The 72,089-nt window shown below is 48.1% G+C and overlaps 2 protein-coding genes across 3 annotated transcripts; one reads left to right on the forward strand and one right to left on the reverse strand.

Moving 5' to 3' along the window:
* Window positions 1-4,434: 4,434 nt before the first annotated feature.
* MUL1 (mitochondrial E3 ubiquitin protein ligase 1) lies at window positions 4,435-14,262 on the reverse strand. 2 transcript variants are annotated; one of them, XM_088466272.1, is made up of 5 exons: window positions 14,169-14,262; window positions 9,537-9,656; window positions 8,858-8,945; window positions 8,622-8,742; window positions 4,435-5,482 (listed from the first exon to the last, which is right to left on the reverse strand). In XM_088466272.1, exons 2-5 carry the CDS (start codon window positions 9,654-9,656, stop codon window positions 4,765-4,767), a joined length of 1,047 nt encoding a protein of 348 aa, XP_088322398.1. In that variant the 5' UTR covers window positions 14,169-14,262; the 3' UTR covers window positions 4,435-4,764. The 2 variants fall into 2 exon arrangements, with proteins under 2 accessions (XP_088322398.1, XP_088322399.1); XM_088466273.1 differs by lacking the exon at window positions 14,169-14,262 and adding an exon at window positions 14,085-14,155.
* Window positions 14,263-42,229: 27,967 nt separating this feature from the next.
* Window positions 42,230-43,664, forward strand: FAM43B (family with sequence similarity 43 member B). Its single transcript, XM_088466287.1, has one exon. The coding sequence runs from the start codon at window positions 42,249-42,251 to the stop codon at window positions 43,212-43,214; it is 966 nt and encodes a 321-aa protein (XP_088322413.1). The 5' UTR covers window positions 42,230-42,248; the 3' UTR covers window positions 43,215-43,664.
* Window positions 43,665-72,089: the final 28,425 nt, after the last annotated feature.

A 72,089-nucleotide genomic window follows, 5' to 3' on the forward strand; every position in this document is an offset into this window, starting at 1 on the left:
ACTATACATACAGATGCGTCTTTGTACACTGACCAACTATACATACAGGTGCGTCTTTGTACACTGACCAACTATACATACAGGTGCGTCTTTGTACACTGACCAACTATACATACAGATGCGTCTTTGTACACTGACCAACTATACATACAGGTGCGTCTTTGTACACTGACCAACTATACATACAGGTGCGTCTTTGTACACTGACTAACTATACATACAGGTGCGTCTTTGTACACTGACTAACATTACATACAGATGCGTCTTTGTACACTGACCAACTATACATACAGGTGCGTCTTTGTACACTGACTAACTATACATACAGATGCGTCTTTGTACACTCACTAACTTTACATACAGGTGCGTCTTTGTACACTGACTAACTATACATACAGATGCGTCTTTGTACACTGACTAACTATACATACAGATGCGTCTTTGTACACTCACTAACTTTACATACAGGTGCGTCTTTGTACACTCACTAACTTTACATACAGGTGCGTCTTTGTACACTGACTAACTATACATACAGATGCGTCTTTGTACACTGACTAACTATACATACAGGTGCGTCTTTGTACACTGACTAACTATACATACAGATGCGTCTTTGTACACTGACTAACTATACATACAGGTGCGTCTTTGTACACTGACCAACTATACATACAGATGCGTCTTTGTACACTGACTAACTATACATACAGATGCATCTTTGTACACTGACTAACTATACATACAGATGCGTCTTTGTACGCTCAGCAACTTTACATACAGATGCGTCTTTGTACACTGACTAACTATACATACAGATGCGTCTTTGTACACTGACTAACATTACATACAGATGCGTCTTTGTACGCTCAGCAACTTTACATACAGATGCGTCTTTCTACACTGACTAACTATACATACAGATGCGTCTTTCTACACTGACTAACTATACATACAGATGCGTCTTTGTACACTGACTAACTTTACATACAGATGTATGTATATTGTGTCTTAGGGAGGTAGTCAATAAGTTTTGCACCCGCGATACTTTGACAATATTGCGTGTTTTTGGTGCGGAAACTTTTCACGCGCGTCCCCGCGATTCCCAGTATTCAATATCAAAGTACGCGAAAACGGCACCCGGCAATACTTAAACAGGCGGAAATTCCTCTCCAAAATGGGGTAATCAGCCTGGCAACCCCCAAAGATGCACTGACATGGGGGATCACTATGGATACCCCCGAATTGGCTGCTGAAGGTATTTAGTGTATTTGAATGGTCTCTATAGGCGGTGTTTTGCATATTTGCATAAGTGGTGAAGAATAACATTTTGGTTTTATTTTTTGGAGAAAATAACTAGTCCCAGCAAATTTGGGGTACGTGAAAATGGGGGTCAGCATATTTTAACGTTGTTAAAGTATAGTTTAAAAAAATCGTGAAAAATCCACCTGCCGCAAACCCCTACAATCAAAAAAACACCTGGGGCATACTTGGGGACCCCCCTGGAGTCTATTTCAATAGTTATTAACTTTGTCCCCCAACTTTGTTTTTTTTTTCACACCCAAAATGAAAGTAATTTTTTGGGGTGTTCTTAAGCCTTTTTAAAGAATTTTTTGACACAGATTACCTTTGGGGGACTGTCTGAAGGCTGCACGGGGGGGTTCCCGCAAAGTTGCACCCCAAAACCCCAATTCTGCACTTTTTCCCACCTGCTATTCATAGGCGATACTTTTCCGCCTATTACATTGCATTGACTTTCCGCCTAGGCGGAAACTCTCTGAAAATTGAATACGGCAAAAATGACGTCACCCGCGATACTTTTTCCCCAAAACTGACTTTTCGCCTCAAATTGAATACGGCCCTTAGTTGCATCGCAGCCACAGCGAAAAGACAATCACCGCCTACCAGAGACGCTGGGCTGCGACTTTAATTGGTATTACACCCATACAAAGTCGCAGATGACGTATGAAGAAGCGCGGCGTGAGGAAAAGCAGCAGCCGCTCGTATCGGAGCGCTTTATACACGGATTCAGTCTCTGTCGCACACAGATGTACAAGTGCGACAAGCCCCAGTGGTCAGCGTACGCCAGTAACGTAGTTCTGTCATGTGAATAAGATGCACATTTCACCCGTAAAAGATGGTCGGCGCGGCCAACTTGCAGAGGACCTGGCGCGCTCAGAGGGGCTACTTGTGCCACGTTGTATGAGCAAACATCTGTACACATTCAAACAAACAAAATGTAAAGGGTTTAATCTAGGATAAACTAGTATAATATACGGCTATACCGTTGCTGGGCGGTGTTGCGCCGTGCCCACCCAAATGTCAAAGCCAAAAAATGCCATAAAGTAAAAAATATGCAAAAAAATGTTTTTTAGATTTTTAGTAAAATTTATGCTAAAAATAACGCTTCATAGGAGAATCCAAATCTCAAACTATCATCAATAATAGGCTTTTGTATTATATCTAAATATATCAAAGCATTTCATTTTTTTTACACAATTTAAATTTTTTCAGTCGCCCCCTCCAGCACGAGGGGCTGCAGTTTTACATTAAGGCATAGACTCATGTTATAAACATTACTGGACAGACGAATGTGTCACTAATACCCCTTTTCAGACATACCTGCTATATGTGAACAGAAACGACCCAAGTCGAAGTCCCGGGGGTCCATGACCCTGCTCTGTACCTGGGGTTTTCCTAGGTGAAACCCGGGTAGGCTCTAGTGTGAATGCATCCAACTCAGGCTTCTAGACCCAGCTTTTAAGAAAACGTTCTCATTGGCTGTTCCGTGCACCTGCTGATGACATCACCTGAGGGCACCCGGACCACATGGCTGGGGAGCTAATTAATCTGAGTGTATTATTTTGTCTTTATCTTTTTTTTTGTATAAGTGAAAGTTTTGTTTTTGTAAAGACCAAAACTTTTTAAAGGCCACATTCATCATTTTCTTATATTGTAATGTAAAAATGTATTGTTACTCAATAAAAAAAATCAAAAACAAACTTTGTGGCCTTTACTCTAAAAATGCTATTACTGTACGTCATTACTGTGAGCAAAAATATAAAAAATGTCCCCGTTAAATCCACACCAAATTCCAGGGCAGACCTGGGTTTAGTGTGAACGTATCCCACCCTGGAATTCCCCAGGTTTTAGTGTAGTGTGAACGGGGGTCTCAGACTAAGGGCTGTATTCAATTAGGAGTGAAAAGTCCGAGGCCAGACCTTTTTCACCGTCATCTGAGGTTTTGCTGGCGAAGTTACCGTGCGCCTCCCCGTATTCAATTGCAAATGTGCGAAAAAGGGAATCGGCGAATCTGAAATCAGCGAAAAGTTCTGTCAATTTTGGGGAAATCAGCCTGACACCCCCCAAAAGATGCACTGATATGGGGGATCACTATGGGTACCCCCGAATAGCCCTGCTAAAAGGTATTTGGGGTTTTTAAATGGTCTCAAAAGGCGCTATTTAGCATCTTTCAGCAAGTGGTGAAGAATAACATTTTGCTAATTTGGGGGGGGGGGGGGGAAATAAGTATCCCCAACAAATTTGGGGTACATGAAAATGGGGCAAGCATATTTTAAATTGTGTACAGTCAAGCATTAAAAAGCACCAAAATCGCAGCTTCTGCGAGCACCTGCAATCAAAAATACACCTCCCCCCATACTTCCAGACCCCCCCCCCCCCAAAAGGCTATTTCGCTAGTCTTTGAATTTGTACCCCCACTTTGATTTTTTTTCGCCTATTTTTTCAAAGTGCTTTTTTGGGGTGACCTTTGTGGGTTGGTCTGCATTTTTTTACGCAGTTAGCGTTAGGAGGGGGAGGGGGGGGGGGGTGTCCAAAGGGTGCAGGGTGGTTCCCGAAACATTGCACCGCAAAACCCCAAATCTGCACTTTTTTCCGCCGGGTATTCATAGTTTTTCGCCTATTACATTGCGTTATCGTGCTGACGAAAAGACGCCAAAATTGAATACGGGGATAAGTGAAAGCGGCGAAAATGATGTCATCGGCAAAAAAGTTTCGCTCAAACGGCTTTTCGCTCCACATTGAATACGGCTCTAAGACCCAGGAATTTCCAGGATTGATAGACCCGTAAGTACCCGTGTATGTACCGGATCTTATGTCTGAAAGGGGCATCATTTATATATTTATTTTATTAAGATGGAGGAATTGAGGCGAAGAGACAACTCTCGCTACACAATAATATTATTCCCCCCCAAAAAAAATACATGTTATAGCCGTGCACGTGCGGAAGTGTTATTCACAAAAATTATTTGGAAAATAGGATTTTTATTTTTTTTTAGCCATTTTTGAGAATTGATTCCTTTGAAGAAATGAATATAAATTGTAAAATGAGCGAGAACTATGCGCAATGGACGGGGAATGGCGGTAAGGCCGAACTACTGTATCTGCAATGAGTATTGACTGTCTCACACCAAATTCTTACCAAAATATAGTTTATTACAGTTTGCTAATAGACAGACTGACTAATGTAATGTTGCGTGTTGTCCAATCAACGTTATCGACGCGTTTCACCTAGTGCTGCGATCATTCACATTCCAGCAAAGTAGAAACTTTCTCGTCTTTTATTTGACCCTGATTATGAAGTGAATTCTGCGCTGTACCTAGAACGCATAGGATTTACAGATAACCGTGTCCCGCTGCGTCCCACCGCCCCCTTAGTGAGTCTGTATAACGTGTTCTCTTTATATACCGTGTATCAAACATCAGCCTGAATACCGCAACTGATCTCGGATGGTACATCGGGTCCTAGCTGTTATACAACGGAACCATTCTGGAAATACTGTCCCTACATATGGGGCACTTCTTGGGTACGGGGAGAGCCTGGTAGCACTGGTAGCAGGAACACACGTGACCACATTCCAGGAAGACGCAGGCCTTCTGGCTGCTGAGGCAGATTACGCAGGCGTTACGCGCCTCATTGCCTTCCTCTCCACCGGAGGCGCTGGCCTCCTGGAATTCCCGCAGCAGCCTCTTCTGACGCTGCCTCTCCTTGTAGAGCCGGTACTGATGCCGCAGGATAAAGAACAGGGTGACACACGTCGCCATCCCGCAGACCAAGGACAGGATCTTCCACAGACGGACCTGGGACTCCTGTTTCTGCACCAGGGACTCAAAGTCCAGGCTGCTGAGGTAATACTGCATCCCCGCTTTTGGAGGCTGCAGCTTTACGATTTTGTTGTCCAGGACCAGCTCGCCGACGCCGGTCAGCGTCGCCCCGACTTTCAGCATTTCCTCTGTCTCCTGGAGGCCTTTTGGCCTCTCCCCGGTGATGAAATGTCCGAGCACGTTGCTGAGGGACTGCGCGGCAGGGTGGAACTTCTCATAGACGGTCTCCAGGTCCAACAATGTTGCGTCTAAAGGTTTCACAACCCGAACATATGAGCCGGGCACAGCCGTGTCGTCTCGCACCAGGTCAAAGGGCACAGAGTTTGTCCTCTGGTGGATAACTTTCTCGTGGTCATTCCTAAAAAAAAAAAAAAAGAAAAAAATAGGCCCAAATATAGGGGTACATCGCATTGTTCATATCTCTTATAGAACAGGTTAATGATTTACTAAAATAGCAGATTCTTTTTTAAAGTGGAATGTAATCTAATTTCTTTCTCTGTTCATTTTCACAGGGAGAGGTACATAGGACACTTAGGGCCGTATTCAATTAGCGGCGAAAATGGACGTTTTCGCCAAAAAAAGAGGCAACAGGCGAAAAAAAAAACTGGAGAAAAGTTTTCTCCATCCCAGACCAGGTGAAAAAAATGCAATATCCCTATTTTTGACTAAAAATGTGGGGATTTCTTTCAGAACTCCTTGGACACCCCCCCCCCTAATGATAAATTACTGGGGAAAAAAAAAATCGTAAGTTGCGTACTTTGCCGAAAAAAAAAAAAAAAAAGTGTAAGCTATTTTTTTTCCAGGAAATGACTGTTCCACGTAAATTGGGGGTACGTTAAAATAGGTGCAAGTATATTTTCATGTCGTAAAAACACAATTTTAAAGACCATTAAAAAAACACCTGTGCGATATTTAAAAGACTTGACGCATCCATAACGCCCATCGAAAAATCAGACTCAATACATTAAAACCATTTTACTTTTTTTTTTTTCACCCAAAATTTGCGCGGTCGTTTTTTGCCAAAGTACGCAACTTACAGTTTTCTTTACCGGTAATTTATCATTAGGAGGGTGTGCAAAGGGTTCTGAAAGAAATCCCCACATTTTTAGCCAAAAATAGGGATTTTGCTGGGTTTTTTTTCGCCTAGTCTGGAATGGAGAAACTTTTTCTCCAGTTTTTTTTCGCCTGTTGTCGTTTTCACCTATTTTTTGGCGAAAATTTTGCTTTTTTTGTTTGCCGAAAACAGACGTTTTCGACAATGGCAAAAAAACCTGCCGTTTTCGCAGTTAATTGAATACGGCCCTTAGTTTTATAGTACCCATCTGTGCACGCTGAGTTGAGAACCTATTAATGACATTTCACACGCCCCGCAATGAGGTTACACACAGACCTTCCCTCTATTCCCTGCTCCCCAAGTTCTTTTATCCTGAGGATTAGCAGATTCAAATAATAACAATAGGGGATTCACAAAAGTTATGGGGAAGGGAAAGGAAACAATGGTACCTCTACTGACAATTGAGCTTTGCAAACGGACGAAGTAGTGCCACCACGGAAACTATGTCAAACCGTAAATTAGGAATATAATTAAACATTTACCTGTTCAAATTTACATGACACATAACTCAAATTCAAAAATATAGGTTTAGAGCAACTTTAATACTATAATAAATAGCTATCACATGGTTAGTTCTTCGCACCCTACTATTCAGTCACCGCTGCTCTTCAACTAACCACACCGGAGGAGCTGCCATCTCCTGAAACTCTCGGATTAGACGCACAATATTCTCTCTGTGCGCTACATTCATTCAGCCGAGAAGTGCGTTTGGAATAAGCAGCTGAAGGTTTTATGCCGTCTCCCCATAGGAAACTTCCAGGCAAACCCGCCGAGCGTCCCTTCTCCCAGACGGCTCCCTAGTTCATTATTAACAGGCTGGCGTGAGGCAAAGCTGACCGCCAGACAGGCATCACCCAAGCACCCTGCACCTGTAGCTAGGGTAACGCAGCAGGAAGTGTGGAGGTGGTTTCCTAGCAAGTCAGCTATTTATCACAGAGAGAGATTTATCTGTTTGCTCATCTCCAGCTTATCCTGGACACCTGGCCGCAGCTTCCCTACACTGCAGGTACAGAGGACGTGAGGAACAGGACGGAGACCGACAAAGGCCACAGAGAGAGGAGCAGGGTGAAGGGTTGCGAGAAGGGAAGAACGTTTTTGGTAAAAAAGTGGTGGGAGAGGGATGTAGTCTTGAACCCGACGGTCTAAATGCCGACAGCCGGCTTCCAGACTGCTTTATCCCGACTAGGGTCGAATGACAGGCGTCTAAATCTAGACGCCTGTCATTTGCCCGATGTCGGGAGACCGGCGCCCGGCATCCCGATCGAGCGGATGCCGGGCACCGCAGCGGACAGCCGCGGGGGGTGGGAGGGTTAGGTTTAGGGCTCCCGGGGGGGACTTAGGGTTAGGCACCCCCCCCGGGAGGTTAGGGGGAGGGAGGGTTAGGCACCCCCCCGGGAGGTTAGGTTTAAGCTGTGGGGAAGGGGGGGGTTTAGGTTTAGGCACTTAGAGGGGGAGGTTAGGGTTAGGCACCCCCCCGGGGACTTAGGTTTAGGCTGCGGGGAAGGGGGGGGGTTAGGTTTAGGCACTTAGAGGGGGGTTAGGCACTTGGGGGGGAGGTTAGGGTTAGGCACCCCTAAGTGAGGGCTAGGGATAAGGGGTAGAATTAGGTTAGTTAGTATTTACCTTAGGACGATCGGGATTTCCTCCTGCGTCGGACAGCCACTGTCGGGATTTGAACCGCCGGCCATACTGATTCCGTGACAAACACTTACAGCCACGTGATAAACACTTTTGTTATTAGGCATCAACCGCCTCTAATAAAGTCTGACCCCCTCCCCCCCAGTCTGACAACCACTAAAACACCAGAGAAATAAAACTGCTGGCAGGAGAACGTTTACAACCAGCCAATCACAAGCGTTTAGCTAGCGTCAGCAACTTATCAACACCATCCAGTATTTGTCCCCGCCCCCCGACCACCCTCAGATAATACGCCTTTCCCTGGGGTAAATCCGTCTATTTCCAGGTCTGCGTGTATTCCCACCCCCCACTCTGCTCGGCCCCCTTCACGGCGATTCCCGTTCCGCGCTAGGGGTGCAGGCCGCTGGGTATGCGCATTAAGTGGCTGAATGTTGGAAATCTATGTGGGGCTTATAGGTGGGCTCCGTGGTATGGGTATGCGCAGAATGATTTCCTGCAAGTAACTATGCGCCAACTGGGTCAGCCTCGCAATATCCGCAAACTTTCGTTGGGTGAGGGCAATCACTGCCTCCAAATCCCTATATGACATCTTTACTCTCAGGAGGTGACATAATCTGTACAATGTACTCTGTATACACACAGAACCACATCTGGCATAAGAGCGATAATTATCCGGTAATACGCCATTCCTTACAGGACCACAGTGACTGGTGAGGCGAAGCAGGGCGGCGGCCATGACACTCACCAGAGGTGCGTTGTCCTGTTCCAGACCATCTTGTGCTCCTTCAGAGACAGCCGGTGGATGACACCTTTGCAGCTATCCATGAACTGGCTGCTGAGAGAATCCTTCACAGACCTCACCACGCCTGGAACGTAACACAAGTCCGTGAGACCAGAGAATCCACGCCATGGCGCCAAAAAATGCGACGAGTGGTTTATGCAAACACCCTGATCTGAAAAACGTGACTGCGTAACGCTCACCTTCAATAACCGCATAGGGGACGCACTTTCCGGGCAGCTCCATGAGGATATTCTGTAAGTCGTCATCTAAGGAGATTTTCTTAGCGCCCTTAAAAATCACAAAATGAGGGACATTTATATCAATGCTCAGCTACTAATTGAGGGCTTGCCGTATGCCGGTGTCCCGTGGCTGGGAATCCGGCATCTTACTGCCCGGCAGTACATGGAGCCGACGCTGCTGGTTGTTAATATGGAGGCCCAAATGTATTAGCCTGCGAGTGGCGAGCAGCAACGGGATCTTGGCGATGTAGCCACTAGATTTAAAGCAGCAATTTGCTTTAAGGCAAAACCAACCTGGTTTTGCCTTAAAGTAAATTGCTGCTTTAAATCTAGTAGCTACACCGCTGAGATCGCGTCGCTGACGCAACCTGCAGGCGATCACATTTGGGCCTCCATATTAACAACCAGCAGCGTCGGCGCCATGTACTGTTAGTCCAACAATTGTTATTTTGTTCCACGTGTCGTTATGGGTAAAAAAATAAACCCCAACAATGTAAACCTGTCAAGTTAAACAATCTCCCGTCACCCCCATTTACATTTCTACCCTCTCTGTGTATAGAACCAGCGATAAGCCACCCTCCGTATATATATCACCACCCTCGCTATGACGTCAGGGACCCCATGTGCGACATCACCTAACCTTCAGGGACTCAGCAGAGCGGTATTTGTGGCGGTAAACAGAGTAGAAGATGGCGGTGACTGCGGAGCTGGAAGCCAGGAGAATGATCTGCCCGAGGGACGGGCGCCCGTTACCCTCCATCTGCGCAGGGGAAAGAAAATAGGATCATACATCGTACATATCATATTATTACCGCAGGTTATGACATCACGTTGCCGCAACCACAGCATTTCCCGACCCATGGTCATAGACCTGACATTGCGCCAACGAGAACGGTGCGTCATCTAAACTACGAGCTGCGGGAATTCCGTATGAAGGAAAGGACTGAGGAGCGTGAGGACTGGAAGATTATATGGAATTACAGACACATGCAATTATATATATATATAATTATTATTATTTTAGGCTCTGGTAACACTGCAGGATAATAATACTGTCAGCACCGCAGTAACAGGTATAAGCTACACTCTCACCTGGTAACACTGCAGGATAATAATACTGTCAGTACCGCAGTAACAGGTATAAGCTACACTCTCACCTGGTAACACTGCAGGATAATAATACTGTCAGCACCGCAGTAACAGGTATAAGCTACACTCTCACCTGGTAACACTGCAGGATAATAATACTGCCAGCACCGCAGTAACAGGTATAAGCTACACTATCACCTGGTAACACTGCAGGATAATAATACTGTCAGCACCGCAGTAACAGGTATAAGCTACACTCTCACCTGGTAACACTGCAGGATAATAATACTGCCAGCACCGCAGTAACAGGTATAAGCTACACTATCACCTGGTAACACTGCAGGATAATAATACTGTCAGCACCGCAGTAACAGGTATAAGCTACACTATCACCTGGTAACACTGCAGGATAATAATACGGCCAGTACCGCAGTAACAGGTATAAGCTACACTGTCACCTGGTAAGAGATTTTACATAGGTGCCGCTCCGCAGATACCCGGGGCTGCCCCACGCCCTCGTGTTTCGCAGGAGTATTCCAGCCCCAGCTGGAAACCATGGGTTGTGTGACCACAGGAACCCGTACAGAGAGTCAGGCATGTGCCCATCCCTGTACCCACCTCCCCAACAATACCGTCTACAGATGGTGACCGGCGCTGACTTACTGGGATTGTATTTCTGGTCAGGGGAGGGGGGACCTTAGTAAGAGCTGTTACATAGGTAACAGGACAGCAGTAATGATGAGATTATACAGGGCTGTGGTATAATAATATAGCAGCTGCTGCAGGATATAGACACCGATGTGACTGCAGATAAGGAACTCTTGGCTCATACAAACTGCCTCTTTTTTATTTTTTTACCCTGTGGTGTTGTTTTATTACAGGTGCATGCTGAAGGTGCGTTTTTTAGGATTTTTAACCATGCTTGCACCCCTTTTCATGTACCCCAAATTTGCTGGGACTACTTATTTTTGCAAAAAAACTGCTAAATGCTATTCTTCACCAATTGTGCAAAGACGCTAAATAGCAGCTATTGAGAGCATTTAAGAACCCCAAATACCTCCAGCAGGGCTATCGGGGGTATCCATAGTGATTCTCCATGTCAGAGCATCTTTTGGGGGGTGTCAGGCTGATCTCCCATATCTGACAGGACTTTTCGGAGATTTGAGTTTAGCCGAGACACATTCTAGCTTCCTTTGCAATTGAATAGGACGAAAAGGGGGGATGAGCGCGATACTTTTCCGGAGCCAAAACTGGCGATGACAGCGACAAACTCCGCCATGTGAAAAGTCCGGGACTTTTCGCCGGCAATTGAATACAGACCTTATTCTCCGGCAATGGTAACCTCTCCTGAGTGAAGTAACCTGTGTCACATACATCTGCCTCTCCCACTTATTCTCCAGCCATGGTAACCTCTCCTGAGTGAAGTAACCTGTGTCACATACATCTGCTTCTCCCACTTATTCTCCAGCAATGGTAACCTCTCCTGAGTGAAGTAACCTGTGTCACATACATCTGCCTCTCCCACTTATTCTCCAGCCATGGTAACCTCTCCTGAGTGAAGTAACCTGTGTCACATACATCTGCCTCTCCCACTTATTCTCCAGCCATGGTAACCTCTCCTGAGTGATGTAACCTGTGTCACATACATCTGCCTCTCCCACTTATTCTCCAGCCATGGTAACCTCTCCTGAGTGATGTAACCTGTGTCACATACATCTGCTTCTCCCACTTATTCTCCAGCAATGGTAACCTCTCCTGTGTGATGTAACCTGTGTCACAGACATCTGCCTCTCCCACTTATTCTCCAGCTATGGTAACCTCTCCTGTGTGATGTAACCTGTGTCACATACATCTGCCTATCCCACTTATTCTCCAGCAATGGTAACCTCTCCCGAGTGATGTAACCTGTGTCACATACATCTGCCTCTCCCACTTATTCTCCAGCCATGGTAACCTCTCCCGAGTGATGTAACCTGTGTCACATACATCTGCCTCTCCCACTTATTCTCCGGCAATGGTAACCTCTCCCGAGTGATGTAACCTGTGTCACATACATCTGCCTATCCCACTTATTCTCCAGCCATGGTAACCTCTCCCGAGTGATGTAACCTGTGTCACATACATCTGCCTCTCCCACTTATTCTCCGGCAATGGTAACCTCTCCCGAGTGATGTAACCTGTGTCACATACATCTGCCTATCCCACTTATTCTCCAGCCATGGTAACCTCTCCCGAGTGATGTAACCTGTGTCACATACATCTGCTTCTCCCACTTATTCTCCAGCAATGGTAACCTCTCCTGAGTGAAGTAACCTGTGTCACATACATCTGCTTCTCCCACTTATTCTCCAGCAATGGTAACCTCTCCTGAGTGATGTAACCTGTGTCACATACATCTGCTTCTCCCACTTATTCTCCAGCAATGGTAACCTCTCCTGAGTGATGTAACCTGTGTCACATACATCTGCCTCTCCCACTTATTCTCCAGCCATGGTAACCTCTCCTGAGTGATGTAACCTGTGTCACATACATCTGCTTCTCCCACTTATTCTCCAGCAATGGTAACCTCTCCTGTGTGATGTAACCTGTGTCACAGACATCTGCTTCTCCCACTTATTCTCCAGCTATGGTAACCTCTCCTGTGTGATGTAACCTGTGTCACATACATCTGCCTATCCCACTTATTCTCCAGCAATGGTAACCTCTCCCGAGTGATGTAACCTGTGTCACATACATCTGCCTCTCCCACTTATTCTCCAGCCATGGTAACCTCTCCCGAGTGATGTAACCTGTGTCACATACATCTGCCTCTCCCACTTATTCTCCGGCAATGGTAACCTCTCCCGAGTGATGTAACCTGTGTCACATAAATCTGCCTATCCCACTTATTCTCCAGCCATGGTAACCTCTCCCGAGTGATGTAACCTGTGTCACATACATCTGCCTCTCCCACTTATTCTCCGGCAATGGTAACCTCTCCCGAGTGATGTAACCTGTGTCACATACATCTGCCTCTCCCACTTATTCTCCAGCTATGGTAACCTCTCCTGAGTGATGTAACCTGTGTCACATACATCTGCTTCTCCCACTTATTCTCCAGCAATGGTAACCTCTCCTGAGTGAAGTAACCTGTGTCACATACATCTGCTTCTCCCACTTATTCTCCAGCAATGGTAACCTCTCCTGAGTGATGTAACCTGTGTCACATACATCTGCTTCTCCCACTTATTCTCCAGCAATGGTAACCTCTCCTGAGTGATGTAACCTGTGTCACATACATCTGCCTCTCCCACTTATTCTCCAGCCATGGTAACCTCTCCTGAGTGATGTAACCTGTGTCACATACATCTGCTTCTCCCACTTATTCTCCAGCAATGGTAACCTCTCCTGTGTGATGTAACCTGTGTCACAGACATCTGCTTCTCCCACTTATTCTCCAGCTATGGTAACCTCTCCTGTGTGATGTAACCTGTGTCACATACATCTGCCTATCCCACTTATTCTCCAGCAATGGTAACCTCTCCCGAGTGATGTAACCTGTGTCACATACATCTGCCTCTCCCACTTATTCTCCAGCCATGGTAACCTCTCCCGAGTGATGTAACCTGTGTCACATACATCTGCCTCTCCCACTTATTCTCCGGCAATGGTAACCTCTCCCGAGTGATGTAACCTGTGTCACATACATCTGCCTATCCCACTTATTCTCCAGCCATGGTAACCTCTCCCGAGTGATGTAACCTGTGTCACATACATCTGCTTCTCCCACTTATTCTCCAGCAATGGTAACCTCTCCTGAGTGATGTAACCTGTGTCACATACATCTGCTTCTCCCACTTATTCTCCAGCAATGGTAACCTCTCCTGTGTGATGTAACCTGTGTCACATACATCTGCCTCTCCCACTTATTCTCCGTTACTTCTCTCCCGAGTGAAGTAACGTGAGTCACAGACACTCCTGACACTGAGGGACTCTCCTCCCAGCTCAGACAACACCCATAGATCACAGAGTCAGGGCAATGGGCGTCCGGTGCCGGGAAAGGCTCAGGGTTGGGGCCCTAATGCCGTGCAGAGAGGGGCCCCAGGACACATGCTGGTACCTGGGAGCCCACCTTGTCCCAGTGGCCAGTAAAGCGCCCGCCCGGGGCAGTTACAGGGTGACCCGACCCCCCCACAGCACTCACTTCCTGCTCATGCGTCCAGCGATGACGTCAGCTGAGGGCACGGAAGCCGCCGCTCTGCCCACTTCTGACGCCATGGGGAGGGCGGAACTTCTGGCTGGTCCCGCCTACTACTAACGGACAGTAGCTGCAGCTCCTGTTATTCGCTCTGCCCACATCTGACGCCATGGGGAGGGCGGAACTTCTGGCTGGACCCGCCCACCCCTCACTGACAGCACCAGCTCCTGTTATTAAAGGGGAGGAGGGGGAATGCTGGGACTTGTAGTCCCCCTACAGCTATAAGCGTACTTAAGCCTGTAAGACTTATTATGTATTCATGTGTGTAACCATTTATAGACTCTATGTGCACGTTGCACCTATCAAAATATGTTTTTACCCGGTGGGTGATTCTCTTCTCCCCTGAGTGTGAGGCAGATGGTCAACAGTCAATAGGTCAACGCCAGATGGTCGACATGTAATAGATCAATGGACAAAAGGTCGACACTAAAATGGTCGACACGTTTTTTCAAAATGTGTAAGGTTAGTGTAAGGATGAGGGCTCGGCACTAGAGGGAGGGTTAGGATTATTGGAAAAATAAAAAAGTGTTGACAATTTTTGTGTCGACCATTTGTCCCTGTCGACCTATCGCATGTCGACCATCTGGTGTGGACCTATTTACTGTCTGCCTATTCATTGTTGCATCTTTTATACCACACACTAATTAGATCATTTAGAGCCTTTGGCGAAAGAGTCCCTGATACCCCCTCCCCCACCCCATGGGGGTCATTCAGACCCACTCGCAAGCGGCAGTACGCTCGCAAGTGGGTCGATGTTCCCCACTGCGCATGCGCACGACGGAGGGAACTCCGTCGTGCGCATGCGCGAGACCCGGACTGCGACAGCCAAGCTGTCGCTCCGGGTCTCGCACCAAAGGGGGCGTGCTGTCGATGGTGACTGACAGCACGCCCCCTTTGGTGGGCGTGCCTGCCAGACGGAGGCGTTCCCATGGGAACGCCTACCGTCTGAAGCCGGCCCCACTGACATCACTAGTGATGTCAGTGGGAGTGATTTTGGCTCTGATAGAGCCAAAATCACTCCAGGGCTTGTGGAAGGGAGACCCTACCGCAGGGTCTCCGTCGCAAGTCCGACGGTCGCGATGGTCAAGACCATCGCAACCATCTTTTTGGACGCTCATATATGCTGTGGGTGGTCACCCACAGCTATACGAGCGTCCAGGAGGACGCTCCAATTTAATGGAAGAGGGCCCTGATTCAGAGCGAGTGTTCTGGTCAGAGCGTCCGGCTCTGAATCAGGCCCCATGTCTTCTGGCTTGGGGCAAAAATATTGTATCAATACTACACCAGCAGAGCTTACACTCTATGGACCTCATTCAGAGGCGGTCGTTAGTTGCAAGCGGTCGCACTGAATCAGGGCCGCCTGAAGACCGCCTCCTTGTTGATCGCTAAGCTGTGGGTTAACACCCACAGCTCTAGCGACCGACATGGGTGATGGTCGCGGGGCTTACGACCAGACCCTAAGGTTGGGTCTGGGCACTCGTAAGCCCTGCTTGTAAACGAGCAGGAAGCTCCCCACTGACATCCCCAAAGGCAAGCGTTCCGGCGGGAATGCCTCCGTTTGGGCAGGCACGCCCCCTGCCCGCCTCCCAAACAGGGGCGAGCTGTCACTCACCATCGACAGCTCGCCCCGTCTGCTGCGAGACCCCTAGCGACAGAGCGTCCATCGCTAGCCGGGTCTCGCGCATGCGCACGACGGTGCCGGCTCCGTCGTGCGCACGCCCAGTGGGGCAACATCGAGTCGGTTGCAAGCGCTCAGCGCTTGCGACCGACTCTGAATGACCCCCTATATTCTCAATTACATGTAGGGGCGCCGAGGGGGGGGGACAGGTACCAATTACCTGGACCCAGGCTTGTTGGAGGTCCGGTCTGACGCTGCTCCCCCACGTGCTGTGTGCTGGGCTGCAGTGGGAGACCAGGGAGACGGCTGGCGGCAGCAGTAGTCCCCTTCTCTGCCTGTGGGAGGGAACGATCACACTGATTGGATTTGCGCCTGGCTGAGGAGCTCACAGCACTTCCCTCCGCAGTGCGTAGCTGGGCGGCTGGCAGCCCAGGCGCTGGACGCTCCTTTGCGGTTTCTCTTTGTGCACTCTTTTGGGGATGTGACATCATGATGTCTCCGTTCTTCTGTAAACTGCTGTCTATTGCCATCGGTAGAAAGGAAGTCGAGGAGATTAGGGCGCACAGCGTGAATATTCTCTATAGTGCCTGGCGCACAGCGTGAATATTATCTATAGTGGCTGGCGCACAGCGTGAATATTATCTATGGTGGCTGGCGCACAGTGTGAATATTATCTATAGTGGCTGGCGCACAGCGTGAATATTATCTATAGTGGCTGGCGCACAGCGTGAATATTATCTATAGTGGCTGGCGCACAGCGTGAATATTATCTATAGTGGCTGGTGCACAGCATGAATATTATCTATAGTGGCGGGCGCACAGCGTGAATATTATAGTGGCTGGCGCACAGCGTGAATATTATCTATAGTGGCTGGCGCACAGCGTGAATATTATCTATAGTGGCGGGCGCACAGCGTGAATATTATAGTGGCTGGCGCACAGCGTGAATATTATCTATAGTGGCTGGCGCACAGCGTGAATATTATCTATAGTGGATGGCGCACAGCGTGACAATTATAGTGGCTGGCGCACACACAGAACTACAGTACATCAGCAGGTGGTGACCAGGCATTGCTATAGCCCTAATGTATGGTGAGGGTGATCTGTACATCTCCATATTTCCCCACTCCCCTGAGTGTAAGGCCCCCACTCCCCTGAGTGTAAGGTCCCCACTCCCCTGAGTGTAAAGTGAGTGTGATCCCTACATCTCCTTATTTCCCCACTCCCCTGAGTGTAGGGCCCCCACTCCCCTGAGTGTAAAGTGAGTGTGATCCCTACATCTCCTTATTTCCCCACTCCCCTGAGTGTAGGGCCCCCACTCCCCTGAGTGTAAAGTGAGTGTGATCCCTACATCTCCTTATTTCCCTACTCCCGTGAGTGTAAGGTGAGTGTGATCCCTACATCTCCATATTTCCCCACTCCCCTGAGAGTATGGTGAGTGTGATCCCTACATCTCCTTATTTCCCTACTCCCCTGAGTGTAAGGTGAGTGTGATCCCTACATCTCCTTATTTCCCCACTCCCCTGAGTGTATGGTGAGTGTGATCCCTACATCTCCTTATTTCCCCACTCCCCTGAGAGTATGGTGAGTGTGATCCCTACATCTCCTTATTTCCCCAGTTCCCTGAGTGTAAGGTGAGTGTGATCCCTACATCCCCATATTTCCCCACTCCCCTGAGTGTATGGTGAGTGTGATCCCTACATCTCCATATTTCCCTACTCCCCTGAGTGTATGGTGAGTGTGATCCCTACATCTCCATATTTCCCTACTCCCCTGAGTGTATAGTGAGTGTGATCCCTACATCTCCATATTTCCCTACTCCCCTGAGTGTATAGTGAGTGTGATCCCTACATCTCCATATTTCCCTACTCCCCTGAGTGTATGGTGAGTGTGATCCCTACATCTCCATATTTCCCCACTCCCCTGAGTGGTGAGTGTGATCCCTACATCTCCATATTTCCCTACTCCCCAGAGTGTATAGTGAGTGTGATCCCTACTCCCCTGAGTGTATAGTGAGTGTGATCCCTACTCCCCATAGTGTATAGTGAGTGTGATCCCTACATCTCCATATTTCCCTCCTCCCCTGAGTGTATGGTGAGTGTGATCCCTACATCTCCATATTTCCCTACTCCCCTGAGTGGTGAGTGTGATCCCTACATCTCCATATTTCCCTGCTCTCCTGAGTGTATGTTGAGTGTGATCCCTACATCTCCTTATTTCCCTACTCCACTGAGTGTATGGCGAGTGTGATCCCTACATCTCCATATTTCCCTACTCCCCTGAGTGTATAGTGAGTGTGATCCCTACATCTCCATATTTCCCTACTCCACTGAGTGTATGGTGAGTGTGATCCCTACATCTCCTTATTTCCCTACTCCCCTGAGTGTATAGTGAGTGTGATCCCTACATCTCCATATTTCCCTACTCCCCTGAGTGTATAGTGAGTGTGATCTCTACATCTCCATATTTCCCTACTCCCCTGAGTGTATAGTGAGTGTGATCCCTACATCTCCATATTTCTATGCTCCCCTGAGTGTATAGTGAGTGTGATCCCTACATCTCCATATTTCCCTACTCCCCTGAGTGTATGTTGAGTGTGATCCCTACATCTCCTTATTTCCCTACTCTCCTGAGTGTATAGTGAGTGTGATCTCTACATCTCCATATTTCCCTACTCCCCTGAGTGTATAGTGAGTGTGATCCCTACATCTCCATATTTCCCTACTCCCCTGAGTGTATAGTGAGTGTGATCCCTACATCTCCATATTTCCCTACTCCCCTGAGTGTATAGTGAGTGTGATCCCTACATCTCCATATTTCCCTACTCCCCTGAGTGTATGGCGAGTTGCCCGCCTGTCCCTCATGGGTCTACGTCTGGCTACACAACAGGTCCCGATAAGAGCTTTCCTTTGCGATGCCCTCAGATAGAGGGGCTTATGGGTTTAACTCCCAGAAGTCTCACGGAACGCGGGGGGAGATTGGAGGGATTCGATTGGATCCCTCTCAGGGGAGGAATCCCAATAAGAAGCCCATAGGCTTCTATTGGGTAACGCCACCTGAAGATGGCATTACCCACTGGGACGAAGCACCGATGGAAAATGGCGTAAAACTCCAAAAAAACAGCATTTTCTGGGGGTTTAACGCATTTTTCACTTTAGTAAATCCCGCCCCAGGACAGTTCCCGAAGCAGTGTGGTAGTGGGGCATTAATGCAGCCTGGACCAGCCCTGCTGTCGGGATATAGTCTGGAAGCCGACGGTCTAAATGCCGACCGCTGGCTTCCAGACTCTCTAATTCCGGCGCGGTACTAATGACAGGCGTCGAAATCTCGACACCTGTCATTAACCATACGCCGGAAGACAGATGCCCGGCATACCGAACAAAGGTAAGCCGGGCGCGGATAGCCGCTGGGGGGGAGGGTTAGATTTAGGGCTCCCGGTGGGACTTAGGGTTAGGCACCTCCCGGGAGGGTTAGGTTTAGGCAACAGGGAAGGGGGGGTAGGTTTAGGCACTTAGAGGGGGGACTAGGGTTAGGCACTGGGGGGGAGGTTAGGCACCCCTAAGGGAGGGTTAGGGGGTAGAATTAGGTTAGCTATGCTTACCTTAGGAACAATCTGGATCTTCACCTTTGCCGTTCTGCCGCTGTCAGGATTTGAACCGCCAGCCGTGCCTACTACCTACTACACCCCCGCTTCCTCCTCTCTCCCCTACATATGTAATGCCATGATGATATGAGGAGGGAGCCAGGACTTGGAAACTGAGGGCCTGATTCAGAGCCGGACGCTATTTGCGCTCGCTCGTTCAGAAAAAGGGGCTGGCTATTTAAATTGACCATTCGCTCTTAGCGGTCTGTTGACGCCTCTATGTCTGAACGAGCGAACAAAACATGCGGTCGTTATTTTGAAAAAATGCCCCCTGGCCGCTCGCATCCTACGTCATCTCCGCTATTTATTAGATTAATCGAGTACATCGAACGGCGTATGAACTGCTCGCTATTCTTGTGGTCGGTTTTTGCTACCACAATTTTGCGAGCAGTTCTGGCTATAAAATAACCCAGTGACGTGGTCAATAACGCTGCTGTATTAATTATGCACACCCCTAAAACGCCCGTTTTGACCTTTAGGCACGCCTGCGTTCTGATTTCCACTCCCCGTTTTCAAGCACCTTCCCCTGTTACCACCCACATACGCCTCCTCCTGTCACTCATATTAGCAGGCATTCACTATTTTGCGAGCACACGATTTTCGACCGCACTGACTGGTTCGCGCATGCGCACTAAAACCCGTACGCATGCGCAGTTGTGTGAACATCGCTCGGAGCGAACGAGCAGCCGCTTACGAGCGGCTCTGAATCAGGCCCTGAGTGTCCTACAGCTCCCAGGTGGCTCCCTAGGCTGCAGCGTGCCACTTAGAAACCCTGCAAGCCTAATACAGGTGACAGTGTCGTCCCCTCTGCCCAGCTTGCATACTCCTAGTTACGGCCCTGTCCCGGAGAGGAGATGCAGGTGTACTGTACTGCGAGGGTGAGGAAGGTCTTTTCCCTCAGCGGTAATATCCGGAACGTCCACTCTCCAGAGCGCAACACCACAGAGAAGTTACTAATAAGTGTAATTGCGGATTGAATATCATCAGGGGAACAGTATGCTGGGAAATGTCCGGAATAATAATACACCAGATACTGCGCCACAGGCAAAGATAAGATTCCAATCAGAAGCAGTTTGCGGCAGTGATCATCGGCGCCACCGCAAGCGTCTCTTTGTCATCTGGGCTTCTTACCTGTGTCGTCCCAATAGGACGCCTCCTCCGGTAATTACACCACCGCCGTTACACCAGCATGGCTACTTTTATACTTACGTGGAGAAATATGATTTTATTGGGCAGTACGTCATTCTCTTTATATGGTCTGACAGGGACGCATTTAGGGCGCTATATCCCGGCTAAGCACGCAGCTTTCTGCGTGAATTCTTTGGCTGCTCAGAGACATGTCTCTGTACTTTTCAGACAAAGCGCAATTGCAGGCACAGGGCCTGATTCAGAGATGGACGCAATGGTGGTATTTACGTCGGTCGCGCAATTGTTTGCCATTGTCTCGCAGTTCTGCCCACATAGAGGATCCATTTGCAAAGTAAGTTACAGGAAGTCAACTGTTTGGGGGAGGTAACAGGAGGGGGGGGGGAGGGGTTGTCTAGGCAAACGCAGGTGTATCTGACTGTTTACACGGCGTTTCATGGGCGTTCATGAAATAGTCATTGCGGTATCCTTCACGACATGAGAGCCCCCTGCGTGTCAGGAGAGGCGCAGTGTTTGCGGCTGGTCAGGCTTGCTGCATGGTTGCTCGATGTACGTAAATGTTACAGATGGTCACTCTGTTGCACGTCGTCGGATGGATATGAGAAGGCAGCAGTGGGTCTCTATGCGCGGCTAAGCTTTGGAAGCCATTAGCATACTTTAGCGACTGCGATCCATGAGAGAATGCAGCTGTGATTGCATTACCACTCGTGTAAATCATTCCCAGAGTCTTGTAATAAAACCCTCCAGACGCACAAAAGGGACATGTAATATAAACCGTCCCAATATCACCTCACTCTCATGAATAAGGTCAGACTTATGGTGCATACACACGTAACGATTTTGTCACCAACGATTTTCTGTCAGATTTTCTGTCCGATTTTCCCTTGAAAAAGCGAACGATTTTTTGAAGTGTATTGAACGATTTTTTGAACGATGAACGAATACTGTGCCTGATTTAAACCCGCACGCGAGCGCATAGCACTCGCAAGCGGGTCGATGGCCAGGCAGTGCGCATGCGCAGCGTGCGCTCACCCCGTAGTGAGTGAATTTTCACTCGCTGCGGGACTCACTACAAGACGGGGCGGCTGTTGATTGTGATTGACAGCTCGCCCCGTTTTGTAGGCGTGCAGGGGGGGTGGCTGGACAAGCGGAGGCGTTCCTGAAGGAACGCCTGCCGTTTGTGGGGGGCCCTACTGACATCACCAGTGATGTCAGTAGTGAACTTCCTGCTCAATTAGAGCACGAAGTTCACTGGGGCTTGCGGTGGACGAGACCCTACCACAAGGGTCTCGTCGCAAGCCCGATGGTTACGATAATCGCGACCATCGCCAGGCCGCCCGCTAAAGCTGTGGGTGGTCACCCACAGCTTAGCGAGCGGCCTGGAGGCCAGTGAGAAAAAAACCCGGCCAGCCCTGATTCAGAGCGAGCGCTCGCAAATAGCGAGCGCCTCTGAATCAGGGCCAATGTTCCTTCCCTTAATGAAAATCGTCATGTTGGACAGTCTGAAATGGACGATAAACGATAACTACAAATGGGAGTGTGCATTTGTGATTATCGTTCATCGTTATAACTCATAAACTGAACGATTGTTTTTGAACGATTTAACGGTAATGACGTCGTTATCGACAAATCGCTCAAAAAATCGTTACGTGTGTATGCACCTTAGGGGCTAAATCACATTAATTTATTTATTTTTTCTTCATTTCATAAGCCACACCTGTTGTACATCTAACACAGCGCCAGCTGCGCCAGCCGCGTTATCTATTTGCTTTAGATTAGAACCTTGGAAGTTGTAAATCCTTTGACTGAACTGTAAGGGAAGCGGAGCGAGGAATCTGTGTTACTGTGCGTCATACATCCCCATCTGTGCAGCTGAATGTATAGAGCAGGGACACAATGCAGGTCAGTGTGTCATGAAGGGGCGTGCGCACAGGAGTCACACGTGTGGATTATCTCATAATCATTATAGTATTATATAAACTCCAGTAAATAATATGTGTAAAACAGGTCAGCTCTGATGTCACCACTACTTTGTGAATTCTGATGTCATCACTTATAATCAGTAAGCTGCCATGTCATCATTCCAGTGTTTATTAGGAAAATGTGTGTATTATAAGCACAGTGGAAGCAGTGCATTATGGGTATGGTACAAAATGCTGACATACGGAATATCGACATGGACAAAAGGTCAGCGTGTCAAATAACAACATTCACAATGGCGACATAATGACTGCATACCGTGCACTGCCACGCACTGTCTTGCCGACAATGCCCCCAGCCCCCCTCCATGTGACGTCATGATGTCACGGAAGTGAGAGGCTGGGCCGACCGGGTGCACAGAAGTGAGTAGCTGGGTGCACAGAGCTTTACATTGGTGCATCCTAAAGACACGCTGAGAACCTCTTCAGCCAAAAGGGGGGACTTTCCAGGCACCCCAGAAGGCTGAGACAGAGGCCCTGATTCAGAGCCGGACGCTCTGACAGAACGCTCGCTCTGAATCAGGGCCGGTCTTTTTTTTTTTTTAGAATGGCCTCCTGGCCGCTCGCATAGCTGTGGGTGACCACCCACAGCTATAGCAAGCGGCCAGGAAGATGGTCGCGATGGTCAGGGCTTGCGGTAGGGTCTCGTTGCCGCAAGCCCCAGAGAGATTTCGGCTCTAACAGAGCCGAAATCTCTCCCACTGACATCACTCGTAATGTCAGTGGGGCCGCCCCCAAACGGAGGCGTTCACGTGGGAACGCCTCCGTTTGGGCAGCCACTCCCCCGCCCCGCCCACCAAAGGGGGCTAGCTGTCACTCAACATCTACAGCATGCCCCCTTTGGTATGAGACCCGGAGCGCCAGATTGCCCGTCGCTATGCGAGTCTCGTGCATGCGCAAGACGGAGCTGGCTCCGTTGTGCGCATGCGCACTAGGCCACCATCGACCCGGTTGCGAGCGCTCAGCGCTTGCGACCGGGTCTGAATCAGGCCCAGAAGCCATTGGGGCAGCAGCGGTACCTCCTCCTTGGCATTGCGCCCTGGAGCTGAGGCACTAGCCGCACATCCTTATTTGAGGCCTTAATTACAAGAATAAATAAACACCCTATTTGTACATCATTCTGATATTAGAAGACAGCCCAGGCATCCGTGACCCACATATGTGCCCTCATCTCACCACAGATGTCCTCGGTGACATCTGATATCATTATAATGTGCCGTGGTGGTGCCGGGGGTTACATTATCCTATATATAATAATGTGCTGTGTCCCTGGGTATCTGAACTAAAGGGTAAACCCACATTTCTGAAGTGAAGATAGACGAAAGAATCAAGAATATTTATTTATATATATATTATTTCTTTTTCTTTCCCGACAGTTTCTATGGCAACTTTATAAAGTTCAATACTTGACATCATTTTCAAGAAAGTTTAGTTACCGTAGAAACGGAACACAGCTGTTAAATATAGAAAGTTTCCTGACATTGTGGCGTCATTAAATTCATTCTGTTTGGGAGAAAAAGAAAAGAGGAGTTTGGATTATTATGTGTGACACCGTTTTCTCTCATGTCAGCGAGCTGATCCTGCCGGCGTGGCCGCAGTGTAATACCGTGGTCAGCGCTACTGACGTGTAACAGGTGAAAATAGAAAGATTATACAATAGCCAGGCCGGATATTATTCATTTGTTGATTCATGTTATTTTATTTACTAACCGTCTTTGTGATTTGCTTCTGTCCTTGCAATGGGGGACTGCGCTCTGAAGCAATCACTGAGTTCAGTACTCCGGACCCTCGCCTTAATAGCCAGCGGCATTGTAGCCTATAGGCCAAATTACCACATTTTTTGCGAGATGGATACGAAGATAAGGGCGAGATGCATTCAAACTGCACCTCTCATATGCACCAAGCCGGATGCGGTGGGTAACGCCATCTACAGATAGTGTTATCCTATAGAAACCTATGGGCTTCTATTCGGAGAGTGATGGGAGAGGGATCCAATCGCATCCCTCCCAGGGTTAGGCACTAGCGGCAGGCTTGCCTACCCTCCCGATTTGGCCGGGAGCCTCCCGATTTTCGGGTGCCGCTCCCGGCCCCCCGGAAAGGCAGGCAAGCCTCCCGGAAGCCTCCGACTCTCCCATCCTCCCCCCTGAAAAGATTAGAAACCCCCGCAGCGGGGGAGCCGGTGATGCGATTTGCGCTGAATCGTGTCATCGCGGCCCCGCCCCCTGCTTCACACTGCCGAAAATAACGGCATTGTGAAGAGGGGCGGAGCCACAATGACGCAATAGTGCGGATCCGCCCCCGGCTCCACCCACCAATGTACCACCTACTGGCTGGCCCGCCCCCGTCTCCGCCCCAATGACCGCCCCCGCCCCCCCTGCTGTTAGGCGACAATCAGCTCCCTCCCGGAAGGCTGGAGCTGATTGTCGGCAAGTATGACTAGGGGGGAGGTTAGGCACTAGGGGGGGAGGTTAGGCACTAGGGGGGGAGGTTAGGTTTAGGCACTGGGCGGGGGAGGTTAGGGTTAGGCACTAGGGGGGGAGGTTAGGCACTAGGGGGAGGTTAGGTTTAGGCACTGGGCGGGGGAAGTTAGGGTTAGGCACTAGGGGGGAGGTTAGGGTTAGGCACTACGGGGGGAGGTTAGGCACTAGGGGGGGAGGTTAGGGTTAGGCACTAGGGGGAGGTTAGTGTTAGGCACTAGGGGGTGAGGCTAGGTTTAGGCACTAGGTGGGGAGGTTAGGGTTAGGCACTAGGGGGGAGGTTAGGGTTAGGCACTAGGGGGGGAGGTTAGGGTTAGGCACTAGGGGGGGAGGATAGGGTTAGGCACTAAGGGGGAGGTTAGGGTTAGGCTCTAGGGGGGGAGGTTAGGGTTAGGCACTAGGGGGGGAGGATAGGGTTAGGCACTGGGGGGGAGGTTAGGGTTAGGCACTAGGGGGGAGGTTAGGGTTAGGCACTAGGAGGGAGGTTAGGGTTAGGCACTAGGGGGGAGGTTAGGGTTAGGCACTAGGGGAGGAGGTTAGGGTTAGGCACTAGAGGGGGAGGTTAGGGTTAGGCACTAGGGGAGGAGGTTAGGGTTAGGCACTAGGGGGTGAGGTTAGGGTTAGGCACTAGGGGAGGAGGTTAGGGATAGGCACTGGGGGGGAGGTTAGGCACTAGGGGAGGAGGTTAGGGTTAGGCACTACGGGGGGAGGTTAGGCACTAGGGGGGGAGGTTAGGGTTAGGCACTAGGGGGAGGTTAGTGTTAGGCACTAGGGGGTGAGGCTAGGTTTAGGCACTAGGTGGGGAGGTTAGGGTTAGGCACTAGGGGGGAGGTTAGGGTTAGGCACTAGGGGGGGAGGTTAGGGTTAGGCACTAGGGGGGGAGGATAGGGTTAGGCACTAGGGGGGAGGTTAGGGTTAGGCTCTAGGGGGGGAGGTTAGGGTTAGGCAATAGGGGGGGAGGATAGGGTTAGGCACTGGGGGGGAGGTTAGGGTTAGGCACTAGGAGGGAGGTTAGGGTTAGGCACTAGGGGGGAGGTTAGGGTTAGGCACTAGGGGAGGAGGTTAGGGTTAGGCACTAGGGGAGGAGGTTAGGGTTAGGCACTAGAGGGGGAGGTTAGGGTTAGGCACTAGGGGAGGAGGATAGGGTTAGGCACTAGGGGGTGAGGTTAGGGTTAGGCACTAGGGGAGGAGGTTAGGGATAGGCACTGGGGGGGAGGTTAGGCACTAGGGGAGGAGGTTAGGGTTAGGCACTAGGGGAGTATGAATGGAGTATGATAGGGAGTGTGACAGGGAGTATGAATGGAGTATGATAGGGGAGGGAGTATGACAGGGAGTATGATAGGGGAGGGAACATGACAGGGAGTATGATAGGGAGTATGAGAGGGGAGGGAGTATGACAGGGGAGGGAACATGACAGGGAGTATGACAGGGGAGGGAGTATGACAGGGAGTATGATAGGGGAGGGAGTATGACAGGGAGTATGATAAGGAGTATGATAGGGGAGGGAGTATGACAGGGAGTATGATAGGGGAGGGAGTATGACAGGGAGTATGATAGGGGAGGGAATATGACAGGGAGTATGACAGGGGAGGGAACATGACAGGGAGTATGATAGGGGAGGGAGTATGACAGGGATTATGATAGGGGAGGGAGTATGACAGAGAGTATGATAGGGAGTATGATAGGGAGTATGATAGGGAGCATGACAGGAAGCATGATAGGGAGCATGACAGGGAGTATGATAGGGGAGGGAGTATGACAGGGGGTATGATAGGGGAGGGAGTATGACAGGGTGTATGATAGAGGAGGGAGTATGACAGGGAGTATGATAGGGTAGGGAGTATGACAGGGAGAATGATAGGGAGTATGACAGGGAGTATGATAGGGGAGAGAGTATTATAGGGAGCATGACAGGGAGTATGATAGGGAGTATGACAGGGAGTATGATAGGGAGTATCATAGGGAGTATGATAGGGAGCATGATAGGGAGCATGACAGGGAGTATGATAGGGAGTATGACCAGGAGTATGACAGAGTGTATGATAGCGGAAGGAGTATGACCGGGAGAATGACAGGGGAGTATGATAGGGGAGGGAGTATGACAGGGAGTATGATAGGGGAGGGAGTATGACAGGGAGTATGACAGAGAGTATGACAGGGAGTATGATAGGGAGCATGACAGGAAGCATGATAGGGAGCATGACAGGGAGTATGATAGGGGAGGGAGTATGACAGGGAGCATGATAGAGAGCATGACAGGGAGTATGATAGAGAGCATGACAGGGAGTATGATAGAGAGCATGACAGGGAGTATGATAGGGAGTATGCCAGGGAATATGATAGGGGAGGGAGCATGACAGGGAGCATGATAGGGAAGGGAGCATGACAGGGAGTATGACAGGGTTGCCTACCTTTAATATTCTCTTCCCGTGAGAAGCCCGGGTAAGAGAAGCAGCAGGGGGCCGACGGGGGCGGGGCTTGACGATTTGCATCATTAAGCCCCGCCCCCTCGTGGTAAAATTGCCGTGATTGGGCACAATTTACATAGGGGGCGGGGCAAAATGCTGTGATTCATGCAGAATCACAGCTTAAGCCCCGCCCCCTTTACGGAGACCCGCGATTGCCGCGGGTATTCTCCTAATTCTGCCCACTTCACTAGGAAGTGGGCAGAATGCGGGAGAAATGCCTACCCTTCCGGGGGTGCGGGGGGTTACCCGAAAAATCGGGAGCCTCCCGCGAAAACCGGGAGGGTAGGCATGTATGGAGTATGATAGGGGAGGGAGTATGACGGGGAGTATGATAGGGGAGGGAGTATGACAGGGAGTATGATAGGGGAGGGAGTATGACAGGGAGTATGATAGGGAGCATGACAGGGAGTATGATAGGGAGCATGACAGGGAGTATGATAGGGGAGGGAGTATGACAGGGAGTATGATAGGGAGTATGATAGGGGAGGGAGTATGACAGGGAGTATGATAGGGGAGGGATTATAACAGGGAGCATGGCAGGGAGTATGATAGGGGAGGGAGTATGATAGGGGAGGGAGTATGACAGGGAGTATGATAGGGGAGGGAACATGACAGGGAGTGTGATAGGGGAGGGAGTATGACAGGGAGTATGATAGGGGAGGGAGTATGACAGGGAGTATGATAGGGGAGGGAGTATGACGGGGAGTATGATAGGGGAGGGAACATGACAGGGAGTATGATAGGGGAGGGAGTATGACAGGGAGTATGACAGGGGAGGGAGTATGATAGGGGAAGGAGTATGACAGGGAGTATGATAGGGGAGGGAGTATGATAGGGGAGGGAGCATGACAGGGAGTATGATAGGGGAGGGAGTATGACAGGGAGTATGATAGGGGAGGGAGTATGACAGGGAATATGATAGGGGAGGGAGTATGACAGGGAGTATGATAGGGGAGGGAGTATGACAGGGAGTATGATAGGGGAGGGAGTATGATAGGGGGTATGATAGGGGAGGGAGTATGATAGGGGAGGGAGTATGATAGGGAGCATGATAGGGGGTATGACAGGGAATATGATAGGGGAGGGAGTATAACAGGGGGTATGATAGGGGAGGGAGTATGACAGGGAGTATGATAGAGGAGGGAGTATGATAGGGGAGGGAGTATGACAGGGAGTATGATAGGGGAGGGAGTATGATAGGGAGTATGATAGGGGAGGGAGTATGATAGGGAGCATGATAGGGGGTATGACGGAATATGATAGGGGAGGGAGCATGACAGGGAGTATGATAGGGGAGGGAGTATGACAGGGAGTATGATAGGGGAGGGAGCATGACAGGGAATATGATAGAGGAGGGAGTATGATAGGGGAGGGAGTATGACAGTGAGTATGATAGGGGAGGGAGTATGATAGGGAATATGATAGGGGAGGGAGTATGATAGGGGAGGGAGTATGACAGGGGGTATGATATGGGAGGGAGTATGACAGGGGAGGGAACATGACAGGGAGTATGATAGGGGAGGGAGTATGACAGGGAGTATGATTGGGGAGGGAGTATGACATGGAGTATGATAGGGGAGGGAACATGATAGGGAGTATGATAGGGGAGGGAACATGACAGGGAGTATGATAGGGGAGGGAGTATGACAGGGAGTATGATTGGGGAGGGAGTATGACATGGAGTATGATAGGGGAGGGAGTATGACAGGGAGTATGATAGGGGAGGGAACATGATAGGGAGTATGATAGGGGAGGGAACATGACAGGGAGTATGATAGGGGAGGGAACATGACAGGGAGTATGATAGAAGAGGGAGTGTGACAGGGAGTATGAATGGAGTATGATAGGGGAGGGAGTATGATAGGGAGTATGATAGGGGAGGGAACATGACAGGGAGTATGGCAGGGAGTATGATAGGGGAGGGAGTATGATAGGGGAGGGAGTATGACAGGGAGTATGATAGGGGAGGGAGTATGACAGAGAGTATGACAGGGAGTATCATAGGGAGTATGATAGGGAGCATAACAGGAAGCATGATAGGGAGCATGACAGGGAGTATGATAGGGAGCATGACAGGGAATATGATAGGGGAGGGAGTATGACAGGGAGTATGAAAGAGAGCATGACAGGGTGTATGATATAGGAGGGTGTATGACAGGGAGTATGATAGGGGAGGGAGTATGATAGGGGAGGGAGTATGATAGGGAGCATGATAGGGGGTATGACAGGGAGTATGATAGGGGAGGGAGTATGACAGGGGGTATGATAGGGGAGGGAGTATGACAGGGAGTATAATAGGGGAGGGAGTATGACAGGGAGTATGATAGGGGAGGGAACATGACAGGGAGTATGATAGGGAGTTTGATAGGGGAGGGAGTATGATAGGGAGTGTGACAGGGAGTATGATAGGGAGTATGATAGGGAGTATGATAAGGAGTATGACAGGGAGTATGATAGGGGAGAGATGAAGGGAGTATGACAGGGAGTATCATAGGGAGTATCATAGGGAGTATGACAGGGAGCATGATAGGGAACATGATAGGGAACATGACCGGGAATATGATAGGGAGTATGATAGGGGAGAGAGTATGACCAGGAGTATGACAGGGAGTATGATAGGGAGTATGACAGGGAGTATGATAGGGGAAGGAGTATGACCGGGAGTATGACACGGAGTATGATAGGGGATTATGACAGGGAGTATCATAGAGAGTATGATAGGGAGTATAACAGGGGAGGGAGCATGACAGGGAGTATGATAGGGAAGTGAGTATGATAGGGGAGGGAGCATGACAGGGAGTATGATAGGGGAGGGAGTATGAGTGGAGTATGATAGGGGAGGGAGTATGACAGGGAGTATGATAGGGGAGGGAGTATGAGTGGAGTATGATAGGGGATAGAGTATGACAGGGAGTATGATAGGGGAGGGAGTATGAGTGGAGTATGATAGGGGAGGGAGTATGAGTGGAGTATGATAGGGGAGGGAGTATGACAGGGAGTATGATAGGGAAGGGAGTATGAGTGGAGTATGATAGAGGAGGGAGTATGACAGGGAGTATGATAGGGAAGGGAGTATGACAGCTAGTATGATATCGGAGGGAGTATGATAGGGGAGGGAGTATGATAGGGGAGTGAGTATGACAGGGAGTATGATTGGGAAGGGAGTATGACAGGGAGTATGATATCGGAGGGAGTTTGATAGGGGAGGGAGTATGACAGGGAGTATGATAGGGGAGGGAGTATGACAGGGAGCATGATAGGGAACATGATAGGGAACATGACCGGGAATATGATAGGGAGTATGATAGGGGAGAGAGTATGACCAGGAGTATGACAGGGAGTATGATAGGGGAAGGAGTATGACCGGGAGTATGATAAGGAGCATGACAGGGAATATGATAGGGGAGGGAGCAGGACAGGGAGTATGATAGGGGAGGGAGCATGACAGGGAGTATGATAGGGGAGGGAGTATGACAGGGAGTATGATATCGTAGGGAGTATGATAGGGAGCATGACAGGGAATATGATAGGGGAGGGAGCATGACTGTGAGTATGATAGGGGAGGGAGTATGACAGGGAGTATGATATCGGAGGGAGTATGATAGGGAGTATGATAGGGGAGAGAGCATAACAGGGAGTATGATAGGGGACGGAGCATGACGGAGTATGATAGGGGAGGGAGTATGATATCGGATGGAGCATGACAGGGAGTATGATAGGGGAGGGAGTATGATATCTGAGGGACTATGATAGGGGAGGGAGTATGACAGGGAGTATGATAGGGGAGGGAGTATGACAGGGAGTATGATAGGGGAGGGAGTTTGATAGGGGAGGGAGTATGACAGGGAGTATGATTGGGAAGGGAGTATGACAGGGAGTATGATATCGGCGGGAGTTTGATAGGGGAGGGAGTATGACAGGGAGTATGATATCAGAGGGAGTATGATAGGGGAGGGAGTGTTACAGGGTGTATGATATCGGAGGGAGTATGATAGGGGAGGGAGTATGATAGGGGAGGGAGCATGACAGGGAGTATGATAGGGGAGGGAGTATGACAGGGAGTTTGATAAGGAGTATGACAGGGAGTATGATAGGGAGTATGACAGGGAGTATCATAGGGAGTATGATAGGGAGTATGACAGGGAGCATGATAGGGAACATGATAGGGAACATGACCGGGAATATGATAGGGAGTATAATAGGGGAGAGAGTATGACCAGGAGTATGACAGGGAGTATGACAGGGAGTATGATAGGGGAAGGAGTATGACCGGGAGTATGATAGGGAGCATGACAGTGAGTATGATAGGGGAGGGAGCATGACATGGAGTATGATAGGGGAGGGAGCATGACAGGGAGTATGATATCGTAGGTAGTATGATAGGGGAGGGAGTATGATAGGGGAGGGAGTATGACAGGGAGTATGATATCGTAGGGAGTATGATAGGGAGCATGACAGGGAATATGATAGGGGAGGGAGTATGACTGGGAGTATGATAGGGGAGGGAGCATAACAGGGAGTATGATAGGGGAGGGAGTATGACAGGGAGTATGATAGGGGAGGGAGTATGACAGGGAGTATGATAGGGGAGGGAGTATGACAGGGAGTATGATAGGGGAGGGAGTATGACAGGGAGTATGATAGGGGAGGGAGTATGATAGGGGAGTGAGTGTGATAGGGGAGGGAGTATGAGTGGAGTATGATAGGGGAGTGAGTGTGATAGGGGAGGGAGTATGAGTGGAGTATGATAGGGGAGTGAGTGTGATAGGGGAGGGAGTGTGAGTGGAGTATGATAGGGGAGTGAGTGTGATAGCGGAGGGAGTACGAGTGGAATATGATAGGGGAGGGAGTATGATTGCACGTCCCTGGTACTAGATGAATGAAGCAGTGAAAAGGGTGGAGAAGTGTGTCAGTGGAGAAGTTACCCATGGCAACCAATCAGCTCCTACCTATCATTTTCTAGAATGTATTTGATAAATGCAACCTCAAAGCTGATTGGTTGCCATAGGCTTCATACATGACATAGGTCACAGGTGATCATAGGTCACAGACACAGGTCATCATAGGTCGCAGACACAGGTCATCATAGGTTATAGACAGAGGTTATCAGGTCACAGACACAGGTCATCATAGGTCAGAGGACATCATAGGTCACAAACACAAGTCATCAAAGGTAGTACACACTGGTCATCATATTTCATAGACTGGTTATCAGGTCACAGACACAGGTCATCATACGTCACAGACACAGGTCATCATAGGTCCCAGGTCATCATAGGTCGTACACACAGGTCATCATAGGTCATAGACTGGTTATCAGGTCACAGACACAGGTCATCATAGGTCAGAGGACATCATAGGTCACAGACACAGATCATCATAGGTTCCAGGACATCATAGGTCACAGATACAGGTCATTATAGGTCATAGACAGAGGTAATCATAGGTCCCAGGACATCATAGACTGGTTATCAGGTCACAGACACAGGTCATCATAGGTCCCAGGACATCATAGGTCACAGATACAGATCATCGTAGGTCCCAGGACATCATAGGTCACAGATACAGATCATCATAGATCCCAGGACATCATAGGTCACAGACACAGGTCATCATAAGTCATAAACACAGATCATCATAGGTCCCAGAACATCATAGGTCACAGATACAGATCATCATAGGTCCCAGGACATCATAGGTCACAGACACAGGTCATCATAGGTCCCAGGACATCATAGGTCACAGACACAGGTCATCATAGGTCCCAGGACATCATAGGTCACAGACACAGGTCATCATAAGTCATAGACAGAGGTCATCATAGTTTACAGACAAAGGTCATCATAGGTCACAGACACAGGACATCATAGGTCACAGACAGAGGTCATCATAGGTTACAGACACAGGTCATCATAGGTCACAGACACAGGTCATCATAGGTCACAGAGGTCATCATAAGTCACAGACACAGGTCATCATAGGATACAGACACAGGTTATAGGTCACAGGCATAGGTCAGCATATGACACAGACATGGATCATCACTGGTTCCTCCAAGCTTTCATTTCGACATGTGTAGAATGACCCAGTAAAGCAATAACTAAACCTTACCAATCCGGCCCAGCATAAAATATAAATACATTTCATAATAAATCATTCTTGTTATCACAGTGATTAAAAATTTAGTTTTTCTCTGTGGATCAGATGTTTAGTACATAGGAGGCATTGTATGACAGAGCAGCATCAGTGAGAAGGAGTATTAGTACATAGGAGGCATTGTATGACAGAGCAGCATCGGTGAGAAGAAGTATTAGTACATAGGAGGCATTGTATGACAGAGCAGCATCAATGAGGAGTATTAGTACATAGGAGGCATTGTATGACAGAGCAGCATCAGTGAGAAGGAGTACTAGTACATAGGAGGCATTGTATGACAGAGCAGCATCAGTGAGGAGTATTAGTACATAGGAGGCATTGTATGACAGAGCAGCATCAGTGAGAAGGAGTATTAGTACATAGGAGGCATTGTATGACAGAGCAGCATCAGTGAGGAGTATTAGTACATAGGAGGCATTGTATGACAGATCAGCATCTAGTGAGAAGGAGTATTAGTACATAGGAGGCATTGTATGAAAGAGCAGCATCTAGTGAGAAGGAGTATTAGTACATAGGAGGCATTGTATGACAGAGCAGCATCAGTGAGAAGGAGTATTAGTACATAGGAGGCATTGTATGACAGAGCAGCATCAGTGAGAAGGAGTATTAGTACATAGGAGGCATTGTATGACAGAGCAGCATCAGTGAGAAGGAGTATTAGTACATAGGAGGCATTGTATGACAGAGCAGCATCTAGTGAGAAGGAGTACTAGTACATAGGAGGCATTGTATGACAGAGCAGCATCAGTAAGGAGTACTAGTACATAGGAGGCATTGTATGACAGAGCAGCATCAGTGAGGAGTACTAGTACATAGGAGGCATTGTATGACAGAGCAGCATCAGTGAGGAGTAGTAGTACATAGGAGGCATTGTATGACAGAGCAGCATCAGTGAGAAGGAGTATTAGTACATAGGAGGCATTGTATGACAGAGCAGCATCAGTGAGAAGGAGTATTAGTACATAGGAGGCATTGTATGACAGAGCAGCATCTAGTGAGAAGGAGTACTAGTACATAGGAGGCATTGTATGACAGAGCAGCATCAGTGAGAAGGAGTATTAGTACATAGGAGGCATTGTATGACAGAGCAGCATCAGTGAGGAGTATTAGTACATAGGAGGCATTGTATGACAGCAGCATCAGTGAGAAGGAGTATTAGTACATAGGAGGCATTGTATGACAGAGCAGCATCAGTGAGAAGGAGTATTAGTACATAGGAGGCATTGTATGACAGAGCAGCATCAGTGAGAAGGAGTATTAGTACATAGGAGGCATTGTATGACAGAGCAGCATCTAGTGAGAAGGAGTATTAGAACATAGGAGGCATTGTATGACAGAGCAGCATCAGTGAGAAGGAGTATTAGTACATAGGAGGCATTGTATGACAGAGCAGCATCAGTTAGAAGGAGTATTAGTACATAGGAGGCATTGTATGACAGAGCAGCATCTAGTGAGAAGGAGTATTAGTACATAGGAGGCATTGTATGACAGAGCAGCATCAGTGAGAAGGAGTATTAGTACATAGGAGGCATTGTATGACAGAGCAGCATCAGTGAGGAGTATTAGTACATAGGAGGCATTGTATGACAGCAGCATCAGTGAGAAGGAGTATTAGTACATAGGAGGCATTGTATGACAGAGCAGCATCAGTGAGAAGGAGTATTAGTACATAGGAGGCATTGTATGACAGAGCAGCATCAGTGAGAAGGAGTATTAGTACATAGGAGGCATTGTATGACAGAGCAGCATCTAGTGAGAAGGAGTATTAGTACATATGAGGCATTGTATGACAGAGCAGCATCTAGTGAGAAGGAGTATTAGTACATAGGAGGCATTGTATGACAGCAGCATCAGTGAGGAGTATTAGTACATAGGAGGCATTGTATGACAGCAGCATCTAGTGAGAAGGAGTATTAGTACATAGGAGGCATTGTATGACAGAGCAGCATCAGTGAGAAGAAGTATTAGTACATAGGAGGCATTGTATGACAGAGCAGCATCAATGAGGAGTATTAGTACATAGGAGGCATTGTATGACAGCAGCATCAGTGAGAAGGAGTATTAGTACATAGGAGGCATTGTATGACAGAGCAGCAACAGTGAGGAGTATTAGTACATAGGAGGCATTGTATGACAGCAGCATCAGTGAGGAATATTAGTACATAGGAGGCATTGTATGACAGCAGCATCAGTGAGGAGTATTAGTATATAGGAGGCATTGTATGACAGAGCAGCAACAGTGAGGAGTATTAGTACATAGGAGGCATTGTATGACAGCAGCATCTAGTGAGAAGTAGTATTAGTACATAGGAGGCATTGTATGACAGAGCAGAATCAGTGAGAAGGAGTATTAGTACATAGGAGGCATTGTATGACAGAGCAGCAACAGTGAGGAGTATTAGTACATAGGAGGCATTGTATGACAGCAGCATCAGTGAGGAATATTAGTACATAGGAGGCATTGTATGACAGCAGCATCAGTGAGAAGGAGTATTAGTATATAGGAGGCATTGTATGACAGAGCAGCAACAGTGAGGAGTATTAGTACATAGGAGGCATTGTATGACAGCAGCATCTAGTGAGAAGGAGTATTAGTACATAGGAGGCATTGTATGACAGAGCAGAATCAGTGAGAAGGAGTATTAGTACATAGGAGGCATTGTATGACAGAGCAGCATCAGTGAGAAGTATTAGTACATAGGAGGCATTGTATGACAGCAGCATCTAGTGAGAGGGAGTATTAGTACATAGGAGGCATTGTATGACAGAGCAGCATCGGTGAGAAGAAGTATTAGTACATAGGAGGCATTGTATGACAGAGCAGCATCAATGAGGAGTATTAGTACATAGGAGGCATTGTATGACAGAGCAGCATCAGTGAGAAGGAGTATTAGTACATAGGAGGCATTGTATGACAGAGCAGCATCAGTGAGGAGTATTAGTACATAGGAGGCATTGTATGACAGCAGCATCAGTGAGAAGGAGTATTAGTACATAGGAGGCATTGTATGACAGAGCAGCAACAGTGAGGAGTATTAGTACATAGGAGGCATTGTATGACAGAGCAGCATCAGTGAGGAGTATTAGTACATAGGAGGCATTGTATGACAGCAGCATATAGTGAGAAGAAGTATTAGTACATAGGAGGCATTGTATGACAGAGCAGCATCAATGAGGAGTATTAGTACATAGGAGGCATTGTATGACAGAGCAGCATCAATGAGGAGTATTAGTACATAGGAGGCATTGTATGACAGAGCAGCATCAGTGAGAAGGAGTATTAGTACATAGGAGGCATTGTATGACAGAGCAGCATCAATGAGGAGTATTAGTACATAGGAGGCATTGTATGACAGAGCAGCATCAATGAGGAGTATTAGTACATAGGAGGCATTGTATGACAGAGCAGCATCAGTGAGAAGGAGTATTAGTACATAGGAGGCATTGTATGACAGAGCAGCATCAGTGAGGAGTATTAGTACATAGGAGGCATTGTATGACAGCAGCATCTAGTGAGAAGGAGTATTAGTACATAGGAGGCATTGTATGACAGAGCAGCATCGGTGAGAAGTATTAGTACATAGGAGGCATTGTATGACAGAGCAGCATCAATGAGGAGTATTAGTACATAGGAGGCATTGTATGACAGAGCAGCATCAATGAGGAGTATTAGTACATAGGAGGCATTGTATGACAGAGCAGCATCAGTGAGAAGGAGTATTAGTACATAGGAGGCATTGTATGACAGCAGCATCAGTGAGAAGGAGTATTAGTATATAGGAGGCATTGTATGACAGAGCAGCAACAGTGAGGAGTATTAGTACATGGGAGGCATTGTATGACAGAGCAGCATCAGTGAGAAGGAGTTTTAGTACATAGGAGGCATTGTATGACAGCAGCATCAGTGAGAAGGAGTATTAGTACATAGGAGGCATTGTATGACAGCAGCATCAGTGAGAAGGAGTATTAGTACATAGGAGGCATTGTATGACAGAGCAGCAACAGTGAGGAGTATTAGTACTTAGGAGGCATTGTATGACAGCAGCATCAGTGAGGAATATTAGTACATAGGAGGCATTGTATGACAGCAGCATCAGTGAGAAGAAGTATTAGTATATAGGAGGCATTGTATGACAGAGCAGCATCAGTGAGAAGGAGTATTAGTATATAGGAGGCATTGTATGACAGAGCAGCAACAGTGAGGAGTATTAGTACATAGGAGGCATTGTATGACAGCAGCATCTAGTGAGAAGGAGTATTAGTACATAGGAGGCATTGTATGACAGAGCAGAATCAGTGAGAAGGAGTATTAGTACATAGGAGGCATTGTATGACAGAGCAGCATCAGTGAGAAGTATTAGTACATAGGAGGCATTGTATGACAGCAGCATCTAGTGAGAAGGAGTATTAGTACATAGGAGGCATTGTATGACAGAGCAGCATCGGTGAGAAGAAGTATTAGTACATAGGAGGCATTGTATGACAGAGCAGCATCAATGAGGAGTATTAGTACATAGGAGGCATTGTATGACAGAGCAGCATCAGTGAGAAGAAGTATTAGTATATAGGAGGCATTGTATGACAGAGCAGCAACAGTGAGGAGTATTAGTACATAGGAGGCATTGTATGACAGCAGCATCAGTGAGGAATATTAGTACATAGGAGGCATTGTATGACAGCAGCATCAGTGAGAAGGAGTATTAGTATATAGGAGGCATTGTATGACAGAGCTGCAACAGTGAGGAGTATTAGTACATAGGAGGCATTGTATGACAGAGCAGCATCAGTGAGAAGGAGTTTTAGTACATAGGAGGCATTGTTTGACAGCAGCATCAGTGAGAAGGAGTATTAGTACATAGGAGGCATTGTATGACAGAGCAGCATCAGTGAGGAGTATTAGTACATAGGAGGCATTGTATGACAGAGCAGCATCTAGTGAGAAGGAGTATTAGTACATAGGAGGCATTGTATGACAGAGCAGCATCAAGAAGGAGTATTAGTACATAGGAGGCATTGTATGACAGCAGCATCAGTGAGAAGGAGTATTAGTATATAGGAGGCATTGTATGACAGCAGCATCAGTGAGGAGTATTAGTACATAGGAGGCATTGTATGACAGCAGCATCGGTGAGAAGGAGTATTAGTACATAGGAGGCATTGTATGACAGAGCAGCATCGGTGAGAAGGAGTATTAGTACATAGGAGGCATTGTATGACAGCAGCATCGGTGAGAAGGAGTATTAGTACATAGGAGGCATTGTATGACAGCAGCATCAGTGAGGAGTATTAGTACATAGGAGGCATTGTATGACAGAGCAGCATCAGTGAGGAGTATTAGTACATAGGAGGCATTGTATGACAGAGCAGCATCGGTGAGAAGGAGTATTAGTACATAGGAGGCATTGTATGACAGCAGCATCAGTGAGGAGGAGTATTAGTACATAGGAGGCATTGTATGACAGCAGCATCTAGTGAGAAGGAGTATTAGTACATAGGAGGCATTGTATGACAGCAGCATCAGTGAGAAGGAGTATTACATAATAGTGCCGGTCACCACAGGCACGTGGCGCTATATAACATTTTATCTGGCGAAGAGCTCGGCATGAGAATTACGCCACCACGGACCGTTCTGTAATAGCTGCACCCTACAACTATATTTTAGAATAAATATTATTTTGCTGGAACGCTTTTTTGTCTTTGTTTTGCTGTAAATAACATTCTGCATATCGCCCTCATTTCCTGTTTATATGTGTCCGTAACCGCATTGGTGGCGCAGACTGACGTAGGTTGGACGAGGCTCCAAGTTTTATTCATTACCCAAAGACCTTGAGGCTTATTATGATCTCCGAAGCCTGAAGTGCTGCTGGAAATGAGAGGTGGCTGAGCCCCCGTTCCCTATATAAGGGCAGCTATTCTATACATTATGGGGTCTATTTACTAAGCAGTGTTAGGAGACAGAGTGAAAAGTGATAAGAAAGTGATAAGTTGCCAGCCAATCAGCTCCCAACTGTCATCTCACAGGCTGTGTTTGAAAAATGACAGTTGGGAGCTGATTGGCTGGCACCTTATCACTTTCTTATCACTTTTCACTCTGTCTCCTAACACTGCTTAGTAACTAGACCCCTAAGATCCAGATATACATCTATATCCTCAGTGTTGCCTGGCCACCCTGGAAATAGCCACTTATTGTACGGCTGCAGCCACAGGCTGATAACTGTACATATAGCGCACTCATACACTAGTGCGCAGTACTTAGGAGTATGTCACCTGAAAAGCTGTAGTAGCATTATTATTATCATCATCCTATATTTACAGTATATAGCACCAACATATAACGTTGCGCTGTACATTAAGGCGATTGCTATGGCAACAACATCTCATCAGTAAAGCTGCCCATACACGATGCGATATGCACTTTGCAACGCGACCTGCGATCCGACGGATGACATATCGGGGCAGTCCCCACACACGAAGTGATCGGGTGGCTGACCTTCCGACATGCCGGAACCCCCTCCCCGCCCACACAGTGCTGCATGGGATCGCACATCCAACGCTTTGGATGCAGGTGATCACAGGTCTCATCAGACCTAAGTGTTAGACTTCTGTCTCCCATTGTGGCACTCTAAGACACAGACAAGATGGCCCCACAGTATTTAGGTCATCGGCCATCTTGGATCAGGGAATGCAGCCTCCCTGGAAGAGCCTGGAATACTATGCACAGTGGCGCACTCCACGTTCAATAGCTGCCCTGCCTGTATCACAGCGGCCCAATGGTGATGCAATAGTGAATGGCTCTCGGGGGCCGCGTTGCGCAAGTGCGAGCTCTCACAAAACCGTGAGATCTCATTTTGAGAGAATTGCACATGGATGAGATGTCTGGAGGGAACATCGGGACTGGTAAGTAACACATATGTTTGGTGACAAGTGACGAAAAGCTCAGTAAGTGCCCATAAAACTGCACCGCTATAGCCAGCTGGCGGGGAAGCTTTATGGGCTCTTACTAAGTTATTTACAGAGATTCCTCCTTCATCCGCCTTTTCATAAGTTATTTACAGAGATTCCTCCTTCATCTGCCTTTTCATACATTTGGAGAAGCTGTAATAATAACTTCTTTTTTTAATCAAACACTTAAAAAAAAGGGGCTATCACTGGCTCATCCCCCATGTGCGTAATGAGCGTCCTCCCATATATAACTCCTCTAATTTGTATAGAGAGTTACGTCTTCTGAATGCTTCAGGCAGCGTCTGTTGCGTGTATGGAGTGACAGCTTTCTCCTCAGGAACTGAGGGGTCTATTTACTAAGCAGTGTTAGGAGACAGAGGGCCTCATTTAGACCCGCTCGCAAGCGCTGAGCGCTCGCAAGTGGGTCGATGTTGAGGCCCTGAGCACGCGTGGCGGCCGCACTGCGCATGCGCAAGCCCCGGAGCGAGAGATAAATTCTCTCGCTCCGGGGCTCACTACAAAAGGGGCGGCTGTCGATGGTGATCGACAGCTCGCCCCATTTTGTAGGTGGGGTGGGGGGGTGGCTGGAAAAACGGAGGCGTTCCCGAAGGAACGCCTGCCGTTTGGGGGCGGCCCCACTGACATCACTCGTGATGTCAGTGGTGAGCTTCCCGGCTCTATTAGAGCCGAAAGCTCACTGGGGCTTGCGGCAGACGAGACCCTACCACAAGGGTCTCGTCGCAAGCCCCGATGGTCGTGATGGCCTTGACCATTGCGACCATCAACCTGGCCGCTCGCTAAAGCTGTGGGTGGTCACCCACAGCTTAGCGAGCGGCCAGGAGGCCGGCTCTTTACAGAGAAGCGGCTGCCCTCATTCAGAGCGAGCGCTCGCATATTGCGCTCTGAATGAGGTCCAGAGTGAAAAGTGATAAGAAAGTGATAAGGTGCCAGCCAATCAGCTCCCAACTGTCATTTTTCAAACACAGCCTGTGAGATGACAGTTAGGAGCTGATTGGCTGGCACCTTATCACTTTCTTATCACTTTTCACTCTGTCTCCTAACACTGCTTAGTAAATAGAGCCCTCAGTGTATTTTTCTTTGAAATGCAGATCACACACCGCAGACTTCACTGAAACGGGGGGAAGCATCTTGTGCAGAATTCGCTTCCCTGGCACTGCAAGTCCCAACATGCCCCGCTGACATGACCTGTCTGCTCCCTGCTGACAGGTCATGCTGAGATCTGTAGTTCCACAGCAGCCGGTGAGATCCAGGTTCCCAGTGAGGGGTAACTGTGACATTTATTAGGCCGCACGGCGCTATCAGACTGAGACTAGTGGTTACATCGCCTTATAGAGGGTGCACTGTGCATAGAGGCTGTATGCTGACGCTCCTGTAGCTGCATGTAACATGTGGCTGGTGACTGTACGGAGCCAGTGATGAAGTTGGAGAAGCAGAGGTGTGGCAGAGGAAGGGGGAGGCAGTTCCACGCTTCCCCTCCTCATTTTCCCACAATCAGGCGAAAACACACAACATCAGAGCCCTGTCTCCTCCTGTGTCCCCGGCATAGATGAGACACTGCGCAGGGCTGGGAGAGACTATGCTACTCTGGAGGAGAAGCAAGTTTGTGCTGGTGAAGGATGAGAAGAAGGGGAAGGGGATCAGCTACTCTACTCTCCTCTCCTCCTTCATGCACTCCTGCCCTGACCTGCTGCCCCACTTTCCCCTGGAGTGCCTGGGCAACATCTTCAGCTCCAGGAGGCAGAAGGTGGTACTGAACAGAGAGGACCCATCCTACACTGTGTGGTACCTGGGCAACGCCGTCACGCTGCAAGCCAAGGGCGAGGGCTGCACGCTGGAGGCTGTCAGCAAGATCTGGCAGAAGAGCGAGTTCGGGGGACGCAGCACTAAGATGAGACTGTCACTGGGGACCTATGGCATCAGGATGACCCCCTGCAGGAGAGGCTCCAGGAAAGTGGTCCACGGCTACGTAGTGCACCGCATCACCTACTGCGTGGCCGGCACAGGGCACCCTAAGGTCTTCTCCTGGGTGTACAGGCACCAGATTAAGAACAAGGCAGTGGTTCTGAGGTGCCATGCTGTGCTGGTCTCCAAGGCTGAGAAGGCAAAAGCCATGGCACGTACCCTCTGCCAAACCTCCCTGGCCGCCTTCAATGAGTTCAAGAGGTTAAAGAGGCAAAGTGACTTCAGGAGGGGGCAGCAGGAGCTTCTGGGAGAACTCGCCGTCCCCATGATACCGCTCAGGAGGCTCCTGAATGGGACCTGCTCCTACAACCCTCTGGCAGAGAGAGTTCGGAGTGTCCCCAGGCTCAGCTCCATCTTAGAGGAAGAGGAAGGTGATGAAGAAGAGTGGAAAGTCTCCCAGGAGATTCCCTCCCACATCCGGGACCAGATGGGCGCCCAGCGCCATGATAGAGACGCAGTCCTGGAACTGGCGCAAGAACTCAGGAGATTGAGCATCCAGAGAGCTTTGTCCAAAAACCAAATTTCCGCGCTTCCCCTACAGCTGTGCGACTGGAAGTATCGTATCAGGACTATCTGCTGACCGTCCAGCTGGGGTCACCCCAGAGCCAGCAAAGTAACTAGGGCTACTCCTACATTTGACTTACAAATGACATGCATAGACATGGATCGTGGCAGCACAAATATTGGGGGTGCTCAAGAACCTACACAGAGCTCGCTCTAACGGCTCAGGACACTTGCCTTCAACCCCTCTGTTCCCAGCAGATCACTGAGAGATCGGGATTGTTTGGATAACCAGCAGCCAATGTCTCTCTGGATCAGGGACACTGCTGACAGTCACTAACAAATGGTGCTGAAGATGCTGCAGAACATCTTGGGCAGTAGAGCTGACAATCATTGCCACAGCCATAATGACATAGTAAGAGGCTGATTAAGAGTTGGGAGCAATGCAAAAAAAAAGAAAAAGCCAGTAACTTTGCACTTTGGAAAATCCACGTTACACTGAGAGGGGCAGATGTAACACGCTGAGAGATTCAGGGGTCTATTTACTAAGCAGTGTTAGGAGACAGAGTGAAAAGTGATAAGAAAGTGATAAGGTACCAGCCAATCAGCTCCCAACTGTCATCTCACAGGCTGTTTGAAAAATGACAGTTGGGAGCTGATTGGCTGGCACCTTATCACTTTCTTATCACTTTTCACTCTGTCTCCTAACACTGCTTAGTAAATAGACCCCTCAGATTTGGGAGGGGGGTGTCCAAACACAAATCTAAGTTGCAGCGTAAAAATAAAGCTGCCTATCATTTGTGGGGTACATGCAGAAGCAGCCAGTATGGGGTAACTGCATGCACCAAAAATAAATGTAATTGCCCCCATTTTTATTGTAGCATGATCTGTCAAGGTGTAAAGTTACTGCAACTCATCATCTCCTGAGACTGAAGGGCCGGTATATGAACAGTACATTATATACATTCTGGTATATGCACAGTCAGTGACCTTCACTGTGCCAAATCTGTTCAGAAGTCAAATACTTGGGTATATTTACTAAAGTGAGAGTTTTTAGAATGGAGATGTTGCCCATAGCAACCAATCAGATTCTACTTAACATTTAACTAGCACCTTCTAGAAGATGATAGCTAGAATCTGAGTGGTTGCTATGGGCAACATCTCCACTTCTAAAAACTCTCACTTTAGTAAATATACCCCTTATAATCAGTGCAAATAAATCTGTCTGTTTCAGCATTGATGCGTTTTCCTGTCTGAGTACATGAATCATTGCTTGTGGCAGGTGTAATACTAGTGTGTGTTTTTATATGGCAAATACTCTGAATGACTTTTAGCAATCACTGGTTATGATAATAGGCTCCTGCAGGGCGTGACTCTTGGGTGATGTTCCCCTCGTTGTTTAGTAAAGTGTTTCTAGCCCCAATACAGTGTGTCTGAGAGTAATGGTGCATACACACGTAACGATTTTTCTTCAGATCTGAACGATAACGATTTAAAAAATCGTTCAATCGTTTATATCTGAAGGAAAATATGACATATCTGACATGTTTGTCAGATGAACGATGCGCGCTCCCGATGGTCAGATAACGATATCTGACATCTGATGTGTTTGCAGTCAGTTTTGGACGATTTCAGTCATTTTAATGCAGTAAAAAATCGTACGTAGTTCAAATCGTTTTGCAAAATCGTTGGTCTGACACATCTGACCGTGTGTATGCTCCATAAAGGTGCGTACACGCGTAACGATTCTTTGAACGATTTAACTATAACGACGTCGTTATCGTTCAATCGTTGAAAAAACCGTTCAGTTTCTGAGTTATAACGATGGACGATTATCGTTCATGCGCGTTCCCGTTTGTAGTTTATAGTTTGTAGTTCATTCTGGCTGACCAACTGAACGATTTTTATTAAGGGAAGTTACAAAAATCGTTTGTAGTTCAAAAAATCGTTCATTACACATTAAAGAATCTGACAGATAAACCTGACAGAAAATTGTTGGTAACAAAATCGTTGTGTGTGTGTATGCAGCTTAAAGCTGGGGGTTATTAACATGGTGCAAAGAGGAATCATGTGATGTAACCACAGCAACCAATCAGAACTCACCCCTGACTGCATTAGCCTGGTACAGACTGATAAATGATTGGTTGCTAGAGCTCCTTGCGCCATGTCATTTATAAAGCTCTTGGTTGTGGGAACTTATCTTTAAAAACATTATGGTATATAAAATAATGTACTTTTAGGGAGATGTATCAAAACTTCTAAAGGGGACTAGTGTGAGTGTTGCCCATAGCAACCAATCAGATTATAGCTATGTGACAGAATATAATAGATAATAATTGCTAAAGTGATCAGTTGCTATGGCTAACACACTGTGTAGAAGGTCTGATGAATCTCCACTAAATGCTTAATAAATAATTAAATACAATTAGAGATTGTCATTTTGCGTCAAATTATATCGGTTACTTTAGAAAATAACAAGTGGGGTCCCTATGGTGAAACTACAAGTCCCAGCAGGATGGACCAGTAGTTCCACAACAGTTGGGGGCTGGCAAGACATGCTTGAACTTGTAGTTCAACAGGTTGCAGACACCTTCTATCCATGTGTTTATTGTGTCAATGAGTTTCATATCAGTTCATTGTGTAGGAAATAATCTCATATTTATTATCATGGACCACAATGGAAATTTCCTGTCACTCGTTCACTCATTGTAATCACAATAAATAAGGAGACAGCTCTTGTTTCTAAACCAAACATCTCTGGGCTGTCTAATGTCACTCTGTGCTCACTAATAACAGTCTAATGGTGTCTTTGGCTGACACTGGTGCTATAATTCTGCTAGCAGCCGTAATTGCATGAAAACAGGGATCACTTCAACAAGAAAATTGGGACACAAAGCAGGGGCATTTCTAGAGAGGAGGGGGCCCGTGTGCAGTCTCCGACACGGGTCCCCTCCTCTCTGTCCGGCGGCCGTTATAAACTTTGAGCACTAGAGTGCGCCCAGAGTCTACAGAGTATGTGCAGGTCACCGGGAAAATGGCAGCGGCCGCCATTTTCCCTGTACTGCGCATGCGCAAACGACAGGAAAATCGCCGCTGCAGGCCATTTTCCAGTCATCTTTACAGCACCAGACCCCCGCACCGATGTGGGACTCCGAAGATGTAAGTAATACTATGGGTGCAGGGTGTGCGGTGCGGGGCCCCCCTGGACCCAGGGGCCCGTGTGCCCCGCACCCATTATAGATACGCCCCTGACACAAAGGTGTAATGACTATGGGGGTCTATTTACTAAGCTGTGTTAGGAGATAATGTGAACGGAGGTAAGATACCAGCCAATCAGCTCCTGACTGTCATTTTTCAATTACAGCCATGGCAGTTAGGAGCTGATTGACTGGTACCTTATCTCCGTTCACTTTATCTTCTAACACAGCTTAGTAAATAGACCCCTATATGGAATGTAGTAAAAATGTAGAAATGACATCAGCTATAATGTCGACATTGATAAAATGTCAACATTGAACATGTCGGCATGTGCAAAATGTTGACATGCCCACAAGCATGAACCAGCAGGAGAGGGAGGGTTATGCTACGGGAGGGGAGGTTAGGCTTGGGCACTAGGAGGGAGAGTTAGGCTAGGGAAGGGGAAGTTAGGCTTGGGCACTAGTGGGAGGGTTAGGCTACAGGAGGGAGGGTTAGGCTACGGATGGGTAGGTTAAGCTACGGGAGGGAGGGTTAGGCTACGGGAAGGGAAGTTAGGCTTGGGCACTAGAGGGAGGGTTAGGCTACAGAAGGTGAGGTTAGGCTTGGGCACTAGTGGGAGGGTTAGGCTACGGAAGGGGAGGTTAAGCTACGGGAGGGAGGGTTAGGCTATGGGAAGGGAAGTTAGGCTTGGGCACCAGAGAGAGGGTTAGGATACGAGAAGGGAAGTTAGGCTTGGGCACCAGAGAGAGGGTTAGGATACGGGAAGGGAAGTTAGGCTTGGGCACTAGAGGGAGGGTTATGCTACAGGAAGGGAAGTTAGGCTTGGGCACTAGAGGGAGGGTTAGGCTACAGAAGGGGAGGTTAGGCTTGGGCACTAGAGGGAAGGCTAGGCTTCAGAAGGGGAGGTTAGGCTTGGGCACCAGTGGGAGGGTTAGGCTACGAAAGGGGAAGTTAGGCTTGGGCACTTGTGGGAGGGTTAGGCTACGGGAGCGTTGGGCTACGAAAGGGGAAGTTAGGCTTGGGCACTAGAGGGAGGGTTAGGCTATGGGAGGGTTAGGCTACGAAAGGGGAAATTAGGCTTGGGCACTGGTAGGAGGGTTAGGCTACGAAAGGGGAAGGTAGGCTTGGGCACTAGTGGGAGGGTTAGGCTATTGGAGGGTTGGGCTATGAAAGGGGAAGTTAGGCTTGGGCACTAGAGGTTAGGCTACAGAAGGGGAGGTTAGGCTTGGGCACTAGAGGGAGGGTTAGGCTACGAAAGGGGAAGTTAGGCTTGGGCGCTAGAGGGAGGGTTAGGCTATGAAAGGGGAAGTTAGGCTTGGGCACTAAAGGGAGGGTTAGGCTACGAAAGTGGAATTTAGGCTTGGGCACTAGAGGGAGGGTTAGGCTATGAAAGGGGAAGTTAGGCATGGTCACTAGAGGGAGGGTTAGGCTACGAAAGGGGAAGTTAGGCATGGGCACTAGAGGGAGGGTTAGGCTATGAAAGGGAAGTTAGGCTTGGGCACTAGAGGGAGGGTTAGGCTACAAAAGGGGAAGTTAGGCTTGGGCACTAGAGGGAGGGTTAGGCTACGAAAGGGGAAGTTAGGCTTGGACACTAGAGGGAGGGTTAGGCTACAAAAGGGGAAGTTAGGCTTGGGCACTAGTGGGAGGGTCAGGCTACAGAAGGGGAGGTTAGGCTTGGGCACTAGTGGGAGGGATAGGCTACGGAAGGGGAGCTTAGGCTTGGGCACTAGTGGGAGGGTTAGGCTATGGGAAGGGAAGTTAGGCTTGGGCACTAGTGGGAGGGTTAGGCTACGGGAAGGGAAGTTAGGCTTGGGCACTAGAGAGAGGGTTAGGCTACAGAAGGGGAAGTTAGGCTTGGGCACTAGTGGGAGGGTTAGGCTACTGGAGGGGAGGTTAGGCTTGGGCACTAAAGAGAGGGTTAGGCTACGGGAAGGGAAGTTAGGCTTGGGCACTAGAGGGAGGGTTAGGCTACTGGAGGGGAGGTTAGGCTTGGGCACTAGAGAGAGGGTTAGGCTACGGGAAGTGAAGTTAGGCTTGGGCACTAGAGGGAGGGTTAGGCTACGGGAGGGGAGGTTAGGCTTGGGCACTAGAGGGAGGGTTAGGCTACAGGAAGGGAATTTAGGCTTGGGCACTAGAGGGAAGGTTAGGCTATGGGAGGGGAAGTTAGGCTTGGGCACTAGAGGGAGGGTTAGGCTACGTAATGGGAGGTTAAGCTTGGGCACTAGAGGAGGGTTAGGCACTAGGGAGGGAAGCTTAGAGTTAGGTACTCTGGGGAGGTAAGGCCTGGCTTGGGCACTAGAGGGAGGGTTAGACTCTGGGGGAGGGTTAGGCTATAAGAGGGAAGTTTAGAGTTAGGCACTAGGGGGAGGGTTAGGAGTAGCATACTCACCACCAGAAGTCCTCATCAGTTGACCGCCGGAGCCAGTAGACATAAATGGAGTAGCCGGACTCGCCATACCAGGTAAGACACCACTAGATTACCAGGGATATAACATTCTAATCATGTCACCATTTAATCAGTGGCGATATGATGAATGTATACGTGGTCATTGTCGACATGCTGCATGTCAACAAAATATACCACAGCCGTTTATATAGTAGGGATATCCTAAAACTGACATGTAACTCATATACAGAGAGTGGAGTTTCCAAAGAACCTTTCCTGTTGTTTTCTGCTACAAGATGTTATATCCCATAACGGATAATAAATCAGTAGGGGGAGGTGTATCAAACCTTCTGAGGAGTGGACAAGCAGAGAAGTTGTCATACCAACCAATCAGCTTCTAGCTGTCATTTCATGGAATGTACTGAGCCTTGGAGAGAGATAACGTGGAGAAGATAAAAGTACCAACCAATCAGTATTTATACTGTTTATAAGTGTGACAATATTATTAGCTTGTTATTACGCTGTTATTGTTATTACACTGTTATTGTTATTACGCTGACCTGCTGACTCTTTTTGGGGCATATTTATCAAAACCAAGTTGCAGGACATCTGAAAACACCCTTTTTTTTGTGGGGGGGGAACAAATATTCAGCATCTCTGGCATATATCTAGGGCAAGAGCGCAGCAGATATAATTTTTGACTGCAGAAGAAGCCCCTATAGGTTTCTACGGGGGCTGCTAAAATACTGAATTTACCAAGATTTAGTGGTCGCATATGTAATTATAAAGCTATGCATTACATTACGTTGCCGTTATAAAGCTACACATTACATTACGTTGCCGTTATAAGCTACAAATTACATTATGTTGTCATTATAAAGCTACACATTACATTTCCGTTATAAAGGTACACATTACATTGCGTTGCCATTATAAGCTACACATTACATTTCCATTATAAAGCTACACATTACATTACGTTGCTGTTATAAAGCTACACATTACATTACGTTGCCATTATAAAGCTACACATTACATTTCCGTTATAAAGTTACACATTACATTACGTTGCCATTATAAGCTACACATTACATTTCCATTATAAAGCTACACATTACATTACGTTGCCATTATAAGCTACACATTACATTACGTTGCCATTATAAGCTACACATTACATTTCCGTTATAAAGCTACACATTACATTACGTAGCCATTATAAGCTACACATTACATTACGTTGCCATTATAAGCTACACATTATTTTATTTTACTTTACAATGAGTAAAGATGTTTCTGTCTTTTGTTTGTGGAGTCTGATTTTCCAAAACTCCTCTTCAATAACATTCTCTTCTTCTCTCTGTCCATTTCCTGGAGGCATTTCCCCCGGATCAGGTCTTATATAATGTTACACACTACATCCTGATGTGAGGAGGGGAATGGAGGCAGAGGGAAGCCACAGACAGAGTTATATAGTGGGATGAGGAGCAGGGTCAACCAGCAGCACAGAGCATATCAGGACATGCTTCATTTTATTTAAAACTTGCAACATAAAATGTAAATACATAAAATAGAATACATATACATAACCAAAAAAAGCATAGGTAACCATAATATTTAATCATGTTAAGTCCCCACACAAAGAAAACTAATACAAACAACTTAACCTACCACCTATATACAATCCACTCCCTCAAAGGGAAAACTAAGCAAGGATTTAAAGACACTCCTAAACTATCTACATCACACACTAACCTATCTATACTTAACCTACCATTACCCTTCACCACTATTTAACACCTATAGGTAGATGTATACAAACCTTTCCATCAAAAAAAACACTAATAACATAAAAAATCTACGGGGGAGTGAAAGAAGGATAAGAACCCATAGCTGGACATAGACAAGACTGTCTACCACCCACTCAAGGGGGCTTCAACTGGCCCCACCACGAGACCAGCTGACAGCATCCAGCCTTCCCTTATCCAGATCTATCATCCTCTTCACCTCTTGTAGAATTAAACCCACCACCTCTTCACAAGGGAGGACCTTTTTCCTTATGGTAACATGACACCGTGCATTCCACCTGGGAAATCTAACCGCTAAACTAACCTAATAAATCATGTTCAAATTAAATCCACCGTACCTTCTGACTGCCCCATAAGCCCACTCAGGGTAACTGAGACCTCCTCATAAACTTTTACATTAAAGGGACACTCAAGCAGGAAATGGTCCATTGTCTCCTCCATCTCTGGGCATTCCTCCCGTGGGCAACCACGATCATTGGCATACCTCCACCTGAGGTTCCCTCCAACATAAAGCTTTCCATGAAAAGAGAGCCAGGCGATATCTTTAAATGTATCCTATGGGAATTTAGCAGAGCTAATCCGGCTGAAGCGTGAATCGACATAGTCTGGACAGTCCCTCAGTGACTGCGGGACATGGAAGTGGGTCTGCAAAATTCTGTTCCCCAACTACCTTCTGGAAAAGTTTTTGACTTCACCCACTTCCACACCATATTGCCTTATTACCTTCAAGCTCTAGATGACGTAGATCGGGAGGTAACCATGCCGAATCCTAAAGCTTCTCACTTGGCCTCCCTCTATCCACAAACTGAGGAAGGGAGACACCCACAATCTGAATCCCTCTACCCGCCAAGGGGGAGCATCTAAAAACATACTCCCAACGTTGAGTCTTAAAAGGTTGTTACAAAAAAGATGACAGGGTTTACCATGTCTAAACCCCCGTCCTTCCTCGGTCTGTAGGTGATGCCCCTCTTGACTATATTGATCTTATTCCCCCACAACAGCAAGAAGAACAAGGAATTCAATCTGGACCACATAGATTGAGGCAGAAAGCACACATAACTGACATATAAAAAAATAGGAGTCAGGTAAGTTTTGCACAAGTCAACCTTTTCCCTCAGAGATAACTTCCATCTTTTCCAGCTCTCTACCTTCCTGGTAGCATCTTCCATCTTTTTATCCCAATTTGGGTAGGTGTAATCACCATGGTCAAATTTGATGCCTAGAATTTTGATTTGCTGACTGACCTGAGGGAAGCTGTCCGGAAGGCAGAACTCATCATCTTCCTCCCCCATCCAAAAAACTTCACACTTCTCATGATTTACCCTGGAGCACGAGGCCTCAGAGTATTCACAGATGAGGTGTTCCACATCACGATCCCCGGCCTGTGAAGACTGAACCACTGTGACGTCATCTGCATAAGCCACCACTCTCAGCGGAGAATCCATCCCAGCTGCACCCCCCTACAGGTCCACTCTCTACCCTTCTGATGAAGGGATCGATTGAGAAAACATATAGGAGAGGGTTCAGGGGACAACCCTGACGTACACCAGAGCCCACACCAAATGTGGGACCCACCCAACCGTTCACAAGAGGCAAGCTTTCAGCTTGACGATAACTAGCCTGCAGTCCAATTCACCAATCGCTCTGGAAGACCATACCATTTCAGTAGGGCCCAAAGGTACTCATGGTTTACCCGGTCAAAGGCCTTAGACTGATGCAATGCCAGTAGGTACTTTCCCCACTTCTCAGCCCTGCACTGCTCAATGGCCTCCCGGACACCAAGGACAGCACTAAAGGTGCTACGACCCTTCACCGTGCAGTGCTGAGAAGGTGAAAGCAACAGCTCAGAAACTTCTGATAGCCTATTAAACAGTATTTGTGCCAGAATCTTCCTGTCCGTATTAAGAAGGGCTATGGGGCGCCAGTTCTCAATACAAGATGGGTTCTTTCCTTTGGACAGTAAAATAAGAGCAGATAACCTCATAGAAGGAGGGAGAATTCCCTTATCCAGGCTCTCATTAAACACTTCCACTAGGCGGGGAATTAGGAGGTCTGAAAAGGTCTTATAAAACTCAGATGCTAATCCATCTGATCCTGGTGACTTTTTGGGGTTTAACCCCTCTATCGCCACCCGCGCACGCAGGGGTGGTTTCCGAGTCCCTGGAAACCCCCCCTGTTCGACCCGGCGAGCAGCGCTGCTTAAAACATTTATTTTATTTTTTTTCAGGAAGACTGTGACACTGCCTGGGCTGGCTGTAGGGGGAGCTGCAGCGCGCAAGCCCCTCCCAGCCAGTTCCCAGGCAGGCACCGTGACTCCACTCAGCGCCGCTGTGGACTGTCTGCCGCGCCTCCGTACCTGCAGAGTTCGGCGCCGGGCGGCAGGCGTAAGATGTAAGTGGCCCGGCCGCCGATTTGTTGATCCTGCGGCCAGTATGTGTCGGGGGAGCGCCGGGGATCTTGCGGGCGGGCCGGCGGCTGGGGCTGGGAGTCTGAGTATTAATCGGACTCCCAGCCCCCGCCGCCCGCCCGCTCCCCCCCCCTGGCACTGCCATATAATTCCACTGCCAGACTGTCTGCTGTACTGCTGCTGTGGGGGGGTGGGGGGCGGGCTGGGAGTCCCAGTATTTTTTTTTTTTTGTGACTGCAGCCAGGTGCCATCTATTGCTGGGGGGGGGGTTGGGTAGGCACTGCCATATTCCACTGCCAGTCTGCTATACTGCTGCTGTGGGGGGTGGGGGGCGGGCTGGGAGTCCCAGTTTTTTTTTTTTTTTTGTGACTGCGATTTTTTGGAACCCCCCTTTCAAAATCCTGCGTTTGCCACTGATCGCTTTCCTTACTTCCTCCGCTGTTATATCACTCTCCAAAGAGTCAAGAGACACAACCTGAGGATTCAGACTTGGTATCCTCCATCCTCTCTCTGACAAGTGAGTGCTCAGACAAAAGATCTGAATAATAGGACACAATGATGTCCAGAATGCCCTTCTTATCAATACGAAGAACACCCTATCCGTCTACCAGTCCTCTGATCTGTTTGGCATCGACTGACCTCCTACAGCTCTGGTAAGGATGTGGTGAGTGGTATGTTCTGTAATCCCTTTCCAGAACCAAGGATGCCAGACGGTTATACTGAAATTCCTTCATCTGGGCCCTCACCAGGGAGATTTCCTCGCTATCTCCTTCCTCAGACATCAAGAAATCTAATTTATTTCTCAGGTTATGGTAGGCATTCTGCTTTATTAAGTTTTCTTGGCTATGAGCCCACGGAAAAACTTATGGATTCTCATTTTTATCACCTACCACCACTCAGATGTGCTCCAACCAACCTCCAGAAGTGTCTCCTGAGATTGAAAGAAGACCCTGAAAGACTGCCTAACTCTCTCTTCCTCTAGAAGCTCCGAGTTCAAACGCCAAAGGCCCCGCCCTTTCTGAGGGGTTTCCGAGGCATTCAAAGTTACTGAGAGAAAACCTTGATCGGAGAATTCCACCAACCTCACCCTAGGGATGAGGTTTTAGAAGACTCCGTAACAAAAAACCTATCTATTCTAGACCTATGGCTACCACTAAAATAAGTGAAACCCGTGAGGTCAGGGGAGTGATGAGTAGGCACATCCACCAGACCAGCCTGACTAACTAAAAAATGGGAATCAGGGCCCAGAGGTCTCCTTGAACCTCCCCTGTCCTTTGGCCTAACAATGGTTTTAAAATCGCCACCAAAGATAACCTGCTGAACCGTAAAAAGGAAAGGTTTAATCTCCATAAAGAGACATTTCCTATCCCAGGACGTCTGTGGCCCATAAACATTGATCAACCTAAGGTCCTGTCCCTTCATGTTGATATCCAAAATCATACATTTACCTGCTTGCAATTGTATAACCTTGCGCACAGTTACCATGTCAGTAAAAAGTACTGCCACCCCACCGTACGCCTCGGCCGCAAGAGATCAGTAGGAGGGACCCCTCCTCCACTCATGTTTTGCTTTGTGGAGGATGTCCAGTTTACTAATCCTAGTCTCTTGCAAAAACAAAAAATCAACCTCAATCGTGTTGAAAAAATCAAAGGCCAACCTACGAGCGTGTTCGGAAACTATGGAAGCCACATTAACCGTGGCACATCGTATAGGATGGGGATCCATGTTTATAGGTTATAAATAGCAAGACCTTGCTTACTTTTACCTTGTGCCAAGAAAATACAAAACCAAAAAAAACTTCAACCCTGCTCACCAACCCCCTGCGGACAAGCACCCTCCACATTTGTGAATGAAGTCACATCCTGTGTCCCCCCTTCCTGTCTTCCTTGGGGTACCCCACCTCCTACTCGAGAAGGCTTAAGATCAGGAGGTTTTGGAACAAACTTATTGACCTGGCGCTCAGCCCCAAACCCCTTACTTGACCCTTCACCAGGATCCCAAACGCCTGCCTGCCTCATCCCACTTCCCTCCAAATCATGAGTTTCCTCCACCACCTCCTCACTTTCTCCCAACCCTTTTTGTGTATCCATCACTATTTCTTCAGGCTGAGTCCCCATAAAATCCCACTCAAGACCCTCCAACTCCTCTCCTTTCTTTCTCCTCCTTTTTTCCCTACCTTCTCCTCCGCCTCCCATTTTCTTCACCTTGTAACCACTCTCTTTGCCTTCTTATCCGCCCCAGTCATCAAAACCAATTCTCCACCATTCCTTATAACTTCCCCTTCATCATCTGAAGAAAAACATCAAATTTGTTAATACAACTTGTACCTCTTCACCCTTCCTTTTATTCTCGTTACCCCTCTTAACCAGCTGAAAAGGTGCTTCATCCTTCCCCTCGTCTTACCTCTGCTCCTCCTGAGCTCTTTCTAATCCTCCTCTCTTAGGATCAGCCTGTTTCTCTCCCCCTCTCTCCTTCCTACCACTGGCCCCACCTCCTGATCACTATTGTGACTGGCCCCACCTCCTGATCACTATTGTGACTGGCCCCACCTCCTGATCACTATTGTGACTGGCACATGGACATCTACTATACAGATGCCCATCTTCCCCCACACATGCTGCATTTCACCATTTCACATTCCCTAGACACATGACCAACCTTGTTACATAATAAACACTTAATAACATTACATTCACTGCTAAAATGGCAAAAATCTCCACACTTAAAACACGTTCTTGGTTGGCCCTGGTAGAAGCACTGCACTCTGTCCCTTCCGATATATGCAGCTGATGGTATATGCACAAACCCTTTATCCAAATGACGCAGCTTCATCAGGGCCTCCCAAGCCCCCCCCCATCTACCCCCAACGTGTGTCCCGACTTCACTATATCAGACTGCAGGTCGCAGTACCTGGATAGCCAAAAAGCAATATCCTGAACGGGGATTGATTCATTTCTCACCAAAATGTTTATCTTTACTTTGTCATGTTTTGTGACCATATAACTCTGTACATCTAGTAAGGATCAGTCTTTTTAACAGTTTGCCATTATGACCAGAATACCTGCAAATCTTCATAGGACAAGAAACTTAAGTCATACTCTGCTGTCGTCACTGGGTGTATGCACGCGTACAAGTCCATAGCAGTGACCCCCAATCATTTTATTTTGTAGGTACCTCCCCCTCCTCTACCCATATGAATTGAATCAGGTTCCTCCTTTTGCCCATCTGCCCTGCCATACCAGACATTTACATACCAACATTTACATACCAGACATTTACATACCAAACATTTACATACCAACATTTACATACCAGACATTTACATACCAGACATTTACATACCAACATTTACATACCAGACATTTACATACCAACATTTACATACCAAACATTTACATTTGCATTTGGAACACGTGTCCTAGAAACCATCTTTGCATATGACACAATTCCCGACGACCCTTCTTATTTGATACTGATGGACCCCCAGACCCTCCACCTTCTCTCTTCTTACATCTTCCCTTATAATCCTAGCTGCCTACGTTGGAACAAGCATTTTGTCCCTATACACTTTCTATAACCTTCAATTGTTCCTCCGGTAAAATCAGATTTGTCCAACGCGGCATACCCTGTGCCAACAGCTTTCCCTGCATGCATAACCCAGCATCAATAACGCCCTGCACGTTCCTGGCACCTATTTCGATATTACCTATTATGCCCAGCATGTCTCCGGAGTGTGTCCCCCGAGTATCCCCAGTTGCAGGTACTATACCTGACCCTGTAGATCCATTAGAAGATCTCTCCTCAGTGCTTTTCTTTTTCTCCAAAATATCTTTCAGCCTGAGCTGCACCAACACCTTGAACACCACCTCATCCACACATCCGGCAACTCCGTCTCCCATCCCAATAGGTGGAGCTGGTCTATACAAGTGAGAGGTTTTCCAAACGGCCAGCAATACATCGGAATAAATCCACTCCTGACTCCTGTTCCGTGGCCGGATCCATGCGGCCAGTGCAAACTGTGAGGTTCTGGTTTTGTTGTGGACCCGGGGTGGTGGTAGGAGAAGACACAGAAGCAGATTTAAATGAAAATGTGGAACTTTTAATGAGTGGTTTAGTAGACATGAAAATAGCAAAAATAAAAGTACAGGTATAGCACTGAAGTGCACTTGGGAACTGTAGTGAAGCAAATGGGAGAATGTCCAGATAGTGACAGGCAGGAAACAGTGCAGTATGCAGGTATGGTGAGCTGAAATTATATGCAGGCAGAGGAGATATAATCCAGCAGAGTATAAGTGGAGGCAAGGTGCAGGGTGCCAGCAGACTCAGGTACTCAGGCAGGAGGAAGGTAAATGGAGGGTGCAGGTAAGTCCAGCGGTTGGAGCAATCAAGATAAACAGGCTAGGTAGTGTTTCCAAGGAGGCAGGTAACGAGCTCAGGTACTCTCTCTCAGCTGTCGCGAGAAACACATTGCACTGGCAATGAAGGGAGGCTCTGGACCTTCTTAAATACCAAGTGCCGCACCGTGACTGGCTGGAGAGAGCACATGACCCACCAGGATTGGACAACTGAATCACATGGCCGGAGGCAAGATAGCGGCGCCCATGCCGGGAGGAACGGAAACACCGCCAGGCCTCACCAGCCCAGAGTGACAATGTGCCCACACAGAACCACGCGCAGCCAATGCCCCTCGCATCGACCACCATGCCGAGAAACCTTGGTCGTGACAGTACCCCCCCCCCCTTGTGGGTGGCATCAGGACACTCACCAGGCTTCTCAGGATGGGCAGCATGGAACTTTGATGAGTGCAGGAGCATGGCTGTCTCGGGCATCGGTCCAACAGCGCTCCTCCGGGCCATAACCCCTCCAGTCCAACAGGTATTGCAATCGCCCTCTGCGTACATGAGAATCCAGGACCTGGGAGACCTCAAACTCCATGCCTCTTTCAGTCTGGATACGAGGGGGAACCGGGAGAACTCTGTGAAATTTTTTCAGCACCAGGAATTTAAGTAGGGAAATATGATAGGAATTGGGGACTTTCAGATAAGGGGGCAACTGAAGGCGATAAGCCACAGGGTTAATTATTTCAATGATGGAGAAGGGTCCGATAAAAAATGGAGCAAATTTCATTGATGGTACTCTGAGCCGTAGGTTTCGGGTGGACAACCAGACTTGGTCTCCAATTTGCATGCGTGGCACCTTCCTACGCTTTTTATCTGCCTGAAGTTTATAGCGAAAGGACGCCTTCTCCAAGCCAGTACATACTTGAGTCCAAATAGATGCAAATCTCCATACAGTATCCTCCACGGCTGGTACATCAAGGACAGGCAGACTTTGAAATTCAGGAACCCGAGGATGAAGGCCGTAAACAACTTGGAACGGAGTTTGGTTTGTAGAAGAATGATAGGAGGCATTATGTGCAAAATCAGCCCACAGTAGCAATACAGACCAATTGTCTTGAGAAGATGACATAAAAATCCTCAGGAAGGTCTCAAGGTCTTGATTAACCCTCTCAGTGGATCCATTGCTTTGTGGATTATAAGCAGTAGAGAAATTTAGTTTTACTTGTAGAACAGAACATAGGGCTTTCCAAAATCTTGCTACAAATTGAGCACCTTGGTCAGAAACTATTTCGGTAGGAAGACCATGGAGACGGAATATGTGTTGGACGAACAGGTGAGCCAAGTCAGGAGCAGTAGGCAGTTTCTTTAGAGGTACATAATGGACCATTTTTGAAAATCGGTCTACCACGACCCATCTGGTAGTGTAACCCTGAGAGCTCGGTAGATCCGTTACGAAGTCCATGGAGAGATGCGTCCATGGACATGATGGAATAGGTAATGGCAACATCTCACCAGCTGGAGCTTGATGAGAAGACTGCTGGGCACAAGAGGTACATGAAGAAATAATCTCTAATACATCAGCCTTCATGGATGGCCACCAATAGCCTCTCTTAAAAGTTCCAGAGTCTTCCGAGTACCTGAGTGGCCTGCAAAGCGAGAGGAATGAGCCCAGGTGAGAAGCTGCTTCCTTAACTCCGGGGTCACAAGAGTCTTCCCAGTAGAAGGCTGTAATGGTATGGTTGCAAACAATCTTGATTCCAAGACAGGGGCATTACGTTGGATCTCCGAATTGTCGTCACAGAGGAGGGATCTAGACAGAGCATCTGCTTTCTGATTAAGGGCTCCATACCGGAAGGTCAGAGTGCACTGGAAACGAGCAAAGAATATTGCCCATCGGGCCAGACGAGGGCTCACACACTGGATACTCTTGAGGAAGAGGAGGTTCCTATGGTCAGTGAAGACAGTGAAGGGAAATTTAGCCCCTTCCAGCAGGTATCTCCACTCTTTTAATGCCAATTTCACCGCCAAGAGTTCTTGTTCACCTATAGCATAATTTCTTTTGGCAGGAGAGAATTTCTTGGAGAAAAACCCACAGGGATGAACTCGATTGTCTTCATAACGCTGGAATAGAACTGCTCCCACGGCTTCTGATGACACATCCACTTCCAATAAAAAAGGCCTATCCAGATCTGGTTGTCGTAGAACTGGAGCAGAAATAAAGGCTTGTTTTAAAAGCTGGAAAGCTGTTTCTGCCTCAGGTGACCATAGGGCAGGATTAGCGCCTTTACGGGTCAGGGCTGTAATGGGAGCCATTAATGATGAAAATCCCTTGATAAAGCGCCTATAGTAGTTGGCGAACCCAAGCAGTCTCTGGATGCTTTCAAGGTTTGAGGTCGGGACCAATCCAAAATCACCTGCACCTTCTTGGGGTCCATTTCTAGACTGGAGCCAGAGATGACGTAACCAAGGAATGGCACACTGGGCACACTAAAGACACATTTCTCCAATTTTCAATAGAGATGGTTCTTCCTCAGACGGGATAATACTTCCTTCACATGTTTATGATGTTCCACTAAAGAAGATGAAAAAAATCAGTATATCGTCCAGGTAGACAACAACTGAGACATATAACAAGTCCTGGGAAAATTTCATTAACAAAGCCCTGAAAGACAGCAGGGGCATTACACAACCCAAAGGGTATCACAAGGTATTCAAAATGTCCATCTCTGGTATTAAAGGCTGTCTTCCATTCATCACCAGCGTGAATACGGATGAGATTATAGGCCCCTCTCAGATCTAACTTTGAGAATATGATGTACCCTTTAACCCTGTCGAACAACACAGTGATCATTGGAAGTGGGTATTGATTCTTGACCGTTATATCATTAAGGCCCCAGTAGTCTATACAAGGTCTTAAGCCACCGTCCTTCTTGCCAACGAAAAAGAACCCAGCTTCGGCAGGAGAGGTGGAGGGATTAATAAATCCTTTCGCTAGGTTCTCCTAGATGTATTCGGACATAGCTTTGGTCTCTGGCAAGGATAGAGGATAGGTGCGACCATGAGGTGGCATCTTGTCAGGCAACAGATCGATTGGACAATCCCATTCTCTGTGAGGAGGTAAGACATTTGCCTGTTGTTCGGAAAAAACATCAGTGAACATCTGGTACTCCTCAGGAATAGCTGGTGATATTAATGAAACTGTTTTCCTTACAGGTAGTATCTTGGGAAGACAGGATTTCTGACAGTCAGCCCCCCATGAAAGAATTTGCATTGAACACCAGTCTATCCTGGGATTATGCTGGCATAACCAGGGTAGTCCTAAAATGATTTCTTGGGAAGCCTCAGGTATCACAAGGAACTTTAAAGACTCGGAATGGAGTGCTCAAATACGAACTAGTACTGGTTGAGTTTCTTTGGTGACCACTCCATTAGCTAGAGGCCATCCATCTACAGAGGTCAGGGAAATCACGTGATTGAGAGATGAACAAGAAATCTGTAGTTTGTCAACTAAGCTGGAGGTCATGAAATTTCCGTCTGCTCCTGAATCTAGTAGACCAGTAACGAAGACAGGTTCAGGCTTGAGATCAATAGCTAAGACAATTATGACATTTTTAGTATTTGGGGACGGGCTCATAACTCCTAACTTGATGTCCCCAGGGTCAGTTAGGGCGTTTCCCCATTTACGGGAGCAGGAGGCCACCAGGTGACCCGAATCTCCACAGTATAGGCAGAGGTTTTTTAGTATCCTTCTCTGACATTCCTCTTTGGAGAGATGGGTATGGTTCACCTGCATAGGCTCTTCATCCATAGGGAAAGAGGATGGACGGGTAGGCAAGGGAGGAGTAGAGGACCTTTGCCGGTCAGTTCTATGATTTTCAGCCCAACGTTCTCTGAAGGGCAGGTCAATCTTGTTGCAAAAAGGTTCGAAAGTCCATGCCAAAAGGCTGAGGTAAGGGCCTCCTCATTCCACTTGAGCTCTGATGCCAAAATTTTAAACTGTATGGCATATTGGCTGACAGGACGGAGTCCTTGTCTCAGGGTCATGATAATGGACGATGCTGAACCGATGCGTTCAAGTTCATCGAAAGTCCTCCTGAATGATGATACAAAGTCTGCATAGTTATCCAGCAACGAATATGAATGCTGGAAGAGTGGGGAAGCCCAATCTTGGATAGGGCCGGACAACAGAGACACCATGTATGCCACTTTAGTTCTTGCAGTGGGAAACATCAGTAAGGTGAAGTGTATATCACACTGATTCAAGAACCCATGACAGAGCTTAGGGTTGCCATCAAATTTGCTTGGCATAGGAAGGTGTAAACGGGGGGATACCCTGTTCCCTGTATTTCCAGGCACAGGAACAGGTGCAGTTGTTGATACCCCAGGGGTGGATAACGAGGTTTGCAGATTATCCTGCCGCTTAGACATCTCCTGTAGAAACTGAGCCATTTGATGCTGCATAGTTTCCAGGTTTTCCAAACGGCCAGCAATACATCGGAATAAATCCACTCCTGACTCCTGTTCCGTGGCCGGATCCATGCGGCCAGTGCAAACTGTGAGGTTCTGGTTTTGTTGTGGACTCGGGGTGGTGATAGGAGAAGACACTGAAGCAGATTTAAATGAAAATGTGTAACTTTTAATGAGTGGTTTAGTAGACATGAATATGGCAAAAATAAAAGTCCAGGCAAAGCACTAAAGTGCACTTGGGAACTGTAGTGAAGCAAATGGGAGAATGTCCAGATAGTGACAGGCAGGGAACAGTCCAGTATGCAGGTGTGGTGAGGTGAAATGATATGCAGGCAGGGGAGATGTGATCCAGCAGAGTGTAAGTGGAGGCAAGGTGCAGGGCTAGGTAGCGTTTCCAAGGAGACAGATAACGAGCACAGGAACTCTCTCTCAGCTGTCACTGAGAAATGCGTTGCACTGGCAATGAAGGGAGGCTCTGGACCTTCCTAAATACCAAGTGCCGCACCGTGACTGGCCGGAGAGAGCACATGACCTACCAGGATTGGGCAACTGAATCTCATGCCCGGAGGCAAGATGGCGGCGCCCATGTCGGCCGGAACGGAAACACCATCAGGCCTCACCAGCCCAGAGTGACAATGTGCCCGCACAGAAACACGCACAGCCAATGCCCCTCGCCAAACACCAGCGCCACTGCCAGACGCCTCTCACCACAGCAACCTCACAGGTATTACCCATCGACCACCATGCCGAGAAACCTTGGTCGTGACAATGAGGTGCTAGCAGATACCCAGGACCTATCACCTGCCATACCCCTAGCACCCCGCACACCGTCACTCACCTGTGGGATAGCCGGCCTTACGACATCACCTGATTCCTCCCTCGCCAACAGGCAGGATTCATCCATCACCTCCATGGTTATCTCCTCTCGGGGATCTGTATCTGCCACACTGTTCATCCCTGCATCAACTTCACCGGCCACCGCCATTACTGCCACGTCACCGCCAGCATTAGACATACTAGCGGCTACCACATCTGTCTCCTCAGCGCCCGGCAGCGTACCTTCTTCTTTACACACGCTCTCCTCTAATCCATTTTACAGAAGTTGTTTTGCACCGCCAAAACCTTTTCTCTTTTCTCCTGCCGCAACACCACAAGCCTCTTTTTACCCCTTTCAAGGGTGGCCGCAATAGCCGATACTTCATCTTTCAGAGCCGGGCGCTCTCACTTGTAACAAGAATTTCTTATTTTTTTTTACCGCCAGTTTTAAAGACAGGTCACCGCTGCCGCTCCACCCCGAGTTGCTTCACTCAGGAGAGCACCCTCTGGAGGTTTGGGGGGAGCCGTCTGCAGCCCCGATTGCCTCATCAGAGCCGCACTAACCACCGCACTGCTGTCTTTCTTCAGCCCGGGCCGACCAGCTGCCAACATTACCCGGGCACCTGATCTTCTTTGCTTTGCCTGTGCCCCTTCTGCACAGGGCTCCAGGCTCTTCCCCCCGGGAGGATCGATGCCTCGTGGGGAAGCTGCAGAGGAAGCCTCATCTCCACTTCCAGGTCAGAAGCTTCTCCAGCAGCAGCACAGTGATCCTGTTCCCCAGGAGGAGGCTCCCTTCCCTGTGAAGCCTGCAGGAAAAGCCCCTGCTTCTAGGCCTGACAGCACAGCAGCACAGCTCCACAGCAGCTCTCAGGAAACTCCTCCTCCCAGTACACACCCCTCTCTCACATGGCAGTGACAGGATGTGAGGAGGGGAATGGAGGCAGCAGGAAGCCACAGACTGAGAGTTATATAGTGGGAGGAGCAGGATCCCCAGCAGCACAGAGTATATCAGGAGATGAGTGATGTGATAGTGAGGACAGGGCTGCATGTGACAGGGACAGTGACATAATGTGAGGAGGGGAATGGAGGCAGCAGGAAGCCACAGACTGAGAGTTATATAGTGGGAGGAGCAGGATTCCCAGCAGCACAGAGTATATCAGGAGATGAGTGATGTGTCAGTGAGGACAGGGCTGCATGTGACAGGGGCAGTGACATGATGTGAGGAGGGGAATGGGGGCAACAGGAAGCCACAGACTGAGAGTTATATAGTGGGAGGAGCAGGGTCCCCAGCAGCACAGAGTATATCAGGAGATGAGTGATGTGTCAGTGAGGACAGGGCTGCATGTGACAGAGGCAGTGACATGATGTGAGGAGGGGAATGGAGGCAGCAGGAAACCACAGACTGAGAGTTATATAGTGGAAGGAGTAGGGTCCCCAGCAGCACAGAGTATATCAGGAGATGAGTGATGTGTTAGTGAGGACAGGGCTGCATGTGACAGGGGCAGTGACATGATGTGAGGAAGGGAATGGAGGCAGCAGGAAGTCACAGACAGAGTTATATAGTGGGAGGATGCAGGATCCCCAGCAGCACAGAGTATATCAGGAGATGAGTGATGTTAGTGAGGACAGGGCTGCATGTGACAGGGCCAGTGACATGATGTGAGGAGGGGAATGGAGGCAGCAGGAAGCCACAGACTGAGAGTTATATAGTGGAAGCAGCTGGTTCCCCGGCAGCACAGAGTATATCAGGAGATGAGTGATGTGTTAGTGAGGACAGGGCTGCATGTGACAGGGGCAGTGACATGATGTGAGGAGGGGAATGGAGGCAGCAGGAAGCCACAGACTGAGAGTTATATAGTGGGAGGAGCAGGGAACCCCAGCAGCACAGAGTATATCAGGAGATGAGTGATGTGTTAGTGAGGACAGGGCTGTATGTGACAGGGGCAGTGACATGATGTGAGGAGGGGAATGGAGGCAACAGGAAGTCACAGACAGAGTTATATAGTGGGAGGAGCAGGATCCCCAGCAACACAGAGAATATCAGGAGATGAGTGATGTGTTAGTGAGGACAGGGCTGCATGTGACAGGGGCAGTGACATGATGTGAGGACGGGAATGGAGCAAGCAGAAAGCCACAGACTGAGAGTTATATAGTGGGAGGAGCAGGGAAACCAGCAGCACAGAGTATATCAGGAGATGAGTGATGTGATAGTGAGGACAGGGCTGCATGTGACCAGGCCAGTGACATGATGTGAGGAGGGGAATGGAGGCAGCAGGAAGTCACAGACAGAGTTATATAGTGGGAGAATGCAGGATCCCCAGCAGCACAGAGTATATCAGGAGATGAGTGATGTTAGTGAGGACAGGGCTGCATGTGACAGGGCCAGTGACATGATGTGAGGAGGGGAATGGAGGCAGCAGGAAGCCACAGACTGAGAGTTATATAGTGGAAGCAGCTGGTTCCCCGGCAGCACAGAGTATATCAGGAGATGAGTGATGTGTTAGTGAGGACAGGGCTGCATGTGACAGGGGCAGTGACATGATGTGAGGAGGGGAATGGAGGCAGCAGGAAGCCACAGACTGAGAGTTATATAGTGGGAGGAGCAGGGAACCCCAGCAGCACAGAGTATATCAGGAGATGAGTGATGTGTTAGTGAGGACAGGGCTGTATGTGACAGGGGCAGTGACATGATGTGAGGAGGGGAATGGAGGCAGCAGGAAGTCACAGACAGAGTTATATAGTGGGAGGAGCAGGATCCCCAGCAACACAGAGAATATCAGGAGATGAGTGATGTGTTAGTGAGGACAGGGCTGCATGTGACAGGGGCAGTGACATGATGTGAGGACGGGAATGGAGCAAGCAGAAAGTCACAGACAGAGTTATATAGTGGGAGGATGCAGGATCCCCAGCAGCACAGAGTATATCAGGAGATGAGTGATGTGTTAGTGAGGACAGGGCTGCATGTGACAGGGGCAGTGACATGATGTGAGGAGGGGAATGGAGGCAGCAGGAAGCCACAGACTGAGAGTTATATAGTGGAAGGAGCAGGGTAGGGATGGTCATCGACCATGGATTGCTGGAGATACCCAGAGACGCAGATGTGTTATGATACTGTGTGGCCCCAGTAATAAAGCTCTTTTCACTTTGATAAATAGGGGCCTTTTTGCTGTTAGATATACTGCAGCATCACCATGGCTTTAACTGTAGGAGAGGAGTTAATTACCATCATAAATAGAATATTCCCCTGTCTGTTAGAATGCGAGTCGAGTAACGCAGCCGATCCCAATCCCTCTGATGATGTCAGGGTTACCATGACGACAACCTAAAATTTTCTCTCTCTCTCCCCAGAATGAGAACGCACACAATAACCCTGATCAATGAGAGGACAGTAAATCTCTCTCTTACTTACTTTTGGCTTCAGCAACAGGCGTCTAAGGTTTATAATAACCTTGATGCCAAAACTCATCCTTCCAGCCACATTATTTGTGATGACAGCGTCCTCCCATCTGACCCAATAAAAAAATCAATATATTTAATAAGAGTTCCTGACTTCCCAGCTTGTCACTGTTACAATTGCAGCAATTAGATGGATATTCCGGCTTCCACCTCCTTCCTTCATGTGTGTTACTGCTTCATTCCTGTCATTACTCACATCATATGCCCTGTAAGAGCAGCCAAGGTCTCAGTAGTGCCCCTTACACATCATGCCCACACTAATACTGCCCCTTACACATCATGCCCACACTAATACTGCTCCTTACACATCATGCCCACACTAATACTGCCCCTTACACATCATGCCCACACTAATACTGCCCCTTACACATCATGCCCACACTAATATGCCCCTTACACATCATGCCCACACTAATACTGCCCCTTACACATCATGCCCACACTAATACTGCCCCTTACACAACATGCCCACACTAATACTGCCCCTTACACATCATGCCCACACTAATATGCCCCTTACACATCATGCCCACACTAATACTGCCCCTTACACATCATGCCCACACTAATACTGCCCCTTACACATCATGCCCACACTAATACTGCCCCTTACACATCATGCCCACACTAATATGCCCCTTACACATCATGCCCACACTAATACTGCCCCTTACACATCATGCCCACACTAATACTGCCCCTTACACAACATGCCCACACTAATACTGCCCCTTACACATCATGCCCACACTAATATGCCCCTTACACATCATGCCCACACTAATACTGCCCCTTACACATCATGCCCACACTAATACTGCCCCTTACACATAATGCCCACACTAATACTGCCCCTTACACATCATGCCCACACTAATACTGCCCCTTACACATAATGCCCACAGTAGTAGTACCCCTTACACATCATGCCCACACTAATATGCCCCTTACACATCATACCCACACTAATACTGCCCCTTACACATCATGCCCACACTAATACTGCCCCTTACACATAATGCCCACACTAATACTGCCCCTTACACAACATGCCCACACTACTACTGCCCCTTACACAACATGCCCACACTAATACTGCCCCTTACACAAAATGCCCACACTAATACTGCCCCTTACCCATCATGCCCACACTAATACTGCCCCTTACACATCATGCCCACACTAATACTGCCCCTTACACATCATGCCCACACTAATACTGCCCCTTACACATAATGCCCACAGTAATAGTGCCCCTTACACATCATGCCCACAGTAATACTGCCCCTTACACATCATGCCCACACTAATACTGCCCCTTACACATCATGCCCACACTAATACTGCCCCTTACACATCATGCCCACACTAATACTGACCCTTACACATCATACCCACACTAATACTGCCCCTTACACATCATACCCACACTAATACTGCCCCTTACACATCATGCCCACACTAATACTGCCCCTTACACATCATGCCCACACTAATACTGCCCCTTACACATCATGCCCACACTAATACTGCCCCTTACACATCATGCCCACACTAATACTGCCCCTTACACATCATGCCCACACTAATACTGCCCCTTACACATCATACCCACACTAATACTGCCCCTTACACATAATGCCCACACTAATACTGCCCCTTACACATCATACCCACACTAATACTGCCCCTTACACATCATACCCACAGTAATACAGCCCCTTACACATCATGCCCACACTAATACTGCCCCTTACACATCATGCCCACACTAATACTGCCCCTTACACATCATACCCACACTAATACTGCCCCTTACACATCATACCCACACTAATACTGCCCCTTACACATCATGGCCACACTAATACTGCCGCTTACACATCATGCCCACACTAATACTGCCCCTTACACATCATGCCCACACTAATACTGCACCTTACACATCATGCCCACACTAATACTGCCACTTACACATCATGCCCACACTAATACTGCCCCTTACACATCATGCCCACACTAATACTGCCCCTTACACATCATGCCCACACTAATACTGCCCCTTACACAACATGCCCACACTAATACTGCCCCTTACACATCATGCCCACACTAATATGCCCCTTACACATCATGCCCACACTAATACTGCCCCTTACACATCATGCCCACACTAATACTGCCCCTTACACATAATGCCCACACTAATACTGCCCCTTACACATACTGCAGACAGTAGTAGTGCCCCTTACACATCATGCCCACACTAATATGCCCCTTACACATCATGCCCACACTAATACTGCCCCTTACACATCATGCCCACACTAATACTGCCCCTTACACATAATGCCCACACTAATACTGCCCCTTACACAACATGCCCACATTAATACTGCCCCTTACACATCATACCCACACTAATACTGCCCCTTACACATCATGCCCACACTAATACTGCCCCTTACACATCATACCCACACTAATATGCCCCTTACACATCATGCCCACATTAATACTGCCCCTTACACATCATGCCCACACTAATACTGCCCCTTACACATAATGCCCACACTAATACTGCCCCTTACACATCATGCCCACACTAATACTGCCCCTTACACATAATGCCGACAGTAGTAGTGCCCCTTACACATCATGCCCACACTAATATGCCCCTTACACATCATGCCCACACTAATACTGCCCCTTACACATAATGCCCACACTAATACTGCCCCTTACACAACATGGCCACACTAATACTGCCCCTTACACATCATACCCACACTAATACTGCCCCTTACACATCATGCCCACACTAATACTGCCCCTTACACATCATGCCCACACTAATACTGCCCCATACACATCATGCCCACACTAATACTGCCCCTTACACATCATACCCACACTAATACTGCCCCTTACACATCATGCCCACACTAATACTGCCCCTTACACATCATGCCCACACTAATACTGCCCCTTACACATCATGCCCACACTAATACTGCCCCTTACACATCATGTCCACACTAATACTGCCCCTTACACATAATGCCCACAGTAGTAGTGCCCCTTACACATCATGCCCACACTAATATGCACCTTACACATCATGCCCACACTAATACTGCCCCTTACACATCATGCCCACACTAATACTGCCCCTTACACATAATGCCCACACTAATACTGCCCCTTACACATCATGCCAACACTAATACTGCCCCTTACACATCATGCCCACAGTAGTAGTGCCCTTAACACATCATGCCCACACTAATATGCCCCTTACACATCATGCCCACACTAATACTGCCCCTTACACATCATACCCACACTAATACTGCCCCTTACACATCATACCCACACTAATACTGCCCCTTACACATCATGCCCACACTAATACTGCCCCTTACACATCATGCCCACACTAATACTGCCCCTTACACATAATGCCCACACTAATACTGCCCCTTACACATCATGCCAACACTAATACTGCCCCTTACACATCATGCCCACACTAATACTGCCCCTTACACATCATGCCCACACTAATGCTGCCCCTTACACATCATGCCCACACTAATACTGCCCCTTACACAACATGCCCACACTAAAACTGCCCCTTACACATCATACCCACACTAATACTGCCCCTTACACATCATGCCCACACTAATACTGCCCCTTACACATCATACCCACACTAATACTGCCCCTTACACATCATACCCACACTAATACTGCCCCTTACACATCATGCCCACACTAATACTGCCCCTTACACATCATGCCCACACTAATACTGCCCCTTACACATCATGCCCACACTAATACTGCCCCTTACACATCATGCCCACACTAATACTGCCCCTTACACATCATGCCCACACTAATACTGCCCCTTACACATCATGTCCACACTAATACTGCCCCTTACACATCATGCCCACACTAATACTGCCCCTTACACATAATGCCCACAGTAGTAGTGCCCCTTACACATCATGCCCACACTAATATGCCCCTTACACATCATGCCCACACTAATACTGCCCCTTACACATCATGCCAACACTAATACTGCCCCTTACACATCATGCCCACAGTAGTAGTGCCCCTTACACATCATGCCCACACTAATATGCCCCTTACACATCATGCCCACACTAATACTGCCCCTTACACATCATACCCACACTAATACTGCCCCTTACACATCATACCCACACTAATACTGCCCCTTACACATCATGCCCACACTAATACTGCCCCTTACACATCATACCCACACTAATACTGCCCCTTACACATCATGCCCACACTAATACTGCCCCTTACACATCATGCCCACACTAATACTGCCCCTTACACATCATGCCCACACTAATACTGCCCCTTACACATCATGCCCACACTAATACTGCCCCTTACACATCATGCCCACACTAATACTGCCCCTTACACATCATGCCCACACTAATACTACCCCTTACACATCATGCCCACACTAATACTGCCCCTTACACAACATGCCCACACTAATACTGCCCCTTACACAACATGCCCACACTAATACTGCCCCTTACACATCATACCCACACTAATACTGCCCCTTACACATCATGCCCACACTAATACTGCCCCTTACACATCATACCCACACTAATACTGCCCCTTACACATCATGCCCACACTAATACTGCCCCTTACACATCATGCCCACACTAATACTGCCCCTTACACATCATGCCCACACTAATACTGCCCCTTACACATCAAGCCCACACTAATACTGTCCCTTACACATCATGCCCACACTAATACTGCCCCTTACACATCATACTCACACTAATACTGCCCCTTACGCTTCATACCCACACTAATACTGCCCCTTACACCTAATGCCCACACTAATACTGCCCCTTACACATCATACCCACACTAATACTGCCCCTTACACATCATGCCCACACTAATACTGCCCCTTACACATCATGCCCACACTAATACTGCCCCTTACACATCATGCCCACACTGATACTGCCCCTTACACATCATGCCCACACTAATACTGCCCCTTACACATAATGCTCACAGTAGTAGTGCCCCTTACACATCAAGCCCACACTAATATGCCCCTTACACATCATGCCAACACTAATACTGCCCCTTACACTTCATGCCCACAGTAGTAGTGCCCTTAACACATCATGCCCACACTAATATGCCCCTTACACATCATGCCCACACTAATACTGCCCCTTACACATCATACCCACACTAATACTGCCCCTTACACATCATACCCACACTAATACTGCCCCTTACACATCATGCCCACACTAATACTGCCCCTTACACATCATGCCCACACTAATACTGCCCCTTACACATTATGCCCACACTAATACTGCCCCTTACACATCATGCCCACACTAATACTGCCCCTTACACATCATGCCCACACTAATACTGCCCCTTACACATCATGCCCACACTAATACTGCCCCTTACACATCATGCCCACACTAATACTGCCCCTTACACAACATGCCCACACTAAAACTGCCCCTTACACATCATACCCACACTAATACTGCCCCTTACACATCATGCCCACACTAATACTGCCCCTTACACATCATACCCACACTAATACTGCCCCTTACACATCATACCCACACTAATACTGCCCCTTACACATCATGCCCAAACTAATACTGCCCCTTACACATCATGCCCACACTAATACTGCCCCTTACACATCATGCCCACACTAATACTGCCCCTTACACATCATGCCCACACTAATACTGCCCCTTACACATCATGCCCACACTAATACTGCCCCTTACACATCATGTCCACACTAATACTGCCCCTTACACATCATGCCCACACTAATACTGCCCCTTACACATAATGCCCACAGTAGTAGAGCCCCTTACACATCATGCCCACACTAATATGCCCCTTACACATCATGCCCACACTAATACTGCCCCTTACACATCATGCCAACACTAATACTGCCCCTTACACATCATGCCCACAGTAGTAG

This window comes from Taudactylus pleione, unplaced genomic scaffold (genome assembly GCF_031769625.1).
Source record: "Taudactylus pleione unplaced genomic scaffold, aTauple2 ptg002751l, whole genome shotgun sequence".
NCBI lineage: Eukaryota > Metazoa > Chordata > Amphibia > Anura > Myobatrachidae > Taudactylus > Taudactylus pleione.

What these genes read in the sequence shown, in the direction of transcription:
- MUL1 (XM_088466272.1), bottom strand. Translation starts at nt 9,656, where the DNA reads ATGGAGGGTAACGGGCGCCCGTCCCTCGGGCAGATCATTCTCCTGGCT. An exon ending in GCTCTGCTGAGTCCCTGAAG is followed by an intron (nt 8,946 to 9,536) that starts GTTAGGTGATGT and finishes GTGATTTTTAAG; the next exon opens with GGCGCTAAGAAAATCTCCTT. An exon ending in CCCCTATGCGGTTATTGAAG is followed by an intron (nt 8,743 to 8,857) that starts GTGAGCGTTACG and finishes GTTACGTTCCAG; the next exon opens with GCGTGGTGAGGTCTGTGAAG.
- FAM43B (XM_088466287.1), top strand. Translation starts at nt 42,249, where the DNA reads ATGCTACTCTGGAGGAGAAGCAAGTTTGTGCTGGTGAAGGATGAGAAG.